We start from the raw sequence: 72089 nt of genomic DNA on the forward strand, positions 1-72089 counted from the left end.
AAAAATATTATATTTTCCACCATTAAACCTTGCCAAATACAACAACCTGTCTGTTCCTTGGAGGATACGGTGCTGGGAAATATATTGTCAAGCTGGCTGTATAGCTGAAAACTACGTTTTACAAAAACAACTTTTAGTGAGGACAGCACAAGTCCCAAAGGTAACAAGTAAAGGGAAAATAACAGAGGCCCCAGAACCGAGCCCTGCGGTATGCCACAAGACAATGGAGAGGTAACAGACACAAAATCACCCACAGAGACATTAAAAGTTCTGTCAGCGAGGTAAGATGTAAACCATGATGAAGAGAATCTTGAACTGGATTCTTTGCTGTATGGGAAGCCAGTGGAGGTTTTGAAGGAGTGGGATGCTGCAGTAGTCCAGTTGAGAAGTGATGAAGGCATGGATGAGTGTTTCAGCGGCTGTGAAGGAGAGGTAGGGGCGGAGACGGGCAATGTTTTGAGATGGAAAAAGGTGTTTTTGCAATATGATTGACGTGGCGTTCAAAGGAGAGGGTTTGATCGAAAATGATTCCAAGGTTACGGACGTGTGGAAGCAGGAACAGTGGTGCCATCAATGCAGAGGGAGAAGTTGTGGTGGGATTTGTTTCATGATTTGGGGCCAATGATGAGGATTGATGATGATTTGTTTGTCACAGCTCTGCCCCTTCTCTCCTGTCACTTTATCTCCCACTCACTGCCCTGCCCTGCTTCGTCGTGCCAGATTTCGACTGCAACCTTTGACGATGTGTAAACTTTGATTGCTTGAACTCAAGTCTTTGTTAAGAGAATTTTTGGGCTGCTTGTTGCACACTCAAAACGTCCTCTGTGTTTAATCCGGCCATTTTTCCCACCAGAGGCTCATGAAACTTTACACAGGGTTTTTAATAAAAATTTTGTATATCGGGAATTATATCTCTTCCCTTTATGACAGGGGTGTCAAACATACGGCCCGCGGGCCGGAACCGGCCCCCAAGGAGGTTCGATCAGGCCCGCAGGATAATTTGAAAGTGGAAAAAATGCATAAAAGACATGGAATTAATATTTTTAATTCGCTGCAATTCATGGATTATCCGCTAAGGGGCGCACTCTTTCCATCAGAGTAGAAGACAAGCCGCATCACTGAGACAGAATGAAAACAGCAGACGGTATCAATGCGCCATCTGCTGCTTGTTACGACGTTGTTAATACCTTGGTCTCTACCTCTCCGCTACACCCTCATTAGCCAAAATGTCGTTATCCAAACGGAGAAAAGTAGATAAGGAGTGTAGAATTTTCAAAGAAAAATGGACCACGTCCTATTTATTTACAGAGATGCACGGAAAACCTTTGTGCTTGGTGTGTTTGCAACAAGTTTCGGTATTGAAGGAATATAATATTCGACGCCACTACGAGACTCTTCACAGCGAAAAATATGACGGCTTGCAAGGACAACTGAGAAGAGATAAGATTAACGAATTGCTGGCGGGTCTGAGGAAACAGCAGTCAACTTTCATCCAGAGCCGAGAAGTCAGTGAAGCAGCGGTAAAAGCCAGCTACCTAATTGCTAGCGAAATTGCATTAGCATCGAAGCCGTATTCCGACGGTGACTTTGTTAAACGATGCATGATGAAGGCGGCTGAACTTGTATGTCCCGAGAAGCGACAAGCTTTTGCCAATATTAGCCTGACGAGGAATACTATAGCAGAGAGGATTTCGGAACTATCGGCAGATTTAGACAGTCAATTGAAACAGAGAGTCAAGTCATTTATTGCATTTTCCGTGGCAATTGACGAGAGCACTGACATCACAGACGTGGCCCAACTGGCCATATTTATTCGAGGAGTTGATGAGACATTGACTGTTACTGAAGAGTTTCTTGAGTTGGTGCCAATGATGGACACCACAACAGCCGAGGACATTTTCGGCTCTGTCGTTGCTGCATTGGACAGAGTTGGAGTGGACTGGTCCCGCGCTGTCAGCCTGGCTACAGACGGCGCGCCATCCATGGTCGGAAAGAAAGCAGGTGTCGCGACAAAGTTCAAAGACAAAGTACAAGCCCTTAATGGAGGAGATCGTTTCTGGACATTTCACTGTATTTTGCACCAGGAGGCATTGTGTTGCAAGTCGCTGAAAATGGACCACGTCATGGAGGTGGTTGTTCGCACTGTAAATTTCATCCGGTCCAGAGGTCTGAACCATCGTCAGTTTGACAAACTTCTCAGCGACAGCAACATTACCCACAGCCTGCCATACCACACTGAAGTGAGATGGTTAAGCCGAGGCGCTGTGCTGAGGCATTTCTTTGATCTACGAGAGGAAATCGGACAGTTCATGGAGAAAAAAGGAAAACCGGTGTTGGAATTACAATCTCAGGAATGGCTACGGGACCTTGCATTCTTGGTTGATATTACTGAACACTTGAACAATCTGAACAAAATGTTGCAAGGCCGCAAAAAAGTTGTCACACAGTTTTCTGACAACATACATGCATTTAAGTTGAAGCTGACTTTGTGGGAGATGCAACTGGCAAATGGCAACCCTGCTCATTTCCCCTGTCTGAGAGATGTGTGTGTGACCAGACCTGATGCGGACATGAAACGGTACAAAGACAAAATTGCAGGACTACTGCGGGAGTTTGAGAAACGTTTTCAGGTATTTGGTGAACTTGAGACAGAATTTTCAGTTTTTCGCTCACCTTTCACAGTTAAAGCTTCTGATCTGCCGGTCGAAATTCAGCTAGAGATAATTGATTTGCAGTGTGATGCAGATTTGAAGGGCAAATTTGCCTCTGTAGGTCTGGACAGATTTTATCAGTATCTACTACCAGGGTACCCCAAATTAACAGCCCTGGCTGCTAAAATTTTGTGCATGTTTGGGACAACCTACCTTTGTGAACAAATTTTCTCAGTGATGAATATCAATAAAACAAAAATGCGTTCAAGGCTCACAAACAAGCACTTAAATGACATTCTGAAAGTGACAGCTAGTCAGGACATGACACCTGGTGTTGATGCACTTGTACAGGCCAAAAGATGCCAAGTTTCAGGAACAAATACAAGTCCAGACTAGACTAACACCTTTAAAATGCTGCCTTAGATACTGTTTGCATTGAAAGAATACAGCTCTGTGAAGATGAATCCTTACTGTGGTGATTTAAAAAATGTGCACTTAAATGTTAGTCAGCAGCTTCAAAACAAAAGTTGTGTGATGGAATTCTACTGTTCATACAACTCCATAAATTTTCAGTATGTATTGTATGTGTATGTATGTTTCATGTATGAAGTTTACAGATTTACAGGACAGGCGAACACTTTCTTCATTACACATTTAAAATCACTCTCCTTAGTTTGTAAGGTGTACGCAGGGATTACATTTAGATTTTATATGCGTATGTGTAAGTGGTTTAAAAATTCCTTTCTTTAAAAGTCTCATTTAATCTTAAAGTGCATTACTATATTTTTCAGTACCAATTAAAGTTTTGTGCCTTTGTACAATCAGTGGGATCAGTTGCAATGCATATTTGTGAATGATAAAAGTAAATTGCACATTTGTCTAAGGAAATATGAGGTGTTTCATGAAATGTTTTGTAAAAGGATAGTTCATTAAATTTCAATATTTTCCTAATGTTCTTGTGCTTCTTTACACCAAAACAAAGGAAAGACATGATATTTTGGTTATTTATAGCAGAGTATGGTATAATTTTAATGGTCCGGCCCACTTGACATCTCCCTAGGCCGTATGTGGCCCACGATGCGAAATGAGTTTGACACCCCTGCTTTATGACCTCTGAATCTCTCCTTTATGGTGTCTTTGTCAGTAGTGTCATGGTGTATGGTTGCAGTCATGTATTCAGTTTCAAAATGATATTCAGTTTTATTGTCTAGTAATCATATTTAATTGTATATGATTACATACTGTATAATATCATTTCCTGCTCACTAGAATTCTGTAAAACAAAAATTCTTGAGTTAGCATAGCTTCCTGCCTAATGCTGCGTTCACACCAAACGCGTCGCGAATTATTTGCGCGAGTAGATAACATACAAAGTCTATGCACAGACGCGATGAGACTGGTGTGGCTCGAATTTGCGATGGCGCGATGGACGCGAATTTGCGGCGCTATTGACGCAAATCCACATCAAACGCCAAATCGCCCCAATGCGCGAGTTTTCATTTTTCAACTTCTGCGAAATATTCGCGTTACACCCCGGCACGATAGCCTATCAGCGTTGAGTTGCTCCCCCTGTTATCAGTGACGTCCTGCTGTTGTTGAATCAGGAAATAAATCCTGTAGCCGTCTGTGTTCACCCAGAGCTCTACGATACCTCATATCAATAGAGACCGGACCAAACTATGTGTGTAAATGTGTGTGTGTGTAAACCATATGGTACAAACAATGAATAGACGCTGCCGTATTTACGTCTAGATGACGTTATTCTGACTGTTGGTGGAGCTGCTACAATGTTAGCATAGTCTTGCACCGATCCATCCCTGCTCCATTGAGAAGACAGGTAGCCTACAAATCGGCATCATTACGTAGTTATTTCGGAGTCCCTTTTTGTCGGTTTATTGCCGTTAAATCACAGCCAAATCAGTTTATTTTGTGTTCATACAGCTGTAGTAAACAGCGACAGCGACGTGTGGCTTGCACAATGTGGCTTGTGGCAGTGTGGCTTGTGGTGACGTGTGGCTTGCACAGTGAATACAGCTCGATAAAATCCATGGAGCTCCTCTGGACAATATTATGAACCCAGACATGACTGCGTTTAGTTTCCCGGGATATCTGTGACTTCCACAACACGTACTAAGCAGAAATAGAGGTTATTTTTTTCATGGCTAATGACGGACAGTTAAAAGGCTTTCAGGGCGATAAGCCGCGCCCCCTCTCCGGCGCATCCAGAGCGATTCGCGCGATTCACACGAATGAACACTTGGTCCCCGGCGTTTTGACCGGCGACGCGAATATGCGGCACAATGAATTCGCGACGCGTTTGGTGTGAACGCAGCATGAGACAAAAAACTGTCTCTAACTGATTTTCTTCTATTATATTTCTTTATATTTAAATTAGAGTAAGTCTTTTTTTACTTCTCTCGAGCTCAGAGAAGACCTCCTTCGAGTTTTATTAGAAATGAAGAGAAGAGTTCATGGAGTTGCAACCAGCGGAGATAAGTTTATTGTTGTTTGCACAAGGACATGTTTACAACAAATCCAAATTGTCAGAGTGCCTACGTCTGACTTTATACCTTTGGTGGACTGTACCTTACATCACAGTTCACCAACTAACCAAAACTAAAATGCATTCTCAATTACGTTTGACCATAAACGTATTTTTTCCCTGATTACGTTTGTGTTTGACGTATTACAAATACGTTTCTCAACAACATATCTTTGCCATACTCTAGTCTTTATTATTTTTCTGTGATCTGCCTCGCCTCTACCCCGCCACCCACAAGTTGTTGCCCTGCGGCCTGTTCCGAGGGCTGACAGACCTGACGATCGGGTGCCTCGCGGCGGGTGAGCACCCGCCACTCGGAACCATAAAACCAAGTCCCGGGGGATATTCTGGCGGTATTGTGACCGGGTGATGTGCCTCGTTACTGGGGAGGTATGAGCCGAGAGTGGCGGGGTGTTATGGAGGTATATATTGTGTAGAATTTCAGTATTAAACACATTATAAGTAGGATTAAATAACACCCCTAAGTGGTGAGTAGAAGTGTCACAATAATAATATGTTAGTCACAATATGTTTACAATATTCTTACGAATAGAAGATGTTATATGTTACAGTATATTAACTAATTGAATGTATTAAATCATAAAAGTATAGTCACTAAAGGTATTAAAACACTAAGAATAGTTTGAGGGTCAGATCGGGATTCTGAGTGAGACATGCAGCAAATGGAGGATGTGGTCAGTGGGGAGGACAACTGACCAGAGGTGGAGCCAAGAAAGATGTTTTGCAAGGAGCCAAGCTGTTTCGCTAAAGGATCGATCCAGGGAGGGGACAGAATTCAAATGGAGCCAATCACTAATCGCCACGGAGGGTCATTCAGATGTTTTATGACTGTTTCGGACATTTCCAACTTTCGGGGCATATAAAAGACTTTTCTGGAGAGCATTCCTCAGACCACATCCGCCCCTCTTTTTCAGCACCTGGAGAAGCCAGACCTGTGAGGAGGACGCGTGCTTGTGGTTTCTGTTCTCGAGAATATTACTATTGATAGTTGATTCAGTTTGTAAGTGAACTTTGTGTAGTACATTAAATATTGTTTACAGTAATTTTGAAACCGGATCCTGTTCCGTTTTTCTGATGCGCGTGCGCAGTAGGCAGCTTGAAGCAGAAATCTCCCTGCAGCCTGCTGGAGCCTCGCATCCTTCTCTTTAAACCCTAACAATATTACAACTCGGTGTTGTTCCTGTGCGTGGATGAGCGCATTTCTGCCGGAGACAGGCGGCGTGTTGTGGTAGTATTCTGACCGCGTAAAAGGGAGGAGAGGCGGTGGTGGAGAGGGAAAAAAATGTTAAAGAGATGGTGGAATGTATGATTGGAGAGAGAGAAGCCAAAAAGTTGGACGTGATCCCGGTGTCCAACAACACTGTCGCGCCGCATCGATGCTTTGTCTGAAGACATCCTGGCTACATCGGTCGCGTGAAGAAGAGTGAGTTTTACTCTCTGCAAGTAGACGAGTCTACAGATGTGGCCAATCTTCTGGTGTACGTCCGTTACCTTTTCGAAGGCACGGTGCAGGAAGTTTTTTTGTGTTTTTTATCTTGTAAACAAACGGCACGCGCGAGCAAACTGTTCTCTCATTAGTCCGATTTTTATGCAGCTATAAATAGGCTCTGTTGCTTTTTTTTGTTGAAGGTGTGGGGGATTGGGGGTGCGTGAACCCGGTCGGGATGTAAAAGGGGGTGCATTGCCTAAAAAGTTTTGGAACCGCTGAATTAAATAATTACACAACAGATGACAAGTGAGGTACACTACAACAGACATGCTTATCTAGATATGTGTACCTACATATCTACGTTGCATTTTACTGCTGTAAATGTTTGCATCTCCTTTAAATACTGTTGGGTAGTTTAGTCTACAGCAATACACCATATTCCAAAAGATCATCATATGATCCGTGAGAACCAAGTATCTTTAAAAAGTCAACTTTTCATGAGCTCAGAAAAACAGCCCTCTGTTCATCTTTGTGAAGATTCACTTTCCAGCTGATCCAAGAGGCTTTCTGAATAGTTTATTTTGATTAAGAAGTTTATTTTCTCAACACTTAAAGTAACAACACTTCATCCAACAGTTCATCACAAACCAGATTTGGAGATACATGGTTTTAACTGGACAGGATGGGTATGGTTATTGTCGCTAAAAAAAAGTATCTAAAGCTGTCAGATACATGTAGTGGAGTAAAAAGTACAATATTTACCTCTGAGATGAAGTGCAGTAGAAGCATAAAGTTGCGTTGAATTCTGTTTCTTTTTACCTAAATACAGTACTTGAGTAAATGTACTTGATTACTGCACATTCCACAACTGGCAGCAGCATTCTGGTATAATTTATGACCACTGTGTGTAATATTTCTCTTTGGTGTCCCCCAGTGGTTGTATCAAAAAATGCACTGTAGCAGACAGTTATGCACACTGACTTGCAGCACAGCTGCAAATCATCAATAGAAAATTGACGAAGATTGGTTGTGTGTGCGTAAATGATTTTGTCAGGTGTCGCTCCGAGGGACAGCATCAGCTGGATCTTGACCTGTTATCGACCAAAGCGTGTTTCAAATGAGCAAACTGCTTCTCCACAACAAAGAAAACACAGAGCTGGATTCTCTTTCAAATACTTCATCGGTACCTTGCTAGTGTGGTATTTGTTATCAATGTATGTTGGTACATAAACTCAGGGGAACATAAGTCAGGCATGGCAAGCTAGGAGCTGTGTTGTTGCAGTAACGTGCATGAGGGAGTTATGCTAATAAAGAAATTGCAGTTAAGAGCAGTTGTTCTCACGTGCTTATATGTTTATTTAAAAAACACGACATGGTGTCAGAATTGCCGGTCAACGAACTCAGGAAGGAAAGATGATTCGAAGGGAAAGACAGGGATCGGTGAGCAGGCTCACTGAGTCAAATCTGTGGTCGGTTTGTCAAGATTCAGCCGACTTAAAAATCTGCTCTGAAGATTTCGGAGATGTGAGGCAGTGATGTGTGGTGAGGTTCGTGGCTGGTGAGCCACTGACTCTTTCATAGTCAGATTTACAAATATATGAACCCAATATAGAGTATCTTAAATCACCATTCAATTGGCAGCCTGCACATTGACTACTGGTTGTTTTTCACTCAGACGTTTTCTGGGCATTCCCGACTGGTAAGAGGCCTCAGGGTAGACCCAGAACACGCTGGAGAGATTATCTATCTTGTCTGAACTGGGAACCCTTCTAACCCTAACCCTTCCCCAGAAAGAATGGGAAAAGGTTGCTGGGGAGAGGGATACATGGAGTACTTTGCTTAGCCTACTGCTAACTGATGACGATGGATGAATGAATGGAGAGATGGGTGGATTGTATAATTCCTGTGTAAAACCCAAAACAGGTTTTGTCTGGGTCTTTAAAGGGATTGTTCACTCCAAAATAAAAAATACATATTAGTATGTAATAGCTTCAAAGGTAAAACGGCACTCCCATTAGCAAAGATTTCACAGATAACTGACTGACTCCTGTTTTCGCATGCCTTTAGTCTTGTGTGGTTTTTGAGAGTTTTGGAGACATTAGGAAACAGAATAATGACAAAATAACTTATAGATTACTGTATATCGACATAAATAAGCTTTAGTTTGAATTATGAGTACACATTTCTACACAGCCTAGGTATGTTACCATGGTTACCATCTCCAAATGGCCATACTCTTCGTAAAACATGTGTAAAATATTCATTTTCTGTGGTATTGTTATCAAATTTGAACTTGGACTAGGTAAGGCTTCATGCTGTGGTCCCATTGTGTTTACCAGCTAATAAGTCCCAGCTATAGTCATCTGGAGGCATCTGTTTGCAAAAAATGTGTGTTCAAACTTATATTACTCAATGCCAGTAGCACTTACAGTGATTCTGACTGCTGGGCTAAACACTTCAGAGTGTTACCTTTCAAAAGAGACCCTGCATGTACTCCAAATGGTTCAAGAAGAGCGTACTGGATATGCGTTTTAGGCTAATTTTACTGGAGTGGTGGTCCAGGAAACACAGCATGCATTGTAAACCATCTCATGTGATGCTACTCGGCCAATCAAATATCGGTATTCCGATAAACTTCTCAACTTGAGTGAAATTTACACACAGGGGGGAAACGGGTCGAGAGACCGAGTAGTCGGAGAATAATACGTGAGTCAGAAGTAATTTGACATGACGTTCTTCAAAAACAGAAAAGTGGACAGAGAGACCAGAGTCTTTAACCAAGAATGGACACTCTTATATGTTCATTCTTCCCACGGGCAGTTTAAAACCAGTATGTCTCATATGTTCAGAGGTCGTGACGATTATTAAAAGCGGTAATGTGAAGCGCCACTACGAGACAAAGAACAAATATTTTGAGCAAACGTACCCACTCACATCCAAAATGAAGTCACAGATAAGAAACAATCTAAGAGCCCAATATAATCAGAATCCTAACACATGAATTCACTGACCAACAAAGATGTTAACAGAGAGGAATAGAGCTGAAACAAGTGGTTTTAATAACCACAGATGTAATCCCTGCACACAAATATCTCTTATTAGAAGATGAGAATATATGTTTTTTTGGTTGACATTTTCGTATTATTATAGTATTAGAGTATTTATTATATATAATTCATCAAGTTCAATTTGAAAAATGACAATAAATATCGTTTAGATATTATTTAATTGAACTTTCTTTTTTTGATTTGACAGTCAGTTGTTGACTACGTACAGACGCTACTTCAATATATATGGGACTAAATCCTGCAAGTTAGACAATATTGTGATGTTCTAGACCTTTGCATGAGGAAATGCTCTCTAAATGGGCAGGTCTGCCATGGTGAAACTACAACACAGGACTACAAAAAAGGCAACTAAAATATGACCGCGTGAAATCAATCAAACTGTAGCATGCAGACTATATAAAGAGCTCCTCTTTATATAGAAACCGGAGCTCTTTCCTTCCTGCTGATATCACACTGAACAATCAACATGCTTCAGTAGAAACAATTCTCTCGTGAAATATCAATAAAACTGTTCAATATCAATATTTCCTTTGTGCAATAATGTAGATTCAACTGTTCTGTAATATTTAGCTTTTTAACAGTTTAATAATTACATTTATTGTAGGCCTAGCTTGTTTATTTATCTTGTTGAGAATTTGTTTGACAGTGTGCTATATTTACTGTTCATTTTATTTCTTATTCTTGTTTTGTTTTACTTATTTGTTAAATGTAAAGTCAAATCAATAAATACTAGGGGTGTAACAATACGCGTATTCGTATTGAACCGTTCGGTACTAGGCTCACGGTTCGGTACGCATGACGAACCGAATACGTTTGAATAAAACAATTAAAAAAAAAAAATTATTTTCTTTTTTTGAAAAACCTTTATTTAAGATAAAAAATCTCTTTTGCAAGATGTAAGTAACAATACAAGATGTAAGCAACATGTAAGTAACAATACTACATAACATTAAGGAGCAGTTTTAGTTTTTTATGCTTATGTGTTGCTAAGGAGACACCCCAGAAGATGGGTCACTCAGGTATAGTTCCATCATTGTTCAAAGTCAAAGAATAACTTTATGATGTTAGTTGTAATAAATAAATATATTTTAAAATCAAGTCCATTTCTCTGGCATTTATAGTTTCCAACCCAACCGTGAATTTTGTGAACCGTTGCACCCCTAATAAATACATACAAAACTAAACAAAATTGTTGACACTGTCTATTCATATTCATCGACATTAATCCCATTAGTTTATGACCGTATGAAAATAATTGTTAAACCTGAGCAAAATAGGCATATCATCGGTTTTCATGGACGGCCGAATGGTGCGTCACTGTAAATGTTGCCTCCGCAGGGAATTGTGGGGCGGCATTATCTTCTTTCCTTTCGTAAAGGAAGGTCCGGTGTTTCCCATGCCAAAGGAGCTATGAAAGGAAGCATTGAAGCACCTTTCCTTAACATTTAGAGAAATTCGAACAGCTCTTATCATAGCGACCACTTAGATACTTCCGGGTCATTTCACTCAGTTAGGAACTTTCTTTTGCAAAAATACTTTTCGACCGCAGCCCATGTGTAGCACCACACCTTGTTGACAGCTGCGCCAGTAGAACCGCCCTTGGAGGGGGTGAAGGGTCTCGGCGTTACCTTAGTGCCCTGCCCCCACCAAGCCATGGCTGATATAGAGAACTCCCAGGGGACCAATAGCTGCGAGAGGTCGTTATCCTGGAGGAGTGACTGTCCCTACCGGTATGGTTAACTTACTTGGAGGAGTGGATTGAGCAGTGACCATTTCCAGAAAAACACCTGCTAAATGACAGCGCTTCATAAAGAAGAGGTTCCACTATTTCGCCTAGAATATGCAAGCAAGTAGAACCCAGCAGAAATACACTCTCCCCACTGCCTCTGCAGCAACACGATTCACAAATGATCTGATGATTTTTGATACCAGAGAGGTTGTGTGAGAAAACGGAAACGTTCTTCTTTTACATTCTACAAATAAATTCAGACAAACAGCCAGGCAAAACAAACTTGAACTTGACAGTTATCATAAAAGTTTTATGTTTTTTTAAACATTGTGAACAAGACATGTTGGTCTCAACCGCAAGTTATAATTAGTCTGTAATAGAGAATGGTGTTCATTTAGTAAATGATGGTCCCATTTAGAGTCAAAAAGACCATAAAGTGTGGTATGCGTTAGGGAAACCAGCCTTGTGATTGTCTCTACGCAACTCCTCCGCAGACCATATATGGTCACTTCCGTTCACTGGTTGCAAAAAACGAAGATGGCAACGGCCAAAGTCCAAGATTGTGATGGCCAAAATGCCGAACTGGCGCCTTCAAAACTCCAGTCCACAAACCAAAAGGTGACGTCATGATAACTACGTCCACTTCCTATCTACAGTCCATGCCTCACCTCCTCTCCATCCCTATCCTTTCTCGTATGTCTGAGGGACATTGTCTGTTATTTGTTCCATCATCGCACCACTGCTATATAAATCTTGCTGTGGTTCTAATCATTATGTTACAAAAATGTACTCGATACCGATGTAAAAATCATTACACAGGACATTTATTCTCGCAAGAAGGAGACAGGGTTGAACACATACAAGTTAATGTATCAAGTAACTGCTCAAAGGTCTGTCTCTGAGTCTCTGCTATATATGCTGAGGAAAACCCACAAGTGCATTGAAACAGAATGATTTGCATAAGGTCTGGACACTAAGGATAACACACAAGTGCGTTGGCACAGAATGATTTCCATAAAGTCTGGAACGTTGTTTGGACCCGTTTCTTTGATAATTCGTTCCGTCTAAGGTCATCTCATCCTAATCAGGAAAAGTCATGGTTGCAAATCAGCCTTGCGTAAACACTGTCATGCTGAACAGGTTTATTATATCTTCTTTAGGACAAACAGATGAAATGCTCATCAAGTCGGCAGCTGTGATACCTAATCACAAACCCAGCTGAGACACTTAGTGTGAAACGAAGTTCACACAAAGTTTCACATGAGGACACAGATCTTTGGAGACGCAGAACATTCCTTAGTTTTGTCCCCAACACATTATAGTAATATTGTTAATCATTATTGTTATTGTCTAAGCCTAAGTCAAGATCTATCTTTAAAACACAGTGAAACAGGTCAGTCAAGCTTTAATGCCAATGTTTAAACAGGTCAGTCAAGCTTTAATGCCAATGGTTTTTTTAATAATGCAATTACCTATGCAACAGGATAAGGTGTAACCTTTCCATATCTCAGTTTGCTGTCCGACTGTACACATCGCAAGCTCGTCACACACTAAACTCTTGTTCTCTACCTTTTGTGAAAACTGAAAATATGGGTAAGTTTGAGCAACTATATTCTCTTATACTTTTCTTTCTAGGCTTTATTATTGAAATTGTTGTCTGTGATGTATTCTACTTGCATAAATAAATAAGTACATTATTTTTCCCCTTGAAGATTTATTGTTTCTTTCCTATTTGTGAAAATTTGATGGGAAATTGATTTAAGCATTGTAAAATATATATTTTGAACTGTGTATCTTAACCCTATTTTAACACAGAGATTTGACTGTTGAAATCTCTATCTAGAAACTCGAGTGTGGGTGTTAGATGGAAGAAATAAAGGAAAGACTTTAAAAGCAGTTCCTGTTTGCAATGTATTCATGGATGTAAAGAAAGTTATCACTGGATTACATTGATGCCAAAGAAAACTAAAAACCGATTACCGATAACGATTACCTGACAGATTTTTGAACCTTTATTCACGCTGGACATTATTACACGACATATTTATATAAATTACTCTTTCATGTTAAGCAGATGTCAACAGTGAATTGGAATTTGAAGCTGGAATACAATGACAAATACTGTTTGTTGTCTAACCTAGACTTACGAACCTGGCTGAGACAGGAGGCCCAGCTGAAGAAGATGATCCTGGTTGTTGTCTTCTTCACCTTGTTCCTGGATAATATGCTACTGTCAGTGGTTGGTAGGTTCAGACATACAGTTGTGCAATACATCTCAACACTTAACCCTTTTGCATTCCTTTACAAATGATTTTCTCATGTCCTTAGTAGACAAGAATGTCAGTGTAAAAAAATGCTACCAAACAATATGTATGAATATTATTGTCCGTTACGTTGAATATTTAATCATCACCAAAATTCATTCGTTTTCAGAAATGTAACCTTTTAATTCCAGCTTGTTTACAAAATGCCATTGTTGTTTCTTTATGTAAAAAATATTTGATTTCCTGTATACTAAACAACATGATTTTAATGTGTTAAAAATGTTTGTGCTGTGGCAGATTTGAAATAAAACTCTTAACTTGAAACCTCAATTTTCCCTGAAACTGCGATAAAAATACTGTATGTTTTAGTTTTAATTTCCACTTTCACTGAGCTATCATTGTTTTGAATCACTGATCAGATCAGCATAAAACATAATGTTATAACTTTTAGAGATGCCCCCGATTGTTTTTATGACTGCGATATCAACTGCCAATTGTCGATGAGCCATAACGGCCGATACAGATCAATTTTGTTGTGTTGTCTTTTGTCTTTTTTTCTCTTCTCCTCCAGTCCTCTACATCTATCTGACAGCTGAAGTTACTTTTCCATATTTTGGTGGTACATGTAAAATGTCATGTATAAACATTATTGTATCAGTGAGGAGATGCGGTGCTAAAAATATGATACAATATAATGGTATAACACCAACAGGGACCATTTATCTGCATGAATACTATTGTTGATACTTTTACAATTTGCTAAATATACAATTGTTTTTACTTAAATTAAATATGTTTTTCAGTTTGAGTTAATTCCAGTATTCTTTGATTCAACATATTTAAATGTGACTACCTTTAGTTCAATAAATAGGTAAAGGATATAGTATTTTCCCACTACAATGGCTTATTCTGAATAATTTATATTATTTTGAAGCTTGCTATACCTGTAAATTGATGTAGAATAATGTGTTGATGGATAAAAGGGGACTTGCCTGCATGAACTTAACAATTTACTTCAAACTAGGGAAAACGGGTCATGGTCATGAACAAGAAAGGTGCCTTCAGCAGAGTGAAGATCTCCGTCAGGTGTGTCTGCAACGACCAACGCATCGTCAAACTGATTTCTTTTAACCCTTACATACTGTTTATATTTGATACCTTCACAGTATGGTTCAGGTCAATTTTGACCCAGATCAAGAATTCCCTCATAGTAAGTGTCGATACCTCATTTTAAACTACAGATACATTTAGAATGTCTAAATAGCTTATGTCTCATTCATAAATGTATGATTAATCCTTAATAAATGTTTCAGAGAGCAGGGAGAGTGTATTTTTTTCAGCCTTCTGACCACGTGGTGCAGAGACAACAACCTCCTTCTGAATAGCAGCAAGACCAAGGAGATTATTGTTGACTTCCGGAGAGGCCACACTCAACACCCACCACTGACCATCAATGGTGCTGACATAGAGAGAGTGAGCAGCACCAAATTCCTGGGGGTGGACATCAGTGAGGACCTCTCGTGGACAGCCAACACAACATCACTGGCAAAGAAAGCCCAGAGGCGCCTCTACTTTCTCCGCAAACTGAAGAAGGCAAGAACACCACCACCCATCATGTGCACCTTTTACCGAGGCACCATTGAGAGCATCCTGACAAACTGCATCACTGTGTGGGGCGGAAGCTGCACTGACTACAACAGGAAAGCCCTGCAGCGCATAGTGAACACAGCTGGAAGGATCATTGGTGCCTCACTCCCCTCCCTGCAGGACATATATGACACTCGCCTCACCCGCAAAGTGACCATGATTGTGCGCGACTCCAGCCACCCCTCACACAGTCTCTTCAGCCTCCTGCCCTCTGGGAGAAGATACCGGAGCCTCCGTGCTCGCACCACCAGACTCTCAAATAGCTTCGTCCACCAGGCTGTTAGGAAGCTGAACTCTCTGGAATCTCTCCCTCCTCTCTTTTAAGACTCCCCATGTCCAACTGCTGCTAAATACAGATTGATAGCTTTTTTTGTTTTTTTCTCTTATTATATATATTTATTGTCTAAATGTTTTTTAATGTTTTTTAATCTATTGCACTGTATTCACTTTATATGTTTATGTTGGACTAGAGAGAAACGTATTTTCAACTCCCCTGTATGTTCAGTACATTGTGGAATTGACAATAAAGCAAACTTTGAACTTTTTAAGTTTTACAACATTCGTTTTTGGACAAAAACATCTACTAATACACATTATCATGTCCTGTTTTACATAAGACATAAAAACATAAAAGCCATAATGATTTAAATATATTGTGTTGAATTTGAAAATGGCATGACCATTCTGGAACTGTTGGAATTCATAATATAATCATGTTTAATCATTGCAACCATTAAACGCTGTCCTAACTGCTATCTCATAAGAAATCATAATTATCAATATTAATTCAACACTTACCACTTAGAATACAAAACATTACATAATAAAATGCTTATTATAAACTCGTCAATAATCAGTCAGTAATCAGAGCATTCTTCCACGTTGTCTTCCTGCTCTGACACATCCTCCAAATCACTATCAACCTCCTCATCTTGGAAGTACAGATCAAGGGCCTGTTGCTCACTAAATCTTGCTGCCATGATGTCAGCCACTGAAATGGTAGCTCAGGTACCTTTATAATGTTATGACCCCCACCCTCCCAACCCAAATTGATTCAAATTTGTTACTTTGTAGATTATTTTATTGCATTGCAGGTGCTTGTGCTTGCAGGTGCTGATCTGCGATAAGGCACCCACTGACCTGAAGTCGTCGTACAATACACTTCATACAATAAACTTACCCAACTGTAAAGCCCGCTAAGCAGTGGCTGAGTTGCGGCGAGGTGCAGCAGTGTGTGCACTGGGAGTACCGTTAGCGGTTAGCCAACAGGTAGCTTTTAATAAGGGGTGTTTTGAAAAAGTTCCAAAGTCACCAAAACCACGAGAGGTCCTTGAGCATGCAGCCATAATGCGGCCTCCAAATATTATGGAGTTTGCCACAGTAGAATGCAAGATTAGCCGTGGACAGACACGGAGGTCCACCAACGGACAATCAGACTCACACAGTCAAACACACAACCGAATATAGAACCTCACCCAAGGTTTATGCCTGGCAGAGATAACAACACTGCATGTCATTTGTTGGGAATGCTGCTGAAGGTATCAAACCACGAGTTGAAGATTTTGTTGTGTATTTATTTGTTGACAGTACCCATCCTTCCAAGTTACCTGTACATGATTGGCCAGGCTCCCACCATCACTCCTGGGAACAGCACAGACTTAACAGTGAATCCTCCCGTCAACCAGTCACTGAATAATAGATCAGTGATTTTGGGCTCCACATCTGCACCTCCGCACCAGACCCCAGCTCTCTCCATTGATTCTACCGAGGCCCAGAAATTCCCCAAGTCAAGTTGCTCTTATGCAGATGCTCATCTGGATGAAGTCAACATCAAAGTAGGACTGCTGTTGGCCTCCAAGTCCACCATACAGCTCATCATTAACCCCTTTATGGGGCCACTTACTGACAGGTGAGTGACTTTGATCTGTGGGAAATACGCAGACTTTTATCAAGCTCCAAAATACATGACTCACTTTGCCCTACTTATGCACTGTATATTTTACAGGATTGGATATCACATCCCAGTGTGTGCTGGTTTCTGCATAATCTTCTTTGCGACTACCTGTAAGTATTGCATTAGAGGGCATTCAGACAACAGCTCTGCATGTAAAAAACTGTGTGAACACTTCAAGGACAAAGATGATACAGCAGTGATTTGTAAAACCCTGAGTTGTATTATATACAGCTGTGCAGAGTTCTGGCGTCTTTTATGTGACATAACACGCCCCCACAAATGTATGGAGCCAAATGCAGGTCAATAGTTTTGACCATTTGAAAAAAAGAATTTGACCCTGAAAGTTCAAGTTGTGGTCTTGAACATTGGAAAATACAGCAATGTATTCAAAATAAAAATAAGTGAATGAAAAGTTTATTTGGGTTGAATGTAATTTTTATTCAGTTCTGGAATTTTTTCAAATACATTTTTTTATTCATTTTTCACTTTCACATATATTTCGATATTTGAGGTCTTGTATTTTTCAGTTTCAGATTTAATATTTTCAGATTCAGGGGCGTGGCATCAACTGAGAGGGGGGTGTAATCATGAGTGACAGCATAACAAAGAAGGCTGAGGACTTCCTCAACCACGTTGCCTTCAGGCACTGCGAGAGTTATGATTCAACACTTTCTATACAGCAGTGGTGGGCCGTCAAGGCCTGCAAGGCCTTCTCTGCTGGCCTAAACAGAATCACAAAGTTATAGCTATTTTATAATTTTATAATTTTTCTGAAATACACTACATGTATTATAATTTATAAAAATATTTTTTTATCTTATTTTCTCATTGCACAGCTACTGTCTTCCTCAGTTGCTCTGCTTCCAGTGCAGCTTGTTTTAAGTAAAGCTTTTATCCAATCAGATTCCACCTCTCTAGGTAAGAAGAGAGGCCCCAGGCCTGCAGACTGACAAGTGAATCCCTTTGCAGTTTAAGTGAAGGGGGACGATATTGTTGATTGTCATAGTGTTCAACCAATCAGATCTTTAGTTTGACATGTTGGGCATATTCTTTGACGTGTCAGAGCCTTCAAACTGGCCTACAAGTACGTCAGCATTACGTGCAGCTCAGTTTCCATGTGCGGCTCTTCAGTGTGTGCTGTGATTGGTCAGTGGGCGAGCGCGTGACTATCGTGAAACGATCATGTGGTGCAGCTCAGCCAATCAAAAAATGGGCATTCTGACAAGTAGTTACAGCCCTAGAAACGAATAATAGCTGTGGCGCCATCACGAGGGTGTAAGATGGTATTTCAGCTGCAGGACAGCAGTGAAGGCCCAGGTATAAAATGCACGGCCCACCACTGCTATACACTAAATCCATGTGAATGCAGTGGGGAAAACTGTGAGCACCAGCTATCCTGAAGGAAACTTCGGAGGGAACCAACAACTGGTTAAATTTGTCTTTCGCCCCTATACCTTAGGTCGGACGACAGATTTGCACGTCAGGACCGCCACGGGCCTCCACCAGAGTTTTCTCTGGCTTGACCCTGCCCAGGCGTAGTTCACCATCTTTCGGGTCCTACCGCAGGAACTCACGCTTCACCTCCCCGACGGTGCGGGGACCACTTGAATTACAATGCTGAACAGGGCTCCAGACTAACTTTTTACATTTGTTGCACTGATGAACAAGCAGGTAATTTGATAAAAGCCCCAAAAAATGACAACCTTTCCTACAATGTCTGCAGAATGACAGATTTTCAGTATTTTCTTCCACCTCGGGTTGAAACACCATGCCATTTTAAACACTTTTTAGGTGATCTGTACAATCGAATGATGTGTTGCGGAAATGAGGCTGTGTTTTTCAATAGACCACACATCCAGGATCTTGGATGTAAAGTAACACGAGAGTAACTTGAAATGGCATCTATCCAATTATATGTTACCACTAGGGGTGTAACGGTTCACAAAATTCACGGTTGGGTTCGGTACGATACAGTGGAGCCACGGTTCGGTACGTTTCGGTACAGTCGAAAACTATAAATGCCAGAGAAATGTACTTGATTTTAAAATATATTTATTTATTACAACTAACATCATGAAGTTATTCTTTGACTTTGAACAATGATGGAACTATACCTGAGTGACCCATCTTCTGGGGTGTCTTCTTAGCAACACATAAGCATAAAAAACTAAAACTGCTCCTTAATGTTATGTCGTATTGTTACTTACATCTTGCTTACATCTTGTATTGTTACTTACATCTTGCGAAAGAGATTTTTTTATCTCGATGGGACTACCTGGTTAAATAAAGGTTTTAAAAAAATAAAAAATAATTTTTTTTTTTTTTCTTTCAAATGTATTCGGTTCGTCATGCGTACCGAACCGTGAGCCTCGTACTGAACGGTTCAATACGAATACGCGTATCGTTACACCCCTAGTTTCCACATATATTGACAAAACTAAAGAGATCTGTATTAAAACACATGTACAAAACCAGAGAGTTGTAAACATTTTGGATTGGCAATATGAATAAAATTCTACTCCAGTAAATGTGATTTTTACTATCTTTCAATGTAAATATACTGTACATCGTCATATAGTGAATGATGGGAAAAATCACAAGGTACTTCATCACATTGATGCAATAATAATTGGGATAGCCTCCAGCTCAGACGGATGGAGCATTTACCAGCATGGCGGTCTGAATCATAGACACCTAATCATGCTTCTACTCCATTGTTTAACTTTTTCATTGTAATTATCAATTATTTCTTTCATATGCCGAAGCGGGAGCTCCATTCGGCAGTGTGATGTGTCAGTTTGTTGGCAAAATGGCTCCATTCCTGGTCCTGGCTGTCATTGCTGTGTTGGCTGGAGGTACTGTGGAATATTGTACATAAGATGAAACATTTAATCCTCCTCAATAAGAGTGAAACAGTTGAACGTGGTGTTGTTTGTCCATCAGATTGTCCTGTCTCCCTATCCACACAGGTTTACATGCCCTCATCTTCAAACCATCGCGTCTGCAAACAGAGGTACAGTGACATATTGATTCAAAGAAATACCTCTCTGAAAATGAAACATTGACCTCTTGAAAGATCTGTGTACAACTTCTCAGTTAAATTCTACTTTAAAAACTACAATTTATATTTTCACACATTTTTAAAACATTTTCGATTGGATTGAAAAACTGAAAATGAATAGTTTCCATTGGCAACCCAATTAAACATTGAACCATAGAAACTTGGCACAATTGTTCATAAGAAGGCAAAACAAAGGCCAAAGTAAAATAATTGGTGAATAAACAAATACATTTTATTTAAAAAAAGATTCTGATGAGCCTTGATAATGTAGTAGAACTACCAGTATGTTGCTAATTTCATTATCATTTCTTTTTAATTTGTCTTAAAAGCTAATAACTACAACATTTATCATTAGAACTGTTACTTCTCTAAAAATATGTTTTATGTTTCTATACAGATGGAAAAAGGGACTCCACTGCTGACTCTCCTGAAGGATCCGTACATTGTCATTGCCGCTGGTATTTTCAATTATAGAAATGGCCAATGGCTTACAAATAAAGCACAGTTTGTATGTCAACCCCAAGCCCCAAGGAAGAGCACAAAGCTTTGAAGCAGATTTTATATACATCCGTCACGTGATGCCATTGGGCCCAAAAAGACTACTTCCCATAGACTTGCATTGGGAAATAGACTTCTGTGACTAAGCAGATCCTTTTTTTTTAGGTAAATCAAATTCCCAGTACCATCACATGAATAGCCCCTATTTAAAACATTAGGTCCAAAAAGTTATAAAATGTACTCAGTCGAATCCAGAGTTATTTTCTTTCCTCCGTTAACGTGAAAGAGCCGGAGACTAGACCGAGGGCTGGGAGTATCCACTTCTCATCCATGATGTCAACTGGTATGTTCTGAGCCTTCCATGCTTGTCTCCGCATCACAGACATGTATTGACTGTACCTGGTTTTCCAATACCAAACTCAGCCCTCCACTCCGGTAATGTACACATTCCTTTTTTGAAATATTTTCACATTGAAGGTATATATTTTTTAATGTAATTTCAAAAAAATAGAAAACCAATTTAATTGCAATAACAACACAGTTTTCCTATTTGAATAATAGTACAGAACGCCATAGTAATGAAATAGGTACCGCTTTTAATAGTATCATTTCTTTTTTATTTCTAAGTCCCTCGACACACAAACGTGTTCCCCCCTTATCACCTAACCTCTCAGTCATTGTTTTTCATTGTATTGACACCCTGTATACTTGATAATTAGATTGTAATTTACAGGCTGTACTATAAACTGCGAGCGGTGAATGTTTAAACGTCTGTCTAAGATCTTATCAGCCTTCAATCCATGATATACTTTCAATGTCTTTCTTTAAATTTCAGTTTGGATTTTCCAAGAACATCTATCATGTGCTTGTTCTGAATGCAATTGTTGGCTTTTCAGTTGGTAAGTCATGCCTAATATTGACTTTTTAACGAACTCATTTCTTATTGGTTGAAATGCTGAATGATTATCTTGTTTCTATCAGGCACAGTGGACTCATCAATAATGCCTCTCATGGGTAACTTGGTAGATCTGAGATATGTGCCGGTATATGGTACAGTTTATGCTATTGCTGATGTCGCAATCTGCATCGGATACTCCGTGGGTAAGCACAGTTGCCACAAAGAATATTTATCGGACTCTGCCGTCCCCGCAAACTCAGAGATTTAGAGCTTCTTTTAAGTAACTTATGGTTTAACGGCCTTTAGAGGTGCTGATACGCGGAGTTTGTTAGCTCTGGATAACAAAGCCAGGCCAGCTGTTTCTCCGTTTCCAGTGCTTGTGCTAAGCTAAGCTAACCGTGTGTTGGTGGTAGCTTTGTATTTGCCGTACAGACATAATAGTTGCATTGATCATCTCATCTTTCATTTCTCATCTTTCTCTGCAAGAAAGCGAAACCTTTTTCAAAATGTTAAACTATTGCCTTGATAGATATTAACAACATTTGAGATTTATAAATATGCCTTTATGTTGAGATATATGATCTTAAAACTCAGTAGCAAAATATGTCTGTAGGTCAGGTCAGCACTAGGGTTTAATAGACCATTTAATTTGGTCCTAACAACACAGGTTTATACCACCTTAAACAGTAAACTGCAGCTATGCTAATGAGCAACAGCCCGACAAGCCTGAAAGTTTGTTTCTTTTCTATCGAGGTGTTGAATAATGTCTCTTCTGTCCAAAGGTCCAGCTATTGCAGGGCCTACAGTGGCATCGATTGGCTTCCCCTGGCTCATGGCCATAATTGGAACAGTAAATATAATCTTCGCTCCACTCTGCATCTTCCTTTACAGTCCATCTCGGCAGGAGGAACATTTGGTGAGAGCTGGGAAGAAAAAAACAACTGAAAAACACATTTGTTACAGCCCAGTCGAGTGAAGAAATATTGTCATTGTACGTTTCCACAAACCAGTGATATTATACATATACATATTCAATGTGGACGTTATTACATTCGGTCAGAGACGGTGACGTAGTGCAACGAGACAAAGTTAAGTGACATAGTTTATTTAGCGAACGTATATGACAGTGGTATAATAACGACTACAGCGAGTGAGAAAGTCCACTATGGGGGGGTCGAACAAACACAGGACTTTCACTCAGGAGACCGCTGTGTGTATCCTGTGTGAAACCAAAATAAGTGTTCTCTTAAGACTTAAGATTAAGCATTGTTGCGCTTACCAGGGGGTTATTTACAATAATTTGACAGCTGTTACGTTACATCGTTACCTTATTATTTTAACACAAACCATGATCATTTTTTCGAACCCCAAGCAATTCCGTTGCCTAAACCTAACCAATTGTTTCTCGATGCTAACGAGGTGGTGTTGTGCATCTCAGAGCGATATGAGGCTGATGAGAAACGCATTCATGGATCAGAAACATCAACATTCATCGTATCCGAGGTTTGGAGACACATACAATGCCAACATTTTTCCGGGTTGTTTCTTACACATACAACAGTGTCAATTGCTTAAAAGAAGTTGATGTTGTACTTCATGCAATCGTTGTGTCTTGTGTTCCAGTCGATATTGAAAGAAAATTAAAGAAGCTCCGCCAGAGAACTTGGAATCCCACTGTATGCAGATTTCATTTCAAGTATTCTTACCATCTCCACCATTGACAAAGACCCACACTAGCGTCAAGGCCCTATTGATGACAGCATTGGCTCAACACTTTGGTGCAGAGTGAATGTCTTGAAAACTATCAAATGGACTGACGTTATATTTAGAACTACACAGCCACGAGTCTGAAGCACGTCAGCCCTTCACAATACACCACCGTCCTAAAAGACAATTTCTATCGATGCGTTGTTCTGCTCTGCGATATTTGTATTTGGTAAGTGGTATTTTCCTAAAATGAAGTGTTTTCCCCATGAGTATCATGGGTGCTGATAGTTTCAAGGTCCCCTTTGTTATTTCCTGTAACCCTGTTTATAATCATGGCCAGAACTCACTTTAGTCAGAGATAATTCTTCAGCTTTGTTGTGAACTTCTGTCTCCACTGCGTGGTGAATAAAACTCATTTGAACCAGCCACAGAATTGGACCCGAAAGAAATCTTTCTTCAACAATATGGCGTTGTCGGCAGGATGTCGGCAGTTGAGCCCACATCTTCACAGAGACACAGCAGGACGGAGCACAGGACTCCGGTGGGACAAGAGATGGACTCTGTGTTTACATCATGATGCTCGGTGCTCGAACACAATCAAACATGATCGACAATGATTTTCCTCATGTTTGAACTTTTGTGAAGATGTCAGCAATATAATCTGCCCAGGGAATTGTTTTTGCTGCTGTTTAAGTTCCTTATGATGCAAAATAAAAAAAAATGTACTCCAGGAATTTACTTCTGTTTTTATTTTGTTTGTTGTGTTACAAATGGGCTCCATCTGCATTTCATTGTGCATCCCTGTGTTGTATAACGACAATAAATGATCCTTGAATCCTTGAACTACAACCGGTGAAGTCCCTTGTGACAGGATCACTGCTCCTGCGGTTCCTTGATATTATGCACATAAGTCAACAGAGTCATGGCGACATCTGCTTCAATTGATGAGAGCCAGTCTCCCTTCACATGCCATTCTCCCTCATCAACAGACAAGACACAGGACAAGTCTATCTCTACAAACTCTCGTCACAGCCTGACAAGCACACAGGCCGAACATGGCCCAAATTCTACAAACTATTAATTGTGTGTCGATTCGTTCCTCAAGGCACCAACGGAGGCCTCCAAACCTGATGGCTTTGCCCATCAAAGACTGTGATCCATGCCGTCTAACGTTAGGAACTGTGATCAGTTGCCAACTATTTGACATTGATTGCCAAACCTGTCAGGTGAAACCTTTTGGTGTGTAATTGAGCTCAGTCACTCCCTGTAAGAGGTCACACCTTCATTGATTTAATTAATATTTGCTCTGTAAAACACACCTTTACTGAGCCAATAAAGACCCGCGACTACGGACTTGTGAGTTGGGCTCCCAGAATCTCATGGAGTTGCAAACAACCCTCAAAAACAGCTGATGCCTTAACCTTATCGATTAATGATTGTTGTGGCAATTTATCATGTTGTTCTTTGATATATAACTTTTATCGCTTTACCTTGAACAAAAGCAGAACTCACCAAACCCAAACAACAAATGTATCTCATGTCTGACTCGTGTCATCCTGACCTCACATCTAACCCTCTTCCATGAAAACAGCAGCACCTACCCTCCCCAACGCCATCCGAAAAAAGGACGCCTGCTTGGGGGCAGACGAGCTAATGTGCTCCAGTTTGTGTGAAGCATATATACTCTGTAAAACCTTTGACTTGATTAGACCTCTGAACCGTCCGTGAGGAAGGATCTCTATCTGTTCAGCTGAATTATTCCAAGTGTCTGTTCAACATAATACTTAAAGGCATTTGACAGATTTCTCATCACTCTTATTTCTCACAGGGAAATTAATAGGTCTGTCTCAGGATTGCTACGATAACACAAACTTTTCCAGGGTGGAACATATGGAGGCGCATAACGGCCTGGTTAGTTATCCCAGCACCAGTAACAGTAAATCGTTGAACTTCCACAAACTCCCTGACTGCTCTACCCATAACACCTCAAATGATTAACAGCCAGAATAAACAGATTTTGTTCCCCCCCTCAGACATCCTCAGTCACTTAAAAGTCACCTATTTAAATAAGATGTTTAATCTGTGATGATAATATTCATATGTGCCTACAGTTTGGGCTTTTGACTACTGTATTAGCGTGTTATAATATGGAGACAAACAGCTACAAATAAAGACAAAGCTGCTTTCTATTCTGATCCAGCCTTATCTTAACAACATTTATTAATCACTTTTATGCTTTTGTCTTTTCCTGCTAGTTATCCCAGCACCAGTAACAGTAAATCGTTGAACTTCCACACACTCCCTGACTGCTCTACCCATAACACCTCAAATGATTAACAGCCAGAATAAACAGATTTTGTTCCCCCCCTCAGACATCCTCAGTCACTTAAAAGTCACCTATTTAAATCTGCTTTTAAGCTGTAAAGTTAGTTATATATGTATTTGTGCTGTTCCTTTCTGTTATGTGATTTATTTTGTTTATATTGTAATTGCTTCTATTGTTTCTGTTTTTACCATGTAAAGGATATTTGAGTACCTTTTAAAGCACTATACAAATAAAATGTATTGTTATTGTTATTATGATTAGATGTCGACAAATCCCTCTCACTATAAGACCTATAAGAGAGTTTTCAATCAAAAAAGGCCAAAATAATCAGAATCAGAAGGGTTAGGGTTAGAAGCATTCCCAGGCCAGACGAGATATTTAATCTCACCAGCGTGTTCTGGGTCTACCCTGAGGCCTCTCACCAGTCAGGAATGCCAAGGAAACTTCTGAAGACAATATGACCAAGAGGCCTGGGAGTTGAGGACCTCATGGACAGGGGCCTCAGCTGGACATTCCCAGTTCACCCTGAATACACTTTAGGTTTTACCAGGTCTGTCCAGCAGCCTCTCTCCCTGCCATCTGATCCAACTCACCACCATGTGATATAAAGAATGTCAGAATATGTGACGAAAATCGTTGAACTTCCACACACTCCCTGACTGCTCTCCCCATAACACCTCAAATGATTAACAGCCAGAATAAACAGCTTTTGTTCCACTCTGGCATATTGCTGAACATCTGAACTGTGTGTCGTAGTATAATGAGTGGAGATGAACTATTGTAGAGAAATGTTTTCTTGAGGTAGAATGTTTTCTTATTGGCATAGAAACCGTGGGAGGGGTAAAGTGAGGAGGGACGGAACAAGCATCCGTCCAAGCAGGTTCTTGTGAGTATAAATCAGATGTGTGTCAGTACTTACTGTCAACTTAATTCCAGGTATGTTTCATAGAAATACTGCGATCACACTAACTCTCATTTGAAACTTGAGATTTTCCGACTTGCAAGAAATGGAGGAGCATATCGGCCATGGTAAGATGTTTAATGTAATCTGTGATGTTAATATTCATATGTGCTTACAGTTTGGGCTTTTGACTACTGTATTAGTGTGGCACAATGTAGACAAAGCTGCTTTCTATTGTGATCCAGCCGTATCTTAACAATATTTATTAATTATTTTTCCTGCTAGTTATCCCAGCACCAGTAACTACGAAGGGATCATTTGTGCATGGTTTGTCCCCTGAGAACTGTGGCATTGACATTCTAGACAATGGAAGGACCATCAGAGACTTCCTAGACAGTAAAATAAAAGAGCGTGGTTCAGCGGTGAGTATCAGAGACATCATGTCACCTAAGCGTTCCTAACTATGAATCTCTATGTAATTGCCTCCATGTATCGTGTGATAGTTGAGCTTTCTTGAGATGTGAACTAAATGTTGACTTTGCTCTATTTGTTCAGGACAATGAAGAGCCATTCTATGTGGCAAGTCTGGATAGTATATTTGAAAGGCACCTCAGGTGGCGTACTAACTTACCTCGAGTCACGCCTTTCTATGCAGTGAAGTGCAACAACGATGCATCAGTTTTGAGGATGATGAGTGCTCTGGACACAGGTTTCGACTGTGCTAGCAAGGTACCGATGAAGCATTTGAAAGAGAATCCAGCTCTGTGTTTTCTTTGTTGTGGAGAAGCAGTTTGCTCATTTGAAACGCGCTTTGATCGATCACAGGTCGAGATCCAGCAGATGCTGTCCCTCGGGGTGACACCTGACAAAATCATTTACGCACACACAACCAAACCACTGTCGCACATCAAGTATGCCTGTACTCATGGAGTCGATATGATGACTTTTGATAGTGAGGAAGAACTCCTAAAAATATCTCTTAGTCACGCCAAAGCCAAGTGAGTGAACAACTACTGATATTTTCTGCTCCTTTGTTTAGTTGATTGTTGTTAAATTACCGATTAATACTTTTGAATCACTTTCTCCAGATTGGTACTCCGCATCGCAGTGGATGACTCTGCATCCAAGATAAGACTCAGTTCAAAGTTTGGCGCCAGACTGGAGTCAGTTGGTAAGCTGCTGGGACGTGCTGGAGAGCTTGGCTTGGAGGTCATTGGGGTCAGCTTTCATGTGGGCAGTGGGTGCACTGAAAGTTTGCCGTTCCAGCAGGCCATCACAGATGCCCGACGTGTCTTTGACATGGGGGTAAGTCATCGTCACAGCAATAGAACACAAATTTAGTTATGTCGTTAGTCCAATAAATATTTGATTCATGAAAGCTTGATCATTTGATTTGTGTGTATATGAAATAATAAGTCACTGTACACCGTGATAAGAACTCCATAGCAGCCCAGAGATTGAGACTTGAAGCTTTTCCTGTTTCCAAAATTGAGTATTGTCCTAAATTATATGTAAGTTATTTTCTTTAAATTATTTTACTTGAACTCATTGTGTTTTATGGCTGAAGCCATAAATGTGCCATGACTTTTTATACTAATTCATGGGTTTATGATCCATAATTAAGTTATTGATAACCATTATACTTGGATATTAATTAGTTATTATTTATTATTATTATGTGTTACAAGAAATAGCACTACAGTAAGTACAGTATAACATTTTGAATTGTATGACTGATTGATTAGAAATTTTTTCAGAATTTGCTGGGATTCCAGATGAGACTCTTGGATATCGGTGGAGGATTCTCTGCGATTGAGAGTTTTCAACAGAAATTTGAAGAGGTAATATTTTTCAAAAACAATACGATATACAATACGAGTGCTCATTAATGGATGTTCTGCATCTCCATTGTCCTGGTAAAACAAAGAGCAAAAGGAGCATAAACAACAAAATAGAATGACACGGATTACACAACCTTTTTCCTGTTTTACCTTAAGGGCTATGTAGACCAGGGGTGCCCACACTTTTTCGGCCACATATATATACTGAGTATACTTTATATTTACAATATATGTTGCATAACTGCATGAACCCTTATGGCACAATACAATTCTGTACATTTTTGGTCATTACCTTACTCTGATGACTTGCACTGAATGGAATTGGTCAGAGTTGCATTGTCCGTACAGTAGCTGCTGGTAGCCGCCTCAAGCAGACTTCAAATGATCATCAGTCATGGTGGAACGGTGTTTGGACTTAATGTTCTTCATGTGGGAAAAGGCTGACTCACATAAATGAGTAGAGCCGAATAATGCAGTCAGAAAGGTATCACATGTCCTCATGTTTGGGGACTTTTCCTCTGTGAGGAAACTGTCCATGAGCCCTGGACTTCAGCTGAATGTCAGCTTGCAGTGTCAGAATCTCATCCTCCACTCCAGACGAGTTCAGGTGAAACAGCGTTAACATTTTTGATGCGAGTGAATCAACCTCAATATCTTCCCGAAATGTGCAGCACATAAGTGTAGCAACTGGCTCGAGTAAAGCAAAGTCTCGAAAGCGTTTGTCAAACTCTGACAGACACTTGTCAATCTGCTCTGTGTAGCGCGCACTGTCAAGTTACGCACACGCCTTCCGTTGAGTCTCCAGTTCTGATGCGAGGTTTTGGAAGTTTCCCAAATCATGGCGCTACAGCTTTAGCTTCTTTAGTACAAATAAATTGGAAGGCTAACTAATTAGCTCGCCGGAGTTTTGCAGTAGCTCGCGCGGTTGACCGCGCATACGTGGTGACCCGTGTGTTAGAAAATCAAGTGGCAAATGCCATGCGGACATCTCATTTTTTTTGAATGGCATGCGATCTACCCGCACTACCTCCGTGATCGACGTATTGGGCACCCCTGATGTAGACTGTCAAGGAACCTTTAAATGCATACTAAAGAGGCAAACTTAATAAGGAAATATTCAGAGGACTTGCACCTCGCTGCCCCTGGAGGAACTCTCAGGTCCACAGAACACGTCGTTGCCCTTTCATTCGCTCGCTGCTAGCACCACATTGTTTCTTATGCCGTGTTCACACCTAATTGCGTCATTCGCGCCGCCGGTCTCACCGGGGACTATTTGTGTTCATTCGCATGATTCGCGCTGGACGAGCCTGAGAGGGGGCGTGGCTTATCGCCCTGAAAGCCGCCATCAACCATGGAAAAAATAACCTATATTTCTGCTTAGTACGTATTGTGGAAGTCCCAGATATCACGGGAAACTAAACGCCGTCATGTCTTGGTTCATAACATAGTCCGGAGGAGCTCCATGTATTCATCCAACTCCATCTGTCATTCAAAACCCAGCGAGGCATTCACATTAACTAGGCTCCTGGACTGTGTCAATGCCATCAGAGACTGGACGGCAGAAAACTGCTTGCAACTCAATGACTCTAAGACGGAGGTCCTAGTTATTGCTCCAGAGGAGTTTGTCCCCATGATCAGGCAGATTATTAGTCCACTCTCCTCTGCTGCCCATTGAAACCTGTGCAATCTAGGGATTTTCTTTGATCGATCCATGTCGTTTGACCCTCATGTTAAGCAGCTGTCCAGGTCATGTTTCTTCCATCTAAGAAATATCAGTAAACTGAGATCTGTAGTATCAACACCTGAATTAGAGATGATCATACAAACATTTATCTCTTCACGCATTGACTACTGCAACTCACTTTTCACATCACTCAGTGCATCTGCTCTTAACCGTCTGCGTTTTAGGTCTTCTGTCTGTCCCACGCACACGATTTAAGACCCGTGGTGACCGAGCCTTTGAGGCAGTAGCACCGAGGCTATGGAATGCTTTGCCTGCACCTCATCTCAACGCTGATAGGCTCTCGCGCCGCAGCGTCACGCCATTTTTCCGGCGAAGTTGAAAACTTTCAACTCACGCGTTTGGGGTGACTTTGCCCAAATTCGCGCCGCGCCATCGCAAATTCACATCACTCCAGTGATGGAGCGAATAATTTGCGCTGCATTTGGTGTGAACGCACCATTAGAAGACGTATATTGCACCATCACTGTGGCCATATGGTGGCGCTGTTAACAACTTTATTCAAAAGATTTGTCTTGATCGAAAGAATCCAGAGTGAAAAAAAGAAAACCTCAGATTTTCATTTAACCTTAATCTTTACTCACATACACATGTTGTTTGAAAGAGCAACACTTCACGTTTCTATCAGCACCAATTATTAAAACAATTCCAATATCATTCATATGTATATATTGTTAGATCCTGGGGTACTTCTGGCCCGATACGGGGCTACTTACTGACTCAGCTCTCTATTAAAAGATTGTCGAGCTGGTGTTCTTGCGAGGGAACTCGCCTGGCTCTTCTAACTGCCGTTACTCCCGACATCTACCCTGCTTCCTCCGGTCTGAGTGCACTCGGTCGAGGGGCCACCCTGACCCCGGGCGGTCCTACCAGTCGCGTCGGTTATGGCAGCTTCCCTCTTCTGGATCCGTGCTCTTGGTAAATGCCAGGTTTAGGTTTTAACGGCTAGGAGTACTTCTAAAACCGTAAGGGATTGTTCAGTGGATTTTACTTTAAATGCAGATTAGATATTTATTGCAGGTTATATTTAGTTAGTTTGCAAGGGTTAAGCTACAGCTCACATAAAAATGTCACTACACTTGATTCGTGACAAATTTTCTTCTTAGGTTATACTCATTGGTTTTAGATGCCGAGACGGCTCGGTTGGAGCTGGATTTCCAAAGGTGCGATGAAAGGCTCTGTACAAAGTCTTTCTAGGGCGGCGGCGTTCCTCCGTTGTTCAGTTGTTAAAGTCGAGCAGTGGGGAGAGGAAAATCTCCGTCTTTCAACTCTTTGTCCACGAACAGCGGTCTTCTTTCTGTGAACCGAGACTTCAGTTGCAATCGTCCGTATCTTCTTCTCAGAGCGTCTGGACGGCTCGTGTAGAAATCCCAGTTTGGGGCTTGCAAGCATCTCCTTTTATCCTTGATTTGGGCTATTTGTTCTTCCCCCACCGATTCTGAACACATGATCTTCACCCCTCCCTTATGTGTGTGCGTTTGTTTCTAGAAAGTACCAGACTTCGTTTTGCTTCTATGAGTCATCTCTTGCAACAGAATTCCATGTCTCCTGACTGTTTTTCCGACCCACACCCAAAAAACATCTGTTCCTGACTCACTCAGTCTGCTGACACACTATGACACACTTTTTCCACATCTCAGCTCCGGTACACAGAACATTATTATAATCAGTTTTTACATTTGTGAAATCACTCTATGCATTAAACATTTGTTATATAATGATCATAAACCTTGTCTTTCGATTATACTTTAACTATTGATTTCTGAGTATATGCTTCGTGCTTTTATATCCTGTCTTTCCCCTGAATGTGTATGCATGTATCCAAGGCGGCTTTCTCTGTGAGCTCAACTCTTCTTGACAATATATAGATGTATATATATTCTAACAGTTGCTCAGTTTCAACCTTGCTTTTAAAAATGCAACCATACATTTCCCAAAATACTTAATTGAGAATGCAGTTTAGTTGTATAATATGGGAACATAATTTAGTGTGAGTCCTTTCCAAGCTGATGCACAAAAAGCTTGTTCAGGAATTATTAACTAACACTCCATAAAATTACATTATATGATGGATACCACTGCTTGAAGTATCTGAAGCTTGATCTTTCAACCATTTACCCATTAGATGTATATTATACACACCTGCATCCTTTCCATCATTGATGAGTGATATCTCTATCATCCTCTATTCTTAGCCTCTTAAATTACATCGGTCGTACTTCAAAGAAACACATGCAGAAACCTTTGTTGCCTTTACTGCCAGTGATACTGGCAACTGTAGGTCACTTTGTAAAAGGTGTATTACATGTGAAATATGCTGTTAACCCATTGTGTTTTTCCTATAGTTTTCAGAGGTCATTAATAGAACACTGGATGAACTCTTCCCACCTGACAGTGGGGTGCAAGTTATTGCAGAACCAGGCCGATACTACGTGGAATCAGCTTTCACATTGGCAGTGAATGTCATTGCCAAAAGAGTAATCGGTAATGTCTTTTGAAGCCACACGTATCCAGTAATAAGACATAACTTTGCTTGTATTTAAATATGTCTTGATTTTAAATACAAGGAGTGTAGGTGACAGCTATCAGAGGAGTCTGTTGGCACTACATGGCAATGCACCACGACATAAATATGTATCCTCAATAGACAGCCATGCTCTCTGCTCCTCTGAGTGAGCATAATGACTTGCAGGGTTGTAGATAATCACTTTCTGCAGACCCACAGATACCAGGTTGCATCTTTATAAACATATGGCATATTTGCCATTTTATCATTTGCATTTTTTCAGATGATGACAACTGCCCTGACAGAAAAATGACGTACTACGTCAATGATGGAGTGTACGGCTCCCTGAGTTGTGTTGTCAATGATGCTGCTCACTGCAACCTTCAACCATATCTTCACCGGGTAACTATCAACCACATAATGTCGCCACATAAGAAAGCCAATATTGGATGATTGCGCATGATTACGTCCAATGCCAACGGTGTATATACTGTGTATATATATTTATACATATGCATGTGAGCCTGCCTCACATTTTATACTGTACACAGGTTGTTGAGAGCAGAGAGCAGAGATACCGGTCTGTTATCTGGGGTCCAACCTGCTGCAGCTATGACAAAGTAACCAACAGCTGCTGGATTCCTGAGCTGCATGTGGGGGACTGGCTTCTCATCGACAACATGGGTGCTTATTCTGTTAGTTCGTCCAGCGACTTCAACGGCTTTGAAAGAGCACACATTTACCCTGTTGTGACAGCCGAGACATGGCACACCTTAAACCTTTCTGACATCTACGACATCCGCCAATGATCTGATCTCTTCTATTGGACAGTGGCTCAATACGCACCGTAACAAACATAGGCAACGATTATTATAGAGCAGTGCTTCTCAACTGGTCTGGCTGCGGGACCCACCATCACCCCTCAATGACAAGCCGTGACCCAAATCGAGGAAAATTTTCAACTTCTCAAATGTATTTAATGAAAAGATGGTGCAGTTTGAACCTGAGCTGAAAATGTCGGAGAAAAGAAATGGCAATTTTGAATCAGCTTTTCACCACAACCGTTTTTAAATGCCTTTTAACCTGAAAAATGCTCACTCAACTTAGGAGATAAAGAATGGCAATTATTACAGATGGCAATTATTTTATTATTCTATTACGTGTCATGGCCACAGCCTCTCCCCACTAAAGAGTCACAAAGTGGGACACGTCATCGCTAACTGCTTAAGCCTCAAGAGCAAAGAGCAGCAGCAGTCTACACAAAGTGTGCCACCGCCAAAAGGTAAAGGATTGATTAAAGCCGAGCACTTGGCTCCTGATTCTGACAGAAGTGACAATATTGATGCTTGTTTCCCTCCACTGCCGAGCAGGCTGCTTGTGGTTGCGGATTTGTATTTACGTGGTGGTGGATGGATTATACTCCCAGGCCAGTGCATGGTGTGCATATTTAAACTGGTCAATGGTTTCTTTCATGTTGCTGTTTCCCCCCTTATTGTTAAATAAAGGTGTTACTCTTTTAATGCACAATGACATTGCTGGTGGTAAAGTACGAAAGCACAGTGAAGCGTCTTGCTCAAAGCTGTTAATCAAACAGCTTCTTTTATTCAATAAATGATGTTCCCTGACCAAGAATCCCAGAACGCGAAGGTGACCTAACCTTAAGACCAACAGGGAATGTGGTAACGGTTGTCCCGGTAACAGCCTTTCGACCTCTGTGCTCCGGTCTTGTGGTGTGTACGTGTGTGATGCCTTTCAGGTAAATTGTGGGTTTTAAGACTCGAAAGCTGGTCCAGGTTCCTCCAGCCAGTGTCCTGATTGGGGGAAATGTTTTTGTTTTAGATAAGTGAAAGCCCAAACTTTTCATACCGTCTCTTTTGGTTACATTGGTATCTTTGATTTGAAAACAGGTACTCTTTTACCCCTGTTGTCCCTGTTATATCTAATTCACTTGTGTTTAACCAAAGAGCTCCTTTTATCTTGAATAAATGACTCTGTCAACCTTTAAACATCTGGTTTCATGTTACCTCCTTTTACTTAAACAAGCCCGGTGTAACATTAAGCAGCAATTCCAGCACAACATGAACAATGTTATTTGAATACAATTAAAATAGAAAAATACATGCTCATTGACAGTCTTTCTTTAATTGTTTTGTCAAAGGCACCCAGGAGCCTGTTTCAAATGGTCTGGATTTCTGTCTTAATGTCTTGTAAAACTAATTGAATCCTCGGCCCACATTAGCTTTTAAAGAGATCAGTTTTATGAAACAAAGCACAAATCCATAACTTCCAACTAAACCCTGGATCCGGCACTCAGCCCTAAAACCATTGGTCCCGACGGACGATGAAAATAATAAGAGCATTCGTGATCCATCTAAGAATGGGTCACGTATGGTCTCATTGTTATTATTTTAAAAGGTTCAGAAATGTCCTAAAACAGCTGGACTCTGTAGTTTGTTTACCAACCATTACTGTATTACAAAGTGTGTTTTTTGGGGAACTATTTTCAGATGTGGATTGATAAATAATTAGAGCACCAGTGAGTATTTACTGCAGCTAGATGGGTTATGTGGGATTAAGTCACAACTCGAGCTGTGACTATTGGTGAATTAATCGACTGGACAAACACAAAATGAATCAAACTATTTCAACAGACGATTAATGGTTAACAGCTAGGGTGGCAAATGTATTTTCGCGTAAAAAAAAAAAAAAAATGTGTTCAGATTCTCTTTACATCCCAACAGCAGTCAATAAAACAAAGCCCGTCCAAATAACGAAAAAGATCACCCAAATCAATCGCACAAGCCTCTTGAGAACAAATCTGTTCGTACGGGTGTCTCTTGCATGAACATGCAGTGTGCAGCATTTAGAGGGATCCACTGGCAGAAATGGTAAGTATGTTTCCTTAAATGTGCTTTTTCGTTACCTTAGAATGAGCCGTTTACATCTACATACGGAGTGGGGTCCTCTTCACAAAGCCGGCGGCCATTCCTCTGCTGTAGCCCACAGCGGACACACCAAACACCTGCTCTAGCTAGCGCCATGTGTGTGTTTCTCCAACACACTGAGTACACAGGACATTTCGGTTAGTCGCAATCTGCAATCAGAAACGGTTTATTGTCAAGTACGTTACACATTCAAGGAATTTGGCTTGGTGATTGGTGCATAAGGCAAGGCAAGTTCATTTGTACAGCACATTTCAACAACAAGATAATTCAAAGTGCTTCACATAAAACCATTACACAACCATAACAATAAACACGGTGCAATAGTAAAATACATCATCTAAAATAGAAACATTTGCAATAAAATATGGTCAAAAATAGTCACAGGGTACTTCTCAAGTCTCTTAATTGCATCCCAGTTTCCCTCACTTGCGTCCTTTCCTTGTGTCTTAGTCCCTCCCACCAGGGATGCATGGAGGAAACCATGCAAGGAGAGAGGAAGGAGGAAATATGTTTTAAGATACATGAGACGTCCTTTCCTCAGTTGCGTCACGTGAAGTTGCGTCTGTTTCTGATGACGGTGGCTGATGATCACAGCTGGATCAGCTGTCAGTTGACTTTAACAGCTGGAGAGGCTTTTGATAAGTTTGTGTCTGTTCACATGATCACTGTACTCAATAATAGCAGTGGTGTATAAAGTACCCAAAAGCCATACTTGAATAAAAGTAAAGATACCTTACTGGAAAACGACTCCAGTAAAAGTGAGTCACCTATTACAATACTACTTGAGTAAAAGTCTTAAAGTATCTGATATTTATTGTACTTAAGTATCAAAAGTAATTTTCTGATTTTAAATGTACTTAAGTATTGAAAGTAAAAGTACAAGTAAATGCTGTTAATAAAAAAGCAAAGGGTCAGAATTTTGAGAATTATGAAGTTTATTCTTTTAAGTGCTGTGGCACCATGACCAAGGACATGGAGCTGTGTTGAACATAATTGGGTTGGCTGTGATCCATCCAGGAGCAACAATATTCAACATAATATATTGTACATAAGTATACGTTTGCATCTACTATGAACTTATCATCATAATTCTCCGAAAAGCAATATGACACTATGAAGGAGTTGTAACAGTGCGTTTATAAGTCTGCTCATTCCGACGAGAGGATGTAGAGGGCCAATGCATAATATTGTGTTCAGCAAAACATATCCACTTGATGCATCAGGTCAGTGTTTAGAGAAAGGACACCTGCCTTGTAAACTCCTATGGGCCTGAATTGAACACAATAGACAAAGGTTTTGCTCAAGATGAATCTGCAATTGGGCGACTGCTACCATCATAACTCCATCTGATCATCCACAAAATGACTCAAATATCAAAACATGATCAATTCTAAAGCTGCACCGAAAGGAACAACCCAGTGATTACTTGAAACTGAAAAATGTCCTGTTCATCTTCAAAAGAAGTTGGTTTCCAAAATTGCGAGAATTCAGTCTCGCTCTCCTTGGGCTGAAGACTAGTCCTGCGATGCTAAATATCCTTTCACAGGCCGCTGAGGCAGGTAGAGGTGTGTTCAGCGTCACAGACAGCTTGCGCACAGCTGCGAAGGATTTCCCTAATGCTAACGCTAATGCTAACGCTGCGCTCTCTCGGCTCCCGTCAATCCTATGGTGTCAACTGTCAACTCTTCCTCAGCTCACTAACTCGCTAGAGATCCACGGGTGTTGGTCTTCATCACCACCGTAGTTTGTTGCGGGAGTAGCAGGTGCTTCCATTTCTGCTTCCATCATGAAATCAGTCATCGTAGAGTGGAATTATACTCATGTAGTCGCCCGCTAGCTTATAGCATGTAGCATCCTGGGAATCAAAACACCGCATAACCGAATAACATGTAAACTATAAAAAGTGATGAACCTTGTAAACGTTTGATATCTAAATACCCTATTTAGAGCTCAGACATGTTGAAAACTGGTATGTTGAGAGTCGAAAAGTAGAAATAATTAATTTCTAGTAATTAATTTCTTGGTGACTGCACGTATTACTACTACTCAATGCTGTGGAGCACTTCTGAATAGTGTTTAAAATGCATTGAAATAATCTTAATTTTATTTAAAAACCGTCATTTATTGATGTATTGACAGACTAGTGTCTGTTAAGTGTTAAAGATTCAGAATGAAAGAAACCAATAAATACTGACTCGAAACAACATCTTTCAAACCAAGGGACTCAAAGCCTGTTTTTCCATTCACCCCCCTCCAGTTGATTGTCTTTGCCAATGTGTTTGACACCATTTTGCCAAGGACTCTCCAGACTGTCTCTTTAATGGTCAACCCCCCAACAAGGCTAAAATAGGTGACCTGAAAGACAAAAATTTAAAAAGAGGCAAACCCGAAAACAAGTAAGTATGATAAATTACAAAAGATGAACTAATAACGCAGGGCACATAGACAAAAACATTTTTTTGGTAATATTAACATAGAGGAACTCCAGTATATATATAACATCCAAAAATTCCACATCTGTCACATAAATTTGGTAAGACTTGACAAAAGTAGAGTAATATTGGCTTATAATTTATCTCCACACACATGTAGTTTTTGTAAAGGTCAGTATAGTCATGTTGGAATACTAAAATAAAATAAGTCACAAACTAAAGGGTCAAATATAAATGTAAGGGTCAATGGCAAGCCTCAATCGCTGCAGCAGTATAACTGCAGCAGTATAACTTTTTGCTGCTCCTTGATGATTTCCAGCTGTGTCAGGATCTCACGAAGGATTGCTAAAAAATAGATTGCAACACAAACCGATATGCCTTGATTATTTAGAGATGCGGCACAACAGAAAAGACAGCAATTACTGTGTCCCAAACCAATTACCGCCAACTCTGTTGTGTGTGTGTGTTGTGGTACACTTGTTTAACTTTTTAACACTTTTGTTGCAGTCAAAGGATGTAGTTATTTCATTTTCATGTCAACAACATTTTTTTCTGAACTGTCAATGGGATCAAATGCCTCAGTAACGCAGCTTTGAAAGTTACAGAGTGTTTCCAGACGCTTATTGACGGTGGATGCTGACTTTCTACGCAGATTAGAGGACTCAATGTAGTCAGAGTAACGCCCAGTCATTGTGAACAGATGAAAGTACAAAAATAATTCAAACCGTAAGAGGACCAGCTAAGTGATTGAAGGTAGTCACTGGGAACTCTATAAAGATGGCTGCAAAACTGTAGAGTCTGGAAAGACACAAATGACAAAGTGTTTGGTGAACAACAAAAATCTTGTTGTGATTTATGTGCCCTGGAAAAACAGTTTGTGATTTAAATTTCTAAATTAAGTATTCTCATTCGACATTGATATTATACAGTTCATACAATTCACAATACATCTCTGAGCTCTTATATAAAGGTACTTCATTTTTATATATACATACACATGTTTTTTATTTACAAGCCATTGAGGTGGAACACTGTGCATGCATGCATCAATAATACTGTGCTATCTTTAGTATATTAAAACATTTTTATTTAAGGTCAGGCATTACTGACCATGTTGTCTTTACTGTCAGCTGTAAAGTCTGCATTATTACAGAGGAAGCAGCTGTTATAGAGTGGTCTCGTGTGACGTCACAGTTTTAGCTGTGGGCCATGTTGGAGTACACACAAAGCCACTGGCATGCACGGCTGAGTCGCATAACCTATCGATCATGGTGAACTTTTGTGCTGTCTTTGGTTGTGGCAGCAGAGCTGATAGAGACAAGAAACCATTCTTTCGTTTGCCAGCGGTCATTACACATCAAGGAAATGACACGAAGGAGCTATCCAAGCGACGTCGTGAGAAATGGCTGTCACGCATCTCTCGAGATATAAAGGAATGGAATTTGGCGTACACTAGAGTATGTGCGGATCACTTTATAAGTGGTCAGTGATTTTATTTACAAATTCGTTTGTGAACAGTATTTAATGAAGGAAATATAAATGAATCCGATAAGACTACTTCGGTAAACTTGTATTTCAATGTTTATTACAAACTGTTTCAGGTAAACCCTCTACTCTCCAAGATGCCGATAATCCAGACTGGTCTCCGTCTCTAAAACTTGGACATGAGAAGGTTACCGAAGCTTCATCGGCCTGTGACAGCAGACGGTACCAGAGACGTGTCGAGCGTGTACAACAGGCGAAACACAGAGATGCAGCCTCAGCATTGCTTGATATGAGTTTAACGTCGGATCATGCATATGACAGCCCACCAGCATCAGAGGATGAGGACGAGGATAAGAATAACCAAGACAACCAGACAGACCTCGGTGGGGCCACGATTGCAGCAATGCAAGCTGAGATGCAGCGCCTACTCTCGGAAAATCTGAATTTGAAAAAGGAACTTTCCGATGAACGATCCATGTTTGATTCAGAATTTTTCGAAAATAATGATGAAAAAGTGAGATATTATACTGGACTGCCGGACTTCTCAACCCTGCAAATTCTACACCATTTTATAGAACCACACATCCCATATTCTACTTGTGTAAGGACTGGGGGTGTTCACGAGATACGTGTAGATGTTGGCGTAGTTTACCGATGGAAGATAAGTAGGATCGGCACTGAAACAATCTGCACTCATCGTATAGGGATCCAAATTACCAATAACCTTCAATTTGGCCAGGTAGCGAACCTTTGATGCACTATCCAGTGATTCAAAGTATGGTATTTTCGCCGCACTTCCTTGTTTACTCGCCGCCATGTAGGATCTGTATGTACTCCAACATGGCGGACAGACCTCGTAACTAAGGAGATCGTGACGTCGGTGAGACCACTCTATTGGAGCGAGCAGCGTGTCCAGCGGCGTAATCAGACCTTGGGGGTTGGGGACCACTTATTTAGAAAACGTTTAAAACAATAACGTATTCGTTTGGATGTCGACTCGAGAGCCGCAACAGAGGGGCTGCAGAGCCGCATGTTGCAGCTCCCGAGCCGTTGCCGATCCCTGGATGAATCAAGCCGCTAAATAAAAAGTTAACCCTGTAGTTTATGTGGAAATCACTGTACTAGCTGGTTTCAACTCGAAATTACATAACCTTAGTGTAATTAAAACAAGCATTCATTGAATACTATGCATAGTATTCTCATGACACGGTTAGATAGCTTGCTACAAGCGCGGTTAACGTTCCCTGTTGAATATACACGGGGCAGGTGGACGAATTGAGCTTCTTTCAAAAACGAGTATTTGATATCTAAATGTGTTAAATACCTCCGACCATATTAGAACAATTTGATAATGCTTGCACTTCCCACAAATGCGGATGTCGGTGGAGGAAAAAAGAGAAATTGCAGGAACGTGGTCCAGATCCTTTTATACCCTCAGAGGAGCGACACTGAAAAGCTGAAGAACAGGTTTTCGGCCAACGACCCCTCATCAGTTTGGAGAGGCCTGGAAGTACTCACCAACTACAGGAGACCATCCCCCCCCCACTGAGGCCAACCACCAACTGGCTGACGACCTGAATGCCTTCTCCTGCAGGTTCGATAAGCCTACCCTCACCCCCCCACCTGCCCCATCAAACAACCATCTACACCCCCTGCCTCCTCATCTCTCCCAACCGTCCCCCCACTGGCACTGAGGATCTGCGAAGAGGATGTGAGTCAGCTCTTTCACAGACAGAAGATCAGGAAGGCACCAGGCCCAGACGTTGTGTCACCCTCCTGCCTGAAAGTCTGTGCTGACCAGCTGGCCCCCATCTTCACAAAGATCTTCAACCGATCACTGGAGCTGTGTGAAGTCCCCTCCTGCTTCAAACGCTCCACGATCATCCCGGTCCCCAAGAAATCCTCCATCACAGGATTAAATGACTCCAGGCCCGTCGCCCTGACGTCTGTGGTCATGAAATCCTTTGACAGACTGGTGTTGACCCATCTGAAGAACATCACAGGACCCCTGCTGGACCCCCTGCAGTTTGCCTACCGTGCAAACAGGTCGGTGGATGATGCAGTCAACATGGGACTGCATTACATGCTGCAACACCTCGACTCCCCAGGGACATATGCAAGGGTTCTGTTCGTGGACTTCAGCTGTGTGTTTGGATCGGCCATACGAGCTATATATATTTACACACTTTTTTCTCTTGGATATATATTTATACTTGTATTATAGCAAAATGTTTATACCTACATCAGTTCTACTTTTTTTGCTGCCCTTTTTGATTCTTCATACATATATTTTTCTTGTTTATTGTAAATTTGTGTTTGTACATTGTGTTTGTACATTGAGAGCGGAGTGGAAACCGGGGACAAATTCCATGTATGCGTAAGCACACATGGCCAATAAATCTGATTCTGATTCTGATTAACCCGGCTGCCATGTCTCAGCCAGAATAGGTCTATAATGCCAGATTGGGCCCGGATTTGGCAAAAATGAAATGGGCCAAAGCTGGCTTACATTTGGCCGCATCGAGCCGGAACACAGCCGAGTCAGCCGACACTCAGCCGCAATACGGCCGAGTCCGCTGGCTACCTGGGCAGTTAGCGATGACGTGTCCCACTTTGTGACTCTTTAGTGGGGAAAGGCTGTGGCCATAACACGTAATATAATAATAAAAGAATTGCCGTCTGTGCCATTTTTCTTGATCTCAAGTTGAGTGAGCATTTTTCAGGTTAAAAGGCGTTTAAAAAATGGTTATGGTGAAAAGCTGATTCAAAATTGCCATTTTTTTTCTCCGACTATTTGAAGACTGAACATTCACATTTAGACCATATTTCACCGAGATTTGCAATACTGGCTTTCATCTATCAAGAAATGTGGATCCGTTTTTTTTAATGAAGCTCCAAAATGACAATATGTTGTTATTAGCAAAGTGTAAAGGATGAAAACTTTCAGTGAAAATGTCAAAACGTTGAATCAACATCGTCGTTTAAAAAAACTTTTCAACAGAAAAATGCTTATCGGCCTTAAAAATATTCATTGAGGTTAAAGATGTATTTATAAAAATTTAAAATAAAATAGAATTTCAAGCCTCTCTCTATAACAGTGATTCTCAACTGGTGGACCCACGTCGCAGGCCTTTGCCTGGAGAAAAATATTCTGTGCTTTTATTTTGAAGGGGATTTTTTATGCAGCGGAGTGCCGTCTATTCACACTCCTTAATATTTGGCGTTAATGCCTTGTAATGCTCATATCAGCAGAGGATAAACTGAAAACTATACCTCTGTCATATGACACGATAAGTAGACGAATTGAAGACATGTCGGATGACATCAAACAACAGACCACAGCTCGAATTTAGTCAAGTGGTCAATTTGCATTACAAATGGCCGAATCTACAGACATAACAAACAAAGCAGTTTTACTCGTTTACGTGAAACACGTGTGGGACGGGGACTTACAGGAACAATTTCTCTGCACAAGAGAGCTCCCTACTATACGACTGCAGAGGACATTTTCAGCTCAGGTTCAAACTGCACCATCTTTTCATGAAATACATTTGAGAAGTTGATTCAATTTGGGTCACGGCTTGTCATTAAGGGGTGATGGTGGGTCCCGCAGCCAGACCAGTTGAGAAGCACTGCGCTATAATAATCGTTGCCTATGTTTGTTACGGTCCGTATTGAGCCACTGTCCAATAGAAGAGATCAGATCATTGGCGGATGTCGTAGATGTCAGAAAGGTTTAAGGTGTGCCATGTCTCGGCTGTCACAACAGGGTAAATGTGTGCTCTTTGAAAGCCGTTGAAGTCGCTGGACGAACTAACAGAATAAGCACCCATGTTGTCGATGAGAAGCCAGTCCCCTACATGCAGCTCAGGAATCCAGCAGCTGTCGGTTACTTTGTCATAGCTGCAGCAGGTTGGACCCCAGATAACAGACCGGTATCTCTGCTCTCTGCTCTCAACAACCTGTGTACAGTATAAAATGTGAGGCAGGCTCACATGCATATGTATAAATATATATACACCGTTGGCATTGGACGTAATCATGCGCAATCATCCAATATTGGCTTTCTTATGTGGCGACATTATGTGGTTGATAGTTAACCCGGTGAAGATATGGTTGAAGGTTGCAGTGAGCAGCATCATAGACAACACAACTCAGGGAGCCGTACACTCCATCATTGACGTAGTACATCATTTTTCTGTCAGGGCAGTTGTCCTCATCATCTGAAAAAATGCAAATGATAAAATGGCAAATATGCTATATGTTTATAAAGATGCAACCTGGTATCTGTGGGTCTGCAGAAAGTGATTATCTACAACCCTGCAAGTCATTATGCTCACTCAGAGGAGCAGAGAGCATGGCTGTCTATTGAGCATACATATTTATCTAGTGGTGCATTGCCATGTAGTGCCAACAGACTCCTCTGATAGCTGTCACCTACACTCCTTGTATTTAAAATCAAGACATATTTAAATACAAGCAAAGTTATGTCTTATTACTGGATACGTGTGGCTTCAAAAGACATTACCGATTACTCTTTTGGCAATGACATTCACTGCCAGTGTGAAGGCTGATTCCACGTAGTATCGGCCTGGTTCTGCAATAACTTGCACCCCACTGTCAGGTGGGAAGAGTTCATCCAGTGTTCTATTAATGACCTCTGAAAACGATAGGAAAAACACAATGGGTTAACAGCATATTTCACATGTAATACACCTTTTACAAAGTGACCAGTTGCCAGTATCACTGGCAGTAAAGGCAACAAAGGTTTCTGCATGTGTTTCTTTGAAGTACGACCTATGTAATTTAAGAGGCTAAGAATAGAGGATGATAGAGATATCACTCATTAATGATGGAAAGGATGCAGGTGTGTATAATATACATCTAATGGATAAATGGTTGAAAGATCAAGCTTCAGACACTTCAAGCAGTGGTATCCATCATATAATGTAATTTTATGGAGTGTTAGTTAATAATTCCTCAACAAGCTTTTTGTGCATCAGCTTGGAAAGGACTCACACTAAATTATGTTCCCATATTATACAACTAAACTGCATTCTCAATTAAGTATTTTGGGAAATGTATGGTCACATTTTTAAAAGCAAGGTTGAAACTGAGCAACTGTTAGAACATATATATATATATATATATATATATATATATATATGATATTGGAATTGTTTTAATAATTGGTACGGATAGAAACGTGAAGTGTTGCTCTTTCAAACAACATGTGTATGTGAGTAAAGATTAAGGTTAAATGTGAAAATCTGAGGTTTTCTTTTTTTCACGCTGGATTTTTTCGATCAAGACAAATCTTTTGAATAAAGTTATTAACAGCGCCACCATATGGCCACAGTGATGGTGCAATATACGTCTTCTAAAGGTGCGTTCACACCAAACGCAGCGCGAATTATTCGCCCGAGTAGATTACATACAAAGTCTATGCACAGATGCGATGAGACTGGAGTGATGTGAATGTGTGTGTAAACCATCTGGTACAAACAATGAATAGATGCTGCCGTATTTACGTCTACATGACGTTATTTTGAGTGTTGAAGGAGCTGCTACAATGTTAGCATAGCCTAGCACCGATCAATCCGAGCTCCATTGAGAAAACAAGTATTTTAAAAGTTATTTACAAACGGCATCATTACGTAGTTATTTCGGAGTCCCTTTTCGTCGGTTTATTGGAGTTAAATCACAGCCAAATCAATTTATTTTGTGTTCATACAGCTGTAGTAAACAGCCGAAGTGTGGCTTGCTAGACACAGTGAATACAGCTCGATAAAATACATGGAGCTCCTCCGGACTATGTTATGAACCAAGACATGACGGCATTTAGTTTCCCGTGATATCTGGGACTTCCACAATACGTACTAAGCAGAAACATAGGTTATTTTTTCCATGGTTGATGGCGGCTTTCAGGCCGATAAGCCACGCCCCCTCTCAGGCGCGTCCAGCGCGAATCACGCGAATGAACACAAATAGTCCCCGGTGAGACCGGCGGCGCGAATGACGCGATTAGGTGTGAACAATGTGGTGCTAGCAGCGAGCGAATGAAAGGGCAACAACGTGTTCTGTGGACCTGAGAGTTCCTCCAGGGGCAGCGAGGTGCAAGTCCTCCGAATATTTCCTTATTAAGTTTGCCTCTTTAGTATGCATTTAAAGGTTCCTTGACAGTCTACATCAGGGGTGCCCAATACGTCGATCGCGGAGGTAGTGCGGGTAGATCGCATGCCATTCAAAAAAAATGAGATGTCCGCATGGCATTTGCCACTTGATTTTCTAACACACGGGTCACCACGTATGTGCGTATGAGACTCAACGGAAGGCGTGTGCGTAACTTGACAGTGCGCGCTACACAGAGCAGATTGACAAGCGTCTGTCAGAGTTTGACAAACGCTTTCGAGACTTTGCTTTACTCGAGCCAGTTGCTACACTTATGTGCTGCACATTTCGGGAAGATATTGAGGTTGATTCACTCGCATCAAAAATGTCAACGCTGTTTCACCTGAACTCGTCTGGAGTGGAGGATGAGATTCTGACACTGCAAGCTGACATTCAGCTGAAGTCCAGGGCTCATGGACAGTTTTCTCACAGAGGAAAAGTCCCCAAACATGAGGACATGTGATACCTTTCTGACTGCATTATTCGGCTCTACTCATTTATGTGAGTCAGCCTTTTCCCACATGAAGAACATTACATCCAAACACCGTTCCACCATGACTGATGATCATTTGAAGTCTGCTTGAGGCGGCTACCAGCAGCTACTGTCCGGACTATGCAACTCTGGCCAATTCCATTCAGTGCAAGTCATCAGAGTAAGGTAATGACCAAAAATGTACAGAATTGTATTGTGCCATAAGGGTTCATGCAGTTATGCAACATATATTGTAAATATAAAGTATACTCAGTATATATATATATATATATATATATATATATATATATATATATATATATATATATATATATATATATATATATATATTGTGACAGCCCCCGGGGTGGCAAGGGGGTTTCACGACAACACGGACCAATAAACACAACCAGTCGGTAGATAAATGGTGCAAGTGAGGTTTTTACTGAATATAGAGAGTGGATAGAGGTAGGATAGACACTCAACAATACACTGTCCGCTTTCCAGAGGGATGGTCGGTGTTCACTTCCACGGTTCGGTGCACAACGGGTATTCCTCATACGGTCCAGGGCGCGGGCAGGAGCAGGGTAGTCGTACAGGCAGGGGTCGGGAGCCGGGCGGGTAGTCAGACGTTCCAGGGTGATCAAGGGGTAAGGCAGTTGTCTCCAATGGGTTTGCTTTTTCTCCGTCTCCTTCCACTCCTACTCTCTCCTAGTTTCCTGTGTCCGGGGCCCTTTTATAGTCCCCTCCTCCTCCTCTGATAGGGTGTGGTCGCTCCCTCGTCTCTCCTCCTCAGGTGTTGCTTGTTGGGCTGATGGTGGTTTGGCGCTCTTTTCCACTCCCTGACATGGGGGCTCCGCCTCCATGTCAGGCAATATCGTCCCTCTACCACTTCTCCTCTGAGGTTGCCCCTCCGGCTGCCACATACCCCCCCCCTTAAATCCGACCTGGGGGGAGGACTGCTCCAGGAACCTAGGGCGTCCCGTCTTGACAGGGCGTCCGCGTTTCCATGAGCGGCCCCGGATCTGTGGACAACAGAGAAAGCATACGGTTGAAGGGATAAAAACCAGCGGGTGACCCGGGCGTTATTGTCTTTTGAACGGGACATCCATACCAGGGGGGCGTGGTCCGTGACCAGGGTAAAGTGTCGTCCCAGCAGATAATATCTCAACTCCCCCAGAGCCCATTTGATGGCCAAACATTCCTTCTCGACCGTGGCGTATCTCGTTTCTCTCGGTAATAATTTTCTGCTTACGTATGTGATCGGGTGCTCCTCTCCATCCCTCAGCTGGGACAGGACGGCACCCACCCCGGTCTCGGAGGCATCCGTCTGTACCACCAACGGTTGCGTAAAGTCCGGGGTCACCAGCACTGGTTCAGAACAGAGTACTTCCTTCAGCTTCTCGAAGGCGTCCTCGGTCTCTGCCGTCCATACGATCCGATCTGGCAGCCGGTTTTTTGTTAGGTCCGTCAGGGGTGCTGCAAGAGCAGAGAACTGGGGAACAAACCGTCGATAGTAGCTAGCTAGCCCAATGAATGCTCGTACCTGTTTCTTTGTGCGGGGGCGGGGCCATTCCCGGATCGCCTCGACTTTCCCTACCTGGGGCTTGACGCAGCCGCGGCCGATGGTGTACCCCAGGTAGTCAGCTTCCCGGAGGCCGAGGCGACATTTCTTGGGGTTGGCTGTCAGCCCCGCCCCTCGCAGAGCTTTCAGGACGGCTTCCAGTCTTTGGAGGTGAGCCCCCCATTCCTCCCCGTGCACGACGATGTCGTCCAGATAGGCTGCCGCGTATTCTCGATGGGGACGTAGTACCTGGTCCATCAGTCTCTGGTACGTGGGGGGGGCTCCGTGGAGACCGAACGGCAGCCTCTTATAGTGGTACAGTCCCATGGGAGTAGTGAAGGCCGTTTTTTCCCTGTCTTCGGGGGCTACTGCCACTTGCCAGTAGCCTTTAGTCAAGTCGAGGGTGGTTATGTATCTGGCCCTCCCGATGCGCTCTATCATCTCGTCCACCCGGGGCATCGGGTAGGCATCGAATTTTGAGATGGCGTTGAGCTGCCTAAAGTCATTGCAGAACCTGACTGAGCCATCGGGTTTCGGAACCAACACTATAGGGCTGCACCACTCGCTCGTCGAGGGTTCGATGATGTCGGCCTCCAGCATACTCTGTACCTCCCTCTCTATCGCCCCCCGGCGGGCTTCGGGGATGCGGTACGGCCTTAGCTTCACCTTCTTCCCGGGCTCGGTGATTATCCGGTGTTGCACCAGTGTGGTGTATCCGGGGTCCGGGGAGAACACGTCCCGGAACCGATCCACCATTTCCCGGACGTCCTGCTTCTGCCGGGGGGTCAACTCTTCTCCCACGGGTACCTCGACTGGCTCCGTTTTTCCTGGGAGGGTAGAGAGAGAGAAACAGAGCATGGCATCCCTACGCACCCATTTCTTGAGCAGGTTCACATGATAAACCTTCGTCGGGTGCCTCCGACCTGGTTGCCGGACTCGGTAGTTTACCGGCCCCAATTTCTCCATCACTTCATACGGCCCCCTCCATCGGGCTAGAAACTTACATTCCGCCGTGGGTACCAGGACCAACACCCGATCCCCTGGGTTAAACACTCGGGGTTGGGTTCCCCGGTTGTACACGCGGGCTTGGGCCGCCTGTGCCTCGGCCATGTGTTCTCGGACGATGGGCCAGAGGGATGCCATCCTCACCCTCATCTCCTCGACGTGGTCCACCATGGTGCGGTAGGGGGAGGGTTGGTGTTCCCAGGCTTCTTTGGCCAGGTCGAGTAGCCCCCGGGGTCGTCGACCGTACAGGAGCTCGAAGGGCGAGAATCCGGTAGATGCCTGGGGCACCTCTCTGATGGAGAACATCAGGAAGGGTAGCAGTTGGTCCCAATTCTTCCCGTCCTGGTCCATGGTTTTTTTCAACATTTTTTTCAGTGTCTGGTTGAATCGTTCTACTAGTCCGTCCGTTTGGGGGTGATACACCGACGTCCTCAGTTGGGTCACCTTCAGCATGCCACACAGATCCTTCATGATCCTAGACATGAACGGGGTTCCTTGGTCGGTGAGAATCTCCTCCGGTATTCCGACCCTGGAAAACAACATCACCAGCTCCCTTGCAATGCCCTTGGTGGCCATAGAGCGTAGGGGAATGGCTTCGGGATACCGGGTGGCGTAATCCACTATCACCAGGATGTACCTGTGTCCCCGGTTGGTCTTGGGTAGTGGCCCCACTAGGTCCATCCCGATCCTGCTGAAGGGGACGGTGATGATCGGCAGGGGCACCAGCGGGTTTCTGTGATGGGGTTGTGGGGCCACTTGTTGACATTCGGGGCAGCTCCGGCAGTAATCCTCCACGGCCTTTTTTATTCCGGGCCAGTGGAACCTGGCCCTCACCCTTTCCAGGGTTTTCTCCACTCCTAGATGGGCACCTAGGATATGGGAGTGGGCTAACTGGAGGACAGAGGGTATGAAAGGACGGGGTACCAGTAACAACCTGAGGGGGGCCCCGTCCCTTATTACTACCTGGTAGAGGAGCCCGTTATAAATGGAGAAATGTGTGGGAGGGAGGTCTCTTACCCCGTCCAGTGGTCGTCCGTCTACGGCGGCCACCTGCCGAAGGGCGTGGGCTAGGTTGGGGTCCTCCAACTGGGCCGTCCCAAACCTCCCTGTGAGGGGCCCGGGTAAGATGGGCTCCTCCGGGTCCTGGGGAAACAGCCCGGCCAGCTCCTCTTCTTCGAGGGAGGGGGTATCTGCCTCCTCGGGGATGGGCGGCGCCTCTCCTTCGGGCTCACTGGGGCTGGAGGGTCCGTCGTTCTCGACGGCTGTGGCATATACGTCCTCGGGGTTGGGTTGGGTGGCCTCCACCAACGCCCGGGCCACGGCACTGGCGACTCCTTCCGATAGGGGATCGGTGGAGATCTCCTCCCCCAGCCCACAGATGGCTTTCTTCTTGTACTTTCGGTGAGGGGTCGTACCTGGTTTCACCACCAGGCTGCGCCACAGCTCCTGGAACACGGGCAGGTCTCGGCCGACCAGCACCTCTACGGGGAGTCCTTCCACTACTCCTGCAGTGCCGACGTATCTACCCCTCGTCGTGTATATCTCGAGGGCGGTGGTGGGGTATTCGCGGGTCTCCCCATGGATGCACGTGACCGCTCGGGTGCCGGTTAGGAGCGGGTACTGAGCAAACGTAGGTCTCACCAAGGTAATAGCGCTCCCGGAGTCCACCATCGCGGAGGCGTCGCGGCCGTTTACTTTGACCGGGGTGAGGGGCATGTGGTCCTCGTGAGTGGCCCAGCATCCGGTAATCAGTCCGCATGGGCGACTCCCCTCACTGGCCGTGGGCATGGGTGCGTCCTGGCGGTGAGGACATTCCCAGGCGATGTGCCCGATCTCGCCGCAGTGGTAGCACCTCCTCTCTTCCGGTCCAAACGCCGGCCGACGTCGGGGAAAGCCTGGGGGAAAGGAGGGAGACACATAGGTAGTTTCCTCCGTTCTCATCTTTTCTTTGCGGGTGGACCCCTCCACTTTCGGGTTTCTTCCCCCACGCACTAACGCTTGTGCTGCGTGGTAACCCTCCATGATCTCTACCAGTTCCTCGAGGTTGCGGGGGTTTCTCTGGCCGGCCAATTTTTTTGCCTCATACGGGAGGGATCTAAGGAATTTGTCCATGACGACACGATCGGTGGGCGACACCTCGGTTGGCTCTGCGTGCAGCCAGGCCGTCGTAATCCTCTTGATCTCATGCATCTGGGCTCGCGGAGAAAGGGAGGTGTCATATGTCCATTCATGAAATCGTTGTGCCTTTATTAACAGCGTGACCCCGCATCGCTGTAACGCTTCCGCTTTCAACACCCGGAAGTCAACTTTTCCAGCGCGCTCTAAGTCCTGATACGTTACTTGCGTTTCGTTGATCAAAAAGGGGGCTATCAACTCAGCCCAGTGCTCTTCTGGCCATTTTTCCCGGAGTGCCGTTGTCTGGAATATCTGAAAAAACACTTCAACATCGTCAGCTGCCGTCTGCTTGAGAAGGAAGCGCGCTGGGTTGGCTTTCTCCACGGTACGTTGCTCCTGTTGTGTCTGTAACATGCCCTTGATTTCGCTTTGCATCGCCTCCGCGCGTTCGGTTTGTACCTCCATATACTTCTCCATGTGTACTTGCTGTTGGTATTGTTGTTGCTGCTGTGCTTGGAGGATTTGCATTTGTACTTGCATGGCTTGTTCGTGGCGTTTTTGGGTTTCCTGGTTGCTAGCGATTAGCCCCGCTAGCAGCTCTTGAAATGGCACCGGGGTGGCCATGCTTACTGGGTCGGTCGGTCTATCGGTCAGTGTTGCCAGAACCGGACTGTGCCCACATTCTCCACCAAATTGTGACAGCCCCCGGGGTGGCAAGGGGGTTTCACGACAACACGGACCAATAAACACAACCAGTCGGTAGATAAATGGTGCAAGTGAGGTTTTTACTGAATATAGAGAGTGGATAGAGGTAGGATAGACACTCAACAATACACTGTCCGCTTTCCAGAGGGATGGTCGGTGTTCACTTCCACGGTTCGGTGCACAACGGGTATTCCTCATACGGTCCAGGGCGCGGGCAGGAGCAGGGTAGTCGTACAGGCAGGGGTCGGGAGCCGGGCGGGTAGTCAGACGTTCCAGGGTGATCAAGGGGTAAGGCAGTTGTCTCCAATGGGTTTGCTTTTTCTCCGTCTCCTTCCACTCCTACTCTCTCCTAGTTTCCTGTGTCCGGGGCCCTTTTATAGTCCCTTCCTCCTCCTCTGATAGGGTGTGGTCGCTCCCTCGTCTCTCCTCCTCAGGTGTTGCTTGTTGGGCTGATGGTGGTTTGGCGCTCTTTTCCACTCCCTGACATGGGGGCTCCGCCTCCATGTCAGGCAATATCGTCCCTCTACCACTTCTCCTCTGAGGTTGCCCCTCCGGCTGCCACAATATATATATATATACATATAAATAGATATTCAGAATTTTTAATGTAGGTAGATCATTTTGACTTGGTCATTTTAAAGTCGCTAGCAAGCTGAAAAAGTGTGGGCACCCCTGGTCTACATAGCCCTTAAGGTAAAACAGGAAAAAGGTTGTGAAATCCGTGTCATTCTATTTTGTTGTTTGTGCTCCTTTTGCTCTTTGTTTTACCAGGACAATGGAGATGCAGAACATCCATTAATGAGCACTCGTATTGTGTATGTTTTTGAAAAATGTTACCTCTTCAAATTTCTGTTGAAAACTCTCAATCGCAGAGAATCCTCCACCGATATCAAAGAGTCTCATCTGGAATCCCAGCAAATTCTGAAAAGTTTCTAATCAATCAGTCATACAATTCAAAATGTTATACTGTACTTACTGTAGTGCTATTGCTTGTAACACATAATAATAATAAATAATAACTAATTAATATTCAAGTATAATGGTTATCAATAACTTAATTATGGATCATAAACCCATGAATTAGTATCAAAAGAGTCATGGCACATTTCTGGCTTCAGCCATAAAACACTGAGTTCAAGTAAAATAATTTAAAGAAAATAATTTAGATATAATTTAGGACAATAATCAATTTTGGAAACAGAATTTGGAAACTCGAGCTTCAAGTCTCAATCTCTGGGCTGCTATGGAGTTCTTATCACGGTGTACAGTGACTTATTATTTCATATACACACAAATCAAATGATCAAGCTTTCATGAATGAAATATTTATTGGACTAACTACATAACTAAATTTGTGTTCTATTGCCACGACGATGACTTACCCCCATTTCAAAGACACGTCGGGCATCTGCGATGGCCTGCTGGAACGGTTAAATCGGTAATTTAACAATAATCAACTCAACAAAGGAGCAGAAAATATCAGTAGTTGTTCACTCACTTGGATTTGGCGTGACTAAGAGATATTCACTGCATAGAAAGGCGTGACTCGAGGTAAGTTAGTACGCCACCTGAGGTGCCTTTCAAATATACTATCCAGACTTGCCACATAGAATGGCTCTTCATTGTCCTGAACAAATAGAGCAAAGTCAACATTTAGTTCATATCTCAAGAAAGCTCAACTATCACACGATACATGGAGGCAATTACACAGAGATTCATAGTTAGGTGACATGATGTCTCTGATACTCACCGCTGAACCACGCTCTTTTATTTTACTGTCTAGGAAATCTCTGATGGTCCTTCCATTGTCTAGAATGTCAATGCCACAGTTCTCAGAGGACAAACCATGCACAAATGATCCCTTCATAGTTACTGGTGCTGGGATAACTAGCAGGAAAAATAATTAATAAATATTGTTAAGATACGGCTGGATCACAATAGAAAGCAGCTTTGTCTACATTGTGCCACATTAATACAGTAGTCAAAAGCCCAAACTGTAAGCACATATGAATATTAACATCACAGATTACATTAAACATCTTACCATGGCCGATATGCTCCTCCATTTCTTGCAAGTCGGAAAATCTCAAGTTTCAAATGAGAGTTAGTGTGATCGCAGTATTTCTATGAAACATACCTGGAATTAAGTCTGACAGTAAGTACTGACACACATCTGATTTATACTCACAAGAACCTGCTTGGACGGATGCTTGTTCCGTCCCTCCTCACTTTACCCCTCCCACGGTTTCTATGCCAATAAGAAAACATTCTACCTCAAGAAAACATTTCTCTACAATAGTTAATCTCCACTCATTATACTACGACACACAGTTCAGATGTTCAGCAATATGCCAGAGTGGAACAAAAGCTGTTTATTCTGGCTGTTAATCATTTGAGGTGTTATGGGGAGAGCAGTCAGGGAGTGTGTGGAAGTTCAACGATTTTCGTCACATATTCTGACATTCTTTATATCACATGGTGGTGAGTTGGATCAGATGGCAGGGAGAGAGGCTGCTGGACAGACCTGGTAAAACCTAAAGTGTATTCAGGGTGAACTGGGAATGTCCAGCTGAGGCCCCTGTCCATGAGGTCCTCAACTCCCAGGCCTCTTGGTCACATTGTCTTCAGAAGTTTCCTTGGCATTCCTGACTGGTGAGAGGCCTCAGGGTAGACCCAGAACACGCTGGTGAGATTAAATATCTCGTCTGGCCTGGGAATGCTTCTAACCCTAACCCTTCTGATTCTGATTATTTTGGCCTTTTTTGATTGAAAACTCTCTTATAGGTCTTATAGTGAGAGGGATTTGTCGACATCTAATCATAATAACAATAACAATACATTTTATTTGTATAGTGCTTTAAAAGGTACTCAAAGATCCTTTACATGGTAAAAACAGAAACAATAGAAGCAATTACAATATAAACAAAATAAATCACATAACAGAAAGGAACAGCACAAAGACATATATAACTAACTTTACAGCTTAAAAGCAGATTTAAATAGGTGACTTTTAAGTGACTGAGGATGTCTGAGGGGCTGGGGGAGGGAGTTCCAGAGGGAGGGTGCAGCGATGTAGAAGGCTCTGTTCCCCCAGGTCTGATGCTTGGACAGAGTAGGGGGGGGGATAAGGAGGTTGGCATCGGCGGATCTGAGGTTTCGGTTGGGAAGGTGTCATTGCAGGAGATCTAAAGGTATGAAGGGCGAGGTTATGAAAGGCTTTGTATGTAAATAAGTAAGTAAGTAAGTAAGTACAATTTATTTGTTGAGCGCTTCTCACAGACAAAAGTCACAAAACTGCTTTAACAGAGCAGAAATTACAAGCATAAAAAGACAATGTGACCATAGGGCCAATAATTTACATACACACATAAAAAATAAAAAATGATAACATAGTTTAAAAGCAGGTCTAGCACACGGGTTTTACCCAAACGGCAGTTTAAAAAGGTGCATTTTGAGCTTGTTTCTAAAAACGTTCACACAGAAACTGTGAGGCGTAGAGGTGCAGGCAGAGCATTCCATAGCCTCGGTGCTACTGCCTCAAAAGCTCGGTCACCACGGGTCTTAAATCGTGTGCGTGGGACAGACAGAAGACGTTTGACCTGAGAGTGCGGGCGGGTGAATATGGGTGAAGTTGTTCAGTCACATATGTCTGACCGTGTAGTGCTTTGTAAGTGAGGGTGAGAATTTTGGAGTGTATCCTAAATGCTACAGGGAGCCAGTGGAGAGATTGGAGTACGGGGGTGATGTGAGACCGTCGATTTGTCCTGGTGAGTAATCTGGCGGCAGCGTTTTGGATGACCTGCAAGCGGTTAAGAGCAGATACACTGAGTGATGTGAAAAGTGTGTTACAGTAGTCAATGCGTGAAGAGATGAATGTGTGTATGATCATCTCTAGTTCAGGTGTTGAAACTACAGATCTTAGTTTACTGATATTTCTTAGGTGGAAAAAACATGATCTGGACAGCTGGGGGTCAAACGACATGGATCGAGCAAAGAAAATCCCTAGATTGCGCAGGTTGCAATGGGCAGCAGAGGAGAGTGGACCAATACTCTGCCTGATCACAGGGACAAACTCATCCGGTGCAATAACTAGAACCTCCGTCTTATTGTCGTTAAGCTGTCAGCAGTTTTCCGCCATCCAGTCTCTGATGGTATTGACACAGTCCATGAGGGTTTGAATGACAGATGGAGTTGGATATCATCTGCATATGAATGGTAGGCAACGTTGTAACTTTTTACAATCAGTCCTGTATTGTATTCAATTTATTGGTTATTCACTAGCTTAGGCCCCACCTCGGCCGGGCGAGCCTTAGTCGGTTGTTTGGAGAGTTAGGGATAGTTGGTGGAGGTTAGCCTGGATGAAGCGGTTTGGGGAAAGGCTAGGTTGAGGGTCCACTGCGGCTCCCGGGCCTTGCAGACCCCCAAGAAGCCCGCCTAAGGAAGCAGAGCTGCATGCCCGTTGTGCAGGTCGTTGGAGCTGTGGCGAGTGTAGAGTTGGTAGGCGTGGGAGGACCAGCGGCCCAGGGCTTTGATGAGGTGGTCTGGGACTCCTCTGCTCAATGCGGTGGTGGCGTCTCCTATGCGGAAGGAGTGGCCAGAGAAGGAGTCTGGTATGATCCCGGAGACGGCAAGGGAATTTGGGCTTTATGGCAAAATTTAACATGGGGCTTAGTGGGCCGCCGGCACTTTGTCTGGACGGTGACAATGTGCCGGACGAACGGCCTACATCCCATGCAAACTTTTGGGAACACTTGGGCCGTTGAGGGCAGCATGTGTAGGCAGTGGTCAAATCCTATAGAGGGCGCCCTTGACCAGTGGCTGAAAAAGTGGGAGGGGCCAGGCCCAAAGGGGTGTTTTGGGCCTTTCGGGTGGAAACCATGGAAATGGAGGGGGAATGGACCGGTCAAGATCCCAAACCATGGAAATGGATGGGGGATGGACCGGTCAGGCTCCCAAACATGGTAATGGGCGGGGCATGGCCAAATGGGGCGATTTGTGCCTTTCGGGTGGAAACCATGGAAATGGATGGGGAATGGACCGGTCAGGCTCCCAAACATGGTAATGGGCGGGGCATGGCCAAATGGGGCGATTTGTGCCTTTCGGGTGGAAACCATGGAAATGGATGGGGAATGGACCGGTCAAGGTCCCAAACATGGAAATGGGCGGGGCATGGCCAAATGGGGCGATTTGTGCCTTTCGGGTGGAAACCATGGAAATGGATGGGGAATGGACCGGTCAAGCTGCCAAACATGGAAATGGGCGGGGCATGGCCAAATGGGGCGATTTGTGCCTTTCGGGTGGAAACCATGGAAATGGATGGGGAATGGACCGGTCAAGCTTCCAAATGGGCGGGGCATGGCCAAATGGGGCGTTTTCTGCCTTTCGGGTCCAAAGCCTTGGAAAACATGGAAACGGATCACGTATCACCATATGATGCCACAAACATGTCGGAATGTTCCTGAAAAAAACCAAAAAACTTCCCAAAGGGCTACAGACTTCTCCTTTGGCATGCTGACTCGGGTCATCGGAGGGAGTGTGTGGTGCAAAATCCAGACAGTTTCAACCTTCTTTACCCGAATTATGGTCAATGTTTACACATTGCACAAATTGCACCAATTTCGGCCCCTGATCCTGTTTTTGGGCACCTTAACTTGGACCTACGACCTCTAGATTTAGATCATTTAACCTACACGACCCTCTCTTAATTTAAAAAAACAATGTATTCCTCTATCTTGCTTTAAAGTATTTTTAATGAATTAAAAGACTCTTAATGATGTGTACATGTTGCTGTTTCTGTTGGGTGCAATAAAAACACTTGTAACTGGCTTATCATTCCATAATTGCCATATGATGGACATAAGAGGACCCTCTTCAAGGTGAAATTGGATTCAAGTCGTTAGCATGCTGCTACCGGAAGTTAGCTTTCCCAAGGGTCTACAGATATCTCGCTTTAGATCCTGCATCAGCTTATCACAGGCGACTGATTTATGCAAAAATCAGGCACTTCCAACCTTTCACTGCGATTTAATGGCCCGTTTCTCACTTGCCAAAACAGGCCGAAAGATGAGGTCATATGCCTCAATTTTGACCTTTGGGGCTGTTTTTGGGAACCTGAACTTGCAGCTACGACCTCTAGATTTGGATCATTTAACCTACACGACCCTCTCTTAATTCACGAAAACAATGTATTGCTCTATCTTGCTTTAAAGTATTTTTAATGAATTAAAAGACTCTTAATGATGTGTACAGTCATTAGCATGCCGCCAACAGGAGATAGCTTTCCAGAGGATCTGCAGATTTGCTGCTCCATGTGCTCATTCAAGTCATCAAGGGGAGTGTCTCGTTCAATTACAACACAGTTCCAACCCTTTTCTGAGAAGTTATGACATTCAATACTTTCCATTCAAATGTAGTCGGAATGTCCCTTTTTGGAAAATGGGCCATTTCGGATTGAGAACAAAGGTCAGTTTTCACTCTTTGGTGTCGGCGGGAGATTTTTTCCGGCCCCTAAAAACACAAATAAATGACATTTTTGACATGTAATTGACAATTCTTGGACAAAATTGAACACTCTACTGGGATTGATTGGTTTTGTAGCATTAGCACGTTGCTAACAGAAGTTAGCTTTCCAGAGGGTCTGCAGGTTATATTGCACCATTTTCACATTCATGTCATCAAGGGGAATGTTGTCATGCAATCTCCCATCAAATTCAACCATGTTGTGAGAAGTTATGACAAGTTGAAGGATGGGCCGTTTGGGTAATCACTTTCCATTCATTTTATCCTTCAAAATGCCCCATTCAAATGTAGGCCAACTGCCCCTCTTCCCGCGCAGGCATGCTAAGTGCTAGGGAGTCCCATCCAACTTGAATGTGCCTCATTGGGGCCTGTCTACAACATATTAAAAAAGCAGGGCTCTGACATATTCAGAAGTAAAAATTGGTCTGATCTCATCAAGAGTACGACAGGGTGTACAGCTTATGGACGTGTACCCCATGCTGAAGTCTGAGTTTGATACAGGCAAAAATCAGTTCTAGATCATCTAGAGGGATTTTTTTTCACGTGGTCTTATTGTAGGCCTTGTCCACAATGTGTGTGCACAATCTGGGGGTTCTAGGACCCATATTTGAGAAGTTATGGCCATTCTTGCATATGGCAAAAAATAAGCGAATAAGGCCCCAATTAAGCCCAATTAAGCCCTTTGTGGGTGTTTTTGGGGACCTTAACTTGCAGCTATGAGGCCCAGATTATAGGTGTGTAATGGTGACGAGCCCCTCTTTGAAGCAGAAAAGGATTTAAAACCCTACCCCTTTTTAAAGTATAAAAATTTTGAGAAAAGACTGGTAAAATCTGGATTTTGACCACTTTTTAATATTGGTCAATTTTCAAACACTTGTAAATGGGCTTCTTTGATGAAATTCACATATGATGGACAAAACAGGACCCCCTTCAAGGTTCAATTGGATTCAAGTCGTTAGCATGCTGCTACCGGAAGTTAGCTTTCCCAAGGGTCTACAGATATCTCGCTTTAGATCCTGCATCACCGTATCACAGGCGACTGACCTATGCAAAAATCAGGCAGTTCCAACCTTTCACTACGATTTAATGGCCCGTTTCTCACTTGCCAAAACAGGCCGAAAGATGAGGTCATATGCCTCAATTTTGACCTTTGGGGCTGTTTTTGGGAACCTTACCTTGCAGCTACGACCTCTAGATTTGGATCATTTAACCTACACGACCCTCTCTTAAGTTACAAAAACAATGTATTCCTCTATCTTGCTTTAAAGTATTTTTAATGAATTAAAAGACTCTTAATGATGTGTACATGTTGCTGTTTCTGTTGGGTGCAATAAAAACACTTGTAACTGGCTTATCATTCCAGAATTGACATATGATGGACACAAGTGGACCCTCTTCAAGGTGCAATTAGATTCAAGTCGTTAGCATGCTGCTACCGGAAGTTAGCTTTCCCAAGGGTCTACAGATATCTCGCTTTAGATCCTGCATCACCTTATCACACGCGACTGATTTATGCAAAAATCAGGCAGTTCCAACCTTTTACTACGATTTAATGGCCCGTTTCTCACTTGCCAAAACAGGCCGAAAGATGAGGTCATATGCCTCAATTTTGACCTTTGTGTTTGGGGACCTTATCTTGCAGCTATGACAGCTAAATTTGGGGGAATTCATATTCACAAGCCCATCTTTAAAGGGGAAAAGGAATCAAATCTCTACTTTGAATTAAATTGTACATTTTCAGAGAAAAGACTCTTGAAGGCCATATCATCCTTATGACTCAGAAAGGGACATTTCACCTACATTTGACTGGGGTCTCGTTTAGTCCAAAAATCCCAACCCGATCGGCCCTTCTGTTCCCAGACGTCCCAAACAATATCTAGAGTAGGCTCTGGGCTAGGAGGTTGACACTTATGAGGGGGCATACCTGGGAACAGCCAAACAGGTGTGCAAACTTTCAAGTAAATCGGATGACTTTAATTTTTGGGCAAATTCAATGACATTGCCTCACTTTGCCTGAGACACCAACATTTCATAATTTGAGGGGCTAGCCCCACCAAACTTGGTGTGTGTGTTCATATGAAGCCCCAGACACTGTCTACCAAATGTAGTGGCTGTAGAACATTTAGATCAAATTGCACAAGTGCATTTCATGTCATCCAACACCATACTGCCCGAATGGCAACTTTTGTCCCAGAAATATTGTTCCGGTACAATTTAACGCTGATCCAAGATATCTACGTTTGAGGGCGAGATATTGAACGGTTGAAGAGATATGACAGTTTAAAATGTCAATCCTGAAGTCTGCGGAGGTGGCCCTCGAATGTCCCTTTCGGTCCGATTCGTCCCCCCAAATGGCCCAATTTGACCCATTCGGCCCCCCATATATCCCTTTGTGTCCCCGGTGACATGGGGCCTATTCTGCCATTCTGGGGACATTTCCCGTAATGTCCCTTTGTAGGCCAAATGGCCCACAAATCCAAGCCCGAATGGCATAAAGTGTCCCTACAGGCTTTGGGGACACCCGGGACCATCAGTGCCATTCGGGTTGGGATTTTTGGCATAAACGAGAGCCCCATCAAATGTAGTCGGAATGACACTTTTCCAGTTATAAGGGTATTTGTCTTTGTAAAAGGGCCGTTCCGACTACATTTGATGGGGCTCTCATGTAGGCCGCATGTCCCACAATTAGTGCCATTTGGGAGCTTATCCTTATGTCTCAGAAAGGGACATTTCACCTACAATTTACTGGGGTCTCGTTTAGTCCAAAAATCCCAACCCGATCGGCCCTTCTGTTCCCAGTCCTCCCAAACAATATCTAGAGTAGGCTCTGGGCTAGGAGGCTGAAACGTATGAGGGGGCATACGTGGGAACAGCCAAACAGGTGTGCAAAGTTTCAACCAAATCGGATGACTTTGATTTTTGGGCAAATTCAATGACATTGCCTCACTTTGCCTGAGATACCAAAATTTCACAATTTGAGGGGCTAGCCCCACCAAACTTGGTGTGTGTGTTCATATGAAGCCACAGACCCTGTGTACCAAATCTGGTGGCTGTAGCACATTTAGATCTAATTGCACCATATATGGTGACGAAAAAGGGCCGTCCCGACTACATATGATAGGGCTCTCATGTAGGCTGCATGTCCCACAAATCCAAGCCCGAATGGCATAAAGTGTCCCTACAGGCTTTCGGGACACCCGGGACGGTAAGTGCCACTTGGGTTGGGATTTTTGGCATAAACGTGAGCCCCATCAAATGTAGTTGGAATGACACTTTTCCAGTTATAAGGGTATTTGTCTTTGTAAAAGGGCCGTCCCGACTACATATGATAGGGCTCTCATGTAGGCTGCATGTCCCACAAATCCAAGCCTGAATGGCATAAAGTGTCCCTACAGGCTTTGGCGAACCCCGGGACCATTAGTGCCATTCGGGTTGGGATTTTTGGCATAAACGGCAGCCCTATCAAATGTAGTTGGAATGACACTTTTCCAGTTATAAGGGTATTTGTCTTTGTAAAAGGGCCATTCCGACTACATTTGATGGGGCTCTCATGTAGGCCGCATGTCCCACAATTAGTGCCATTTGGGAGCTTATCCTTAGAACTCAGAAAGGGACGTTCCACCTACATTTGACTGGGGTCTCGTTTAGTCCAAAAATCCCAACCCGATCGGCCCTTCTGTTCCCAGACGTCCCAAACAATATCTAGAGTAGGCTCTGGGCTAGGAGGTTGACACTTATGAGGGGGCATACCTGGGAACAGCCAAACAGGTGTGCAAACTTTCAAGTAAATCGGATGACTTTAATTTTTGGGCAAATTCAATGACATTGCCTCACTTTGCCTGAGACACCAACATTTCACAATTTGAGGGGCTAGCCCCACCAAACTTGGTGTGTGTGTTCATATGAAGCCACAGACCCTATGTACCAAATCTGGTGGCTGTAGCCCATTTAGATCCAATTGCACCATATATGGTGACGAAAAAGGGCCGTCCCGACTACATATGATAGGGCTCTCATGTAGGCTGCATGTCCCACAAATCCAAGCCTGAATGGCATAAAGTGTCCCTACAGGCTTTGGGGAACCCCGGGACCATTAGTGCCATTCGGGTTGGGATTTTTGGCATAAACGAGAGCCCCATCAAATGTAGTTGGAATGACACTTTTCCAGTTATAAGGGTATTTGTCTTTGTAAAAGGGCCATTCCGACTACATTTGATGGGGCTCTCATGTAGGCCGCATGTCCCACAAATCCAAGCCCGAATGGCATAAAGTGTCCCTACAGGCTTTGGGGACACCCGGGACGATAAGTGGCGCTTGGGTTGGGATTTTTGGCATAAACAAGAGCCCCATCAAATGTAGTTGGAATGACACTTTTCCAGTTATAAGGGTATTTGTCTTTGTAAAAGGGCCGTCCCGACTACATATGATAGGGCTCTCATGTAGGCTGCATGTCCCACAAATCCAAGCCTGAATGGCATAAAGTGTCCCTACAGGCTTTGGGGAACCCCGGGACCATTAGTGCCATTCGGGTTGGGATTTTTGGCATAAACGGCAGCCCCATCAAATGTAGTTGGAATGACACTTTTCCAGTTATAAGGGTATTTGTCTTTGTAAAAGGGCCATTCCGACTACATTTGATGGGGCTCTCATGTAGGCCGCATGTCCCACAAATCCAAGCCCGAATGGCATAAAGTGTCCCTACAGGCTTTGGGGACACCCGGGACGATAAGTGCCACTTGGGTTGGGATTTTTGGCATAAACGAGAGCCCCATCAAATGTAGTTGGAATGACACCTTTCCAGTTATAAGGGTATTTGTCTTTGTAAAAGGGCCGTCCCGACTACATATGATAGGGCTCTCATGTAGGCTGCATGTCCCACAAATCCAAGCCTGAATGGCATAAAGTGTCCCTACAGGCTTTGGGGACACCCGGGACGATATGTGCCAATTGGGTTGGGATTTTTGGCATAAACGAGAGCCCCATCAAATGTAGTCGGAATGACACTTTTCCAGATATAAGGGTATTTGTCTTTGTAAAAGGGCCGTTCCGACTACATTTGATGGGGCTCTCATGTAGGCCGCATGTCCCACAATTAGTGTCATTTGGGAGCTTATCCTTATGTCTCAGAAAGGGACATTTCACCTACAATTGACTGGGGTCTCGTTTAGTCCAAAAATCCCAACCCGATCGGCCCTTCTGTTCCCAGTCCTCCCAAACAATATCTAAAGTAGGCTCTGGGCTAGGAGGCTACAACTTATGAGGGGGCATACGTGGGAAGAGCCAAACAGGTCTGCAAAGTTTCAACCAAATCGGATGACTTTGATTTTTGGGCAAATTCAATGACATTGCCTCACTTTGCCTGAGATACCAAAATTTCACAATTTGAGGGGCTAGCCCCACCAAACTTGGTGTGTGTGTTCATATGAAGCCACAGACCATGTGTACCAAATCTGGTGGCTGTAGGACATTTAGATCCAATTGCACCATATATGGTGACGAAAAAGGGCCGTCCCGACTACATATGATAGGGCTCTCATGTAGGCTGCATGTCCCTCAAATCCAAGCCTGAATGGCATAAAGTGTCCCTACAGGCTTTGGGGAACCCCGGGACCATTAGTGCCATTCGGGTTGGGATTTTTGGCATAAACGGTAGCCCTATCAAATGTAGTTGGAATGACACTTTTCCAGTTATAAGGGTATTTGTCTTTGTAAAAGGGCCATTCCGACTACATTTGATGGGGCTCTCATGTAGGCCGCATGTCCCACAAATCCAAGCCCGAATGGCATAAAGTGTCCCTACAGGCTTTGGGGACACCCGGGACGATAAGTGCCACTTGGGTTGGGATTTTTGGCATAAACGAGAGCCCCATCAAATGTAGTTGGAATGACACTTTTCCAGTTATAAGGGTATTTGTCTTTGTAAAAGGGCCGTCCCGACTACATATGATAGGGCTCTCATGTAGGCTGCATGTCCCACAAATCCAAGCCTGAATGGCATAAAGTGTCCCTACAGGCTTTGGGGAACCCCGGGACCATTAGTGCCATTCGGGTTGGGATTTTTGGCATAAACGAGAGCCCCATCAAATGTAGTTGGAATGACACTTTTCCAGTTATAAGGGTATTTGTCTTTGTAAAAGGGCCATTCCGACTACATTTGATGGGGCTCTCATGTAGGCCGCATGTCCCACAAATCCAAGCCCGAATGGCATAAAGTGTCCCTACAGGCTTTGGGGACACCCGGGACGATAAGTGCCACTTGGGTTGGGATTTTTGGACTAAACGAGAGCCCCATCAAATGTAGTCAGAATGACACTTTTCCAGTTATAAGGGTATTTGTCTTTGTAAAAGGGCCGTTCCGACTACATTTGATGGGGCTCTCATGTAGGCCGCATGTCCCACAATTAGTGCCATTTGGGAGCTTATCCTTAGAACTCAGAAAGGGACGTTCCACCTACATTTGACTGGGGTCTCGTTTAGTCCAAAAATCCCAACCCGATCGGCCCTTCTGTTCCCAGACGTCCCAAACAATATCTAGAGTAGGCTCTGGGCTAGGAGGTTGACACTTATGAGGGGGCATACCTGGGAACAGCCAAACAGGTGTGCAAATTTTCAAGTAAATCGGATGACTTTAATTTTTGGGCAAATTCAATGACATTGCCTCACTTTGCCTGAGACACCAACATTTCACAATTTGAGGGGCTAGCCCCACCAAACTTGGTGTGTGTGTTCATATGAAGCCACAGACCCTATGTACCAAATCTGGTGGCTGTAGCCCATTTAGATCCAATTGCACCATATATGGTGACGAAAAAGGGCCGTCCCGACTACATATGATAGGGCTCTCATGTAGGCTGCATGTCCCACAAATCCAAGCCTGAATGGCATAAAGTGTCCCTACAGGCTTTGGGGAACCCCGGGACCATTAGTGCCATTCGGGTTGGGATTTTTGGCATAAACTAGAGCCCCATCAAATGTAGTTGGAATGACACTTTTCCAGTTATAAGGGTATTTGTCTTTGTAAAAGGGCCATTCCGACTACATTTGATGGGGCTCTCATGTAGGCCGCATGTCCCACAAATCCAAGCCCGAATGGCATAAAGTGTCCCTACAGGCTTTGGGGACACCCGGGACGATAAGTGCCGCTTGGGTTGGGATTTTTGGCATAAACAAGAGCCCCATCAAATGTAGTTGGAATGACACTTTTCCAGTTATAAGGGTATTTGTCTTTGTAAAAGGGCCGTCCCGACTACATATGATAGGGCTCTCATGTAGGCTGCATGTCCCACAAATCCAAGCCTGAATGGCATAAAGTGTCCCTACAGGCTTTGGGGAACCCCGGGACCATTAGTGCCATTCGGGTTGGGATTTTTGGCATAAACGGCAGCCCCATCAAATGTAGTTGGAATGACACTTTTCCAGTTATAAGGGTATTTGTCTTTGTAAAAGGGCCATTCCGACTACATTTGATGGGGCTCTCATGTAGGCCGCATGTCCCACAAATCCAAGCCCGAATGGCATAAAGTGTCCCTACAGGCTTTGGGGACACCCGGGACGATAAGTGCCACTTGGGTTGGGATTTTTGGCATAAACGAGAGCCCCATCAAATGTAGTTGGAATGACACCTTTCCAGTTATAAGGGTATTTGTCTTTGTAAAAGGGCCGTCCCGACTACATATGATAGGGCTCTCATGTAGGCTGCATGTCCCACAAATCCAAGCCTGAATGGCATAAAGTGTCCCTACAGGCTTTGGGGACACCCGGGACGATAACTGCCAATCGGGTTGGGATTTTTGGCATAAACGAGAGCCCCATCAAATGTAGTCGGAATGACACTTTTCCAGATATAAGGGTATTTGTCTTTGTAAAAGGGCCGTTCCGACTACATTTGATGGGGCTCTCATGTAGGCCGCATGTCCCACAATTAGTGCCATTTGGGAGCTTATCCTTATGTCTCAGAAAGGGACATTTCACCTACAATTGACTGGGGTCTCGTTTAGTCCAAAAATCCCAACCCGATCGGCCCTTCTGTTCCCAGTCCTCCCAAACAATATCTAAAGTAGGCTCTGGGCTAGGAGGCTAAAACTTATGAGGGGGCATACGTGGGAAGAGCCAAACAGGTCTGCAAAGTTTCAACCAAATCGGATGACTTTGATTTTTGGGCAAATTCAATGACATTGCCTCACTTTGCCTGAGATACCAAAATTTCACAATTTGAGGGGCTAGCCCCACCAAACTTGGTGTGTGTGTTCATATGAAGCCACAGACCCTGTGTACCAAATCTGGTGGCTGTAGGACATTTAGATCCAATTGCACCATATATGGTGACGAAAAAGGGCCGTCCCGACTACATATGATAGGGCTCTCATGTAGGCTGCATGTCCCTCAAATCCAAGCCTGAATGGCATAAAGTGTCCCTACAGGCTTTGGGGAACCCCGGGACCATTAGTGCCATTCGGGTTGGGATTTTTGGCATAAACGGTAGCCCTATCAAATGTAGTTGGAATGACACTTTTCCAGTTATAAGGGTATTTGTCTTTGTAAAAGGGCCATTCCGACTACATTTGATGGGGCTCTCATGTAGGCCGCATGTCCCACAAATCCAAGCCTGAATGGCATAAAGTGTCCCTACAGGCTTTGGGGAACCCCGGGACCATTAGTGCCATTCGGGTTGGGATTTTTGGCATAAACGAGAGCCCCATCAAATGTAGTTGGAATGACACTTTTCCAGTTATAAGGGTATTTGTCTTTGTAAAAGGGCCATTCCGACTACATTTGATGGGGCTCTCATGTAGGCCGCATGTCCCACAAATCCAAGCCCGAATGGCATAAAGTGTCCCTACAGGCTTTGGGGACACCCGGGACGATAAGTGCCGCTTGGGTTGGGATTTTTGGCATAAACAAGAGCCCCATCAAATGTAGTTGGAATGACACTTTTCCAGTTATAAGGGTATTTGTCTTTGTAAAAGGGCCGTCCCAACTACATATGATAGGGCTCTCATGTAGGCTGCATGTCCCACAAATCCAAGCCTGAATGGCATAAAGTGTCCCTACAGGCTTTGGGGAACCCCGGGACCATTAGTGCCATTCGGGTTGGGATTTTTGGCATAAACGGCAGCCCCATCAAATGTAGTTGGAATGACACTTTTCCAGTTATAAGGGTATTTGTCTTTGTAAAAGGGCCATTCCGACTACATTTGATGGGGCTCTCATGTAGGCTGCATGTCCCACAAATCCAAGCCCGAATGGCATAAAGTGTCCCTACAGGCTTTGGGGACACCCGGGACGATAAGTGCCACTTGGGTTGGGATTTTTGGCATAAACGAGAGCCCCATCAAATGTAGTTGGAATGACACCTTTCCAGTTATAAGGGTATTTGTCTTTGTAAAAGGGCCGTCCCGACTACATATGATAGGGCTCTCATGTAGGCTGCATGTCCCACAAATCCAAGCCTGAATGGCATAAAGTCTCCCTACAGGCTTTGGGGACACCGGGGACGATAAGTGCCAATTGGGTTGGGATTTTTGGCATAAACGAGAGCCCCATCAAATGTAGTCGGAATGACACTTTTCCAGATATAAGGGTATTTGTCTTTGTAAAAGGGCCGTTCCGACTACATTTGATGGGGCTCTCATGTAGGCCGCATGTCCCACAATTAGTGCCATTTGGGAGCTTATCCTTATGTCTCAGAAAGGGACATTTCACCTACAATTGACTGGGGTCTCGTTTAGTCCAAAAATCCCAACCCGATCGGCCCTTCTGTTCCCAGTCCTCCCAAACAATATCTAAAGTAGGCTCTGGGCTAGGAGGCTAAAACTTATGAGGGGGCATACGTGGGAAGAGCCAAACAGGTCTGCAAAGTTTCAACCAAATCGGATGACTTTGATTTTTGGGCAAATTCAATGACATTGCCTCACTTTGCCTGAGATACCAAAATTTCACAATTTGAGGGGCTAGCCCCACCAAACTTGGTGTGTGTGTTCATATGACGCCACAGACCCTGTGTACCAAATCTGGTGGCTGTAGGACATTTAGATCCAATTGCACCATATATGGTGACGAAAAAGGGCCGTCCCGACTACATATGATAGGGCTCTCATGTAGGCTGCATGTCCCTCAAATCCAAGCCTGAATGGCATAAAGTGTCCCTACAGGCTTTGGGGAACCCCGGGACCATTAGTGCCATCCGGGTTGGGATTTTTGGCATAAACGGTAGCCCTATCAAATGTAGTTGGAATGACACTTTTCCAGTTATAAGGGTATTTGTCTTTGTAAAAGGGCCATTCCGACTACATTTGATGGGGCTCTCATGTAGGCCGCATGTCCCACAAATCCAAGCCCGAATGGCATAAAGTGTCCCTACAGGCTTTGGGGACACCCGGGACGATAAGTGCCACTTGGGTTGGGATTTTTGGCATAAACGAGAGCCCCATCAAATGTAGTTGGAATGACACTTTTCCAGTTATAAGGGTATTTGTCTTTGTAAAAGGGCCATCCCGACTACATATGATAGGGCTCTCATGTAGGCTGCATGTCCCACAAATCCAAGCCTGAATGGCATAAAGTGTCCCTACAGGCTTTGGGGAACCCCGGGACCATTAGTGCCATTCGGGTTGGGATTTTTGGCATAAACGAGAGCCCCATCAAATGTAGTTGGAATGACACTTTTCCAGTTATAAGGGTATTTGTCTTTGTAAAAGGGCCATTCTGACTACATTTGATGGGGCTCTCATGTAGGCCGCATGTCCCACAAATCCAAGCCCGAATGGCATAAAGTGTCCCTACAGGCTTTGGGGACACCCGGGACGATAAGTGCCACTTGGGTTGGGATTTTTGGACTAAACGAGAGCCCCATCAAATGTAGTCGGAATGACACTTTTCCAGTTATAAGGGTATTTGTCTTTGTAAAAGGGCCGTTCCGACTACATTTGATGGGGCTCTCATGTAGGCCGCATGTCCCACAATTAGTGCCATTTGGGAGCTTATCCTTAGAACTCAGAAAGGGACGTTCCACCTACATTTGACTGGGGTCTCGTTTAGTCCAAAAATCCCAACCCGATCGGCCCTTCTGTTCCCAGACGTCCCAAACAATATCTAGAGTAAGCTCTGGGCTAGGAGGTTGACACTTATGAGGGGGCATACCTGGGAACAGCCAAACAGGTGTGCAAACTTTCAAGTAAATCGGATGACTTTAATTTTTGGGCAAATTCAATGACATTGCCTCACTTTGCCTGAGACACCAACATTTCACAATTTGAGGGGCTAGCCCCACCAAACTTGGTGTGTGTGTTCATATGAAGCCACAGACCCTATGTACCAAATCTGGTGGCTGTAGCCCATTTAGATCCAATTGCACCATATATGGTGACGAAAAAGGGCCGTCCCGACTACATATGATAGGGCTCTCATGTAGGCTGCATGTCCCTCAAATCCAAGCCTGAATGGCATAAAGTGTCCCTACAGGCTTTGGGGAACCCCGGGACCATTAGTGCCATTCGGGTTGGGATTTTTGGCATAAACGGTAGCCCTATCAAATGTAGTTGGAATGACACTTTTCCAGTTATAAGGGTATTTGTCTTTGTAAAAGGGCCATTCCGACTACATTTGATGGGGCTCTCATGTAGGCCGCATGTCCCACAAATCCAAGCCTGAATGGCATAAAGTGTCCCTACAGGCTTTGGGGACACCCGGGACGATAAGTGCCACTTGGGTTGGGATTTTTGGCATAAACGAGAGCCCCATCAAATGTAGTTGGAATGACACTTTTCCAGTTATAAGGGTATTTGTCTTTGTAAAAGGGCCGTCCCGACTACATATGATAGGGCTCTCATGTAGGCTGCATGTCCCACAAATCCAAGCCTGAATGGCATAAAGTGTCCCTACAGGCTTTGGGGAACCCCGGGACCATTAGTGCCATTCGGGTTGTGATTTTTGGCATAAACGGTAGCCCTATCAAATGTAGTTGGAATGACACTTTTCCAGTTATAAGGGTATTTGTCTTTGTAAAAGGGCCGTTCCGACTACATTTGATGGGGCTCTCATGTAGGCCGCATGTCCCTCAATTAGTGCCATTTGGGAGCTTATCCTTCTGACTCAGAAAGGGACATTTCACCTACACTTGACTGGGGTCTCGTTTAGTCCAAAAATCCCAACCCGATCGGCCCTTCTGTTCCCAGACCTCCCAAACAATATCTGGAGTAGGCTCTGGGCTAGGAGGTTGACACTTATGAGGGGGCATACCTGGGAACATCCAAACAGGTGTGCAAAGTTTCAAGCAAATCGGATGACTTTAATTTTTGGGCAAATTCAATGAAATTGCCTCACTTTGCCTGAGATACCAAAATTTCACAATTTGAGGGGCTAGCCCCACCATACTTGGTGTGTGTGTGTTCATATGAAGCCACAGACCCAGTGTACCAAATTTGGTGGCTGTAGCACATTTAGATCAAATTGCACAAGTACATTTCATGTCACCCAACACCATACTGCCTGAATGGCAACTTTTGTCCCAAAAATATTGTTCCGCTACAATTTAACGCTGATCCAAGATATCTACGTTTGAGGGCGAGATATTGAACGGTTGAAGAGATATGGCAGTTTAAAATGTCAATCCTGAAGTCCGCGGAGGTGGCCCTCGAATGTCCCTTTCGGTCCGATTCGTCCCCCCAAATGGCCCGATTTGACCCATTCGGCCCCCCAAATGTCCCTTTGTGTCCCGGGTGACATGGGGCCTATTCTGCCATTCTGGGGACATTTCCCCTAATGTCCCTTTGTAGCCCAAATGGCCCGTCCCGAATGGCAGTTTTGTTCCCAAACGGGTTTTGGCCGCTCGCCCCCTGGTGGTCGCAAAACATAAAGGGACATTCGGGCAAACAGGTCAAAAACTTTGGAAAATCAGAACTCGCTGACCGGAGGTCCCAAGGGACCGCCGTTCGCCCACCTGAGACCTGCCACCCTGCCCTACGGGACTAGCACCCCTCCCGATTTTTAGCGGCACTCCTTCTGACCGTTAGGTCCGGGCCAAAAGGTGCAACTTTTATCCTTCTCTCTAATGCAATTGTACTCAGACTGTCCCGGAGTGACCTAAGGCCGGTTAGGATTTCCTGAAGTGCGAAAGGAACCAGGATCGGTTGGCGATGCGGCCAGTCTCGGTGGTGAACAGTGGTTCGTTGGGCGCAGTTTGCTGTGTTTTCCTGATTTGTAGGTAGTGCATGAGGGGTTCATAGGGGCTCAGGTGTGAGTTTAGTTTGAAATATAGTACGGGGACTGGGTTACTTGTCTGGTTTGTTTTGCTCCGTTTGAGCAGGAAGGCTAGGCAGTCTTCGGAGACGGGATAGAGGTCGGCTATGCAAGGGTGGAGGCTAGGGTTGAACTTGGCTGAAGAGGACGTGAATTCTGAGCAGCGCAGGAAGCCGAAGAAGGCGAGTAGGAACATGGATTCTTGGGTACGTGCCGGGTGGAGGGGAAGGCGATCGGAGCGGAGGGTGGCGATGCAGCGGGAAACTAGGTCGGAGGTCAGCGGAAGACCGCGAGGCATCGATGGAGGCGTTCGGCGCTGGAGACCTTTGATGAGCAAGGACAACTGGGGGAATGTTGTGGGGGAGCTGGTGAGCAGTTTTGCGAAGAAGTTGATGCCGCTGAGGTAGACCTTGATGGTGGTTATATTGATGCGGAGATTCGAGTGGGCATGGTAGGTGAAGCTGCATAGGGAGGCCACGTCGAAGGATGGGAACGGGAGGTGAAACGCTGTGTGGAAGGCGCGAAAGGAATTCCAGGCCGTCCAGTAGGTGGAGAGGGTGCCGGGGGCTAGGCTGGAGATGATGGCTTGTTGAGACAGGGAGACGAGTTCTGCGATGGTCGGTTTCAGATGAGGTATATCATGTCGGAAAATGGTG

General features: G+C 43.6%; 2 protein-coding genes across 2 annotated transcripts; one reads left to right on the plus strand and one right to left on the minus strand.

The window, feature by feature from the left end:
* Nucleotides 1–20114: 20114 nt before the first annotated feature.
* Nucleotides 20115–33593, plus strand: LOC306787305 (ornithine decarboxylase-like; the record flags this gene model as incomplete). The annotated part of the gene is made up of 9 exons (XM_079282420.1): nucleotides 20115–20160; nucleotides 20275–20318; nucleotides 27252–27425; nucleotides 27522–27694; nucleotides 27785–28001; nucleotides 28454–28537; nucleotides 32624–32762; nucleotides 33068–33186; nucleotides 33336–33593. 9 exons carry the CDS (start codon nucleotides 20115–20117, stop codon nucleotides 33591–33593), a joined length of 1254 nt encoding a protein of 417 aa, XP_079138546.1.
* Nucleotides 33594–43350: 9757 nt separating this feature from the next.
* LOC306787307 (ornithine decarboxylase-like) lies at nucleotides 43351–44310 on the minus strand (the record flags this gene model as incomplete). Its single annotated transcript, XM_079282425.1, has 2 exons — nucleotides 43351–43608; nucleotides 44182–44310. Coding segments are annotated over 2 exons (387 nt in total), but the record flags the coding sequence as incomplete, so codon positions are not given.
* Between the last annotated feature and the right edge of the window lie 27779 nt (nucleotides 44311–72089).

Source organism: Melanostigma gelatinosum (genome assembly GCF_949748355.1).
Source record: "Melanostigma gelatinosum genome assembly, chromosome: 13".
NCBI classification, from domain to species: domain Eukaryota; kingdom Metazoa; phylum Chordata; class Actinopteri; order Perciformes; family Zoarcidae; genus Melanostigma; species Melanostigma gelatinosum.